Here is a 59,440-nt window from a genome sequence, read left to right on the forward strand (position 1 = left end):
CATGAAATACCTGTACCCGTACGAGTGCGAGAAGAGACGACTGTCAACGCCGGCGGAGCTGCAGGCGGCGATCGACGGGAACCGTCGGAGGGACGCCGGAGCAGCTACGGGGCGTACGCGGCGAGCGGCGGCGCCGCCGGCGAGAGCCTCGTCCAGAGGAACCCCCACACGCCCAACTCGCTCGCGCTGCACGCGCAAATAGCGCCGTTATCGCTGGTGACGGCGGTGGCTGCCGGTGGTCAACATCATGGGCCGCAATCGCTGGTGAACGGAAGCGCGGCGCACACACCCCTGCCCCATCACCCGCACCACCCGCAACACCCCCAGGGACTGCCAGGACAGCCGCCGAACCCAGGTCGGTATATATTCTCCGCCAGTCGCGTCGCTGCCATCTCCGAGGGCTTTGGAAAATGGAAAAGGGAAAAGGAAAAGGGGAGGAGGGAATCGGACGCGGAGAGAGGGTCTAGATGAAAAGTTAGCGGTACGCGAGGAGACAGATGCGAACGGAGAAAAAGAGATAGGTCGGGAAGGGAGTAGAAGAGGAGCGGGTTTATTTTAAATCGGTAGTTAGGGTTCCAGGCCTCCCCGGAGATGATGATGCGAGAGCGAAGGAGGCGTAATTGATTGTACGATCCTCCGGGAGACAGGCGTTAACGGATGACTCTCGCTAACGAGCATTCCTACTTCCCTACCCTTTTCTTCCTCCTTCGAGCCCCTACCATCGCCCAGCTTCGCCCCTTTCGTCCTTGTTTCGCCACCCTCTCGCCGGCCTCGCGCCAATTTCGCTCCTACGCCTCGCACCCTCCGATTTCCTTCCGTCCTCGCTTTCCTTCCAACCGACCGCCCTTTTCTTCCTTTCCTCCGCCTATTCGCGACCGGTAAAAAAACTCGATCGTTTATTCGAACGACCGTCGTCGAGTCCGGTCATTTTCCGTGTCTCCGGCGTGTCCGATGGACCCCACGGTCCTTTGGAACGCGCCGAGGATCGATCCGTTCCGCGCGATCATCGCGCGATCTAGTCCGGTTTCTGGACGTTAATGGTGACCGGGTGCAGGACCTATTCCCGGGATGGCACCGTCCGAGTTCGAGGCACGCATGGTCGAGTACGTGAAGCTGCTGAACAAGGAGCTTCGAAGCGCTGGCGCGGGGACGCCGCCGCCGATGATCCATCGGCAGGGGAGCGCGTCGCCGCCGTCGTCGACGCCGCCGAGGGACGGCGCGTTCAGCGCCCTCGAGATGTCCCGGCTCACCTTGTGGAACATGTACAACAACAACACCCTGTACCCTGGAGTGGGTCATCAGCCACCGATGTCTCCTCAGGCCTCGCACTCTCCGGTACCTCCGGCCTCCAGCCCCGAACCCCAGAGGGAAGCTCTCGACTCGGACTCAGGTAAACATTCGCGATAAGGCGGCGGAGGTTTAAGAAGGTCTACGACAGAGAAGTTTTCTAACGGGTTCCCGGGATTCCGTTAGGTCGTCGCCCGTCTCCTCGTCACCCGCGAGACAAAGTTCACCGTCATCGGGGGGCAGCATGCAGGTGAAGAGGGATCCCGATCTGACCGGCACGCCTGGACCTCCACCCGCGAAAAGGTTACTCTCGGACGACGACAGCCCGATCGAGAAGAACGCCACGGCCTCTGTGGGCACGCACATTAAAATTTCCAATCGAGGTAAGCGCGGCTCCGGCCGCTTCGTTTTTGCCGCGTTCCGCGGCCGCGCATGCGCCGCTGCCGCCAAGCGTATTTCGCGCTTCGCCGTTTTCAACCGCGCGGCCGGCCCTCTCTTCTAATAACGGTAATCCCATTTTCGATTGTAGGAGACGGACGGAACGGTGACAATTCCTTAGTAGTCAGTATGGAGTTGAACGGGGTAATGTATCAAGGTGTTCTGTTCGCCCAGAGCGACAGTAGGACCGCGAGCAGTACAGCGAGCAGCAACAGCAACAATGCGAAACCGTCGCGGAGCATGGTCTCGTGAACGCGCAACGATCAACGAACCGTCAGCCTATCCACCATGTCTCGATACTTAACCATCACAGCATTCATCTCTAGCGATAATAGCCACCTCGTGAACCGACGAAGCAGTCTGCCATCGTAATGTTAGTCGCCGATCGATCCAAGGATTTTCATAATCGTGCATCGCGAAACGTGTCTCGTCTCTCTCTCAAGAGAGAGAGAGAGAGAGAGAAATCGACGGTGGGAGTCGATCCGGAGAAGGTATGAGTTCAGTTTAGTTCGTCGCGTTCGTCGCTCGCAAGAACCCTCTCTATCTCGCTCTATCTTTATCTCTCTCTCTATCTCTCTATCTATCTCTCTCTAGCGAATCATTCGTTTCGTCGCGTCGCGAATCTGTCGTTTCTTAGGTTCTCTTCTTGCGACAACCTCGGAATTCGTGTTGTGATATTAGATACGCGCGTTCGATCGATCGCCGATGCTCGCCTGACGCATTTTGTTTCTTGTTTCTCTTGTTACCGGTACACGGGAATCGTGTGCACCTTTGGTCGATCACGAGCGAGCGTGAAAGAGTCGAATTAGATTCATCGAGATTGAGTTTCTTTGACCACGTTAACGAGTGGACCACGAACCGAGAGCGTCTTTCAGTTCTTTGCTTCTACGATCATTTCCAGACGCTCGAATCGCGTTCGAACGGTCGGTATATCGGTATCGGAACTATATTACGCGAATACACCCGGCAGAGATCGGTAGGAATTTGTATAAATGTATGATGCTCGAATAAATCGCGACCATGGTAGGCTGCTCCGCTTCGACGATGATTGAAACGTTATTGTGTGAATAGTGTATGTATGATTTGTGTGCAATGAAAAAAAAATACGTCTTTTTTAATTATATTTCTCACGCCTTGCGTTCCTTTCATTCAAGAAGAACTTTTCGGTGTGTCGCTCGCCGCGGATCTCGCATTGTCTTTCCTTTCGTTCAGCTTAACGATATAATTAAAAAAGAATAAAAGAATACACGAGAAAATGATGTTTGCACGGGTGAACTAGAGCGAAAAGCATTCTCCGAAGTATCTTGACTGGAAGCACTCGGCCAAATAGAGTAACCGCTCTGAGAAACGAACTTCCAAACTGGATCGATCATTTGTCCTTTATTTCTTGTTCTTTTTTTTTCTTTTCTTTTCCCCCTCTTTTTTTATCGCTTTATCACCGAATCAAAACATCTTAACTTATTTATTGACGCTGACCTTTCGTTACCCTCGAGGCTCGAGCGTTATTCGCGCGGTTAGTTTCTAGTAGTTTTCTTTTCCCCTCTTCTTGTTTGACGCGACTTGAGAAATCGGTTTCTTTCCGATATTTTATAGCATTTTAATTCAACGTGTACATTTGTTTTTACCGCAACTATTAATACGATATCGCCAGCGAATGTAGAAAGAAGGTGCGTGTATATATGTATACACTGCATACATAAATATATATATACATACATATATACACACATACGCATACATATATATACACATCTGCGCACGTACATAGACTATTGTCCATCTTGTCGCTCGTTCGTTAAGTGTACATAGTCATTTGGACATTTTTTTCTTGCAAAAGGGACAGAGCTCAGTGCGACAGTTTACGAGAAGATACGCCATTATTATAATTATTATTATTATAATTATTATTACCGTTAGATATAGAGAAAGAAGAAAAGATATTATTATGTATCGTGATTTTTATATTACTACGCACGAATAATTTTTATTTTCTTTTACTTTCTTTTCGTTACAGCCAGATTTGTACCGATGCGTGATCGTTCGCTTTTTCATTCGCATCCTTTCGCGAGATTCACGCGCGTCGGTCCGCGAAATCCAACGAGAAATCCGAACGAACGGAAAGGCGGAATCGTTTCTTCCTTTTTTTTTTCCACTTCACCTTCTCGCGTTCTTCTCTTTCGTTTGCGTCGGTCGCGCGAGAGGTACGAGCGTTTGTTATCGAAGCATTTAACCGCCTAGCACCCGAAACGTTCGACCCGATCGTACCACCATTTCGCGCCACCTTTCCTCTTGTCGCACGCGTCGTCCACCTTTTTATTCTTTCCTTTTTTTATTATTTTTCTCCCCCCCCCCTTCGCTCCTCCTCCACGATGAGTAACCACGTTTTCTCGATGTCGACTAGGGCCAGTTCGATAACGATAACCGCAGGCAACGCTGAACTGTGAAACGCTGAACACCCGTGAACCGATCTATGAATGTATAAATATAGCAACGTCTACTTTACATAATGCTTAGTATGTAACATGCAGGAGAATCATACAGAATTGAAACCTATCCCCTTAGAGGACAAGCGTATTCACAAAGCGATAAGAACGAGAATAAAGCATCCTTAGTCATAGTCGTTAGGATACAAACTTAGCGAAGGTAAGATATTAGAGAATAATACGCGCGACGGTAATACAAAGGACATAGGTTAGGTCAGAGGAACGGATATTGCGAACGATTTTTCGCCGATCTCCAACAAGATATAGCGAGAAGCGAGAATATAACGATGGCTTGTTCGATGATCTTAGGATTTGCATATTGATTACGACGCGGTATTGAGAAGGAAGAAACTGTTTTATTGTTTATAGCTCGAAGGTTAGCCAAAAAGACTGTTACATAGGACGAATATTATATACGGTAGAAATAATTTCTTATTATGGTTATTAAGAACGATATTATTGTCATCGTCAATATTAATATTACGACTATATTGCTATTATTCCTATTACTACTATTAGTATTATCCAGCTATTTACTATTATCACCTTGTTATGGCGTGATAGCGAGTAACGGTTCTAATAAAAGGACAAAAAAAAGAAAAAAATACAGAATGTTCGCATCAAAATTTAAAAAAAAAAAAAAAGGAATCCTTGTTGCTCCTATATTCATGTGCGAAGGTAAAACAAAAAAAAAAACGCTGATCCCTTTTTTATCATTTTCGTTCGAGATGTTTGGTCTCGAGTAAAAAAAAAAAAAAATATTCCCGGAATGATCTCGAAATTAATGGCCATACACGATTTGCCTTTTCGAGCTTTTCTTTTCACGTGGTGCTAAGTTCGGTCTTCTATTTTTTAATTCTTTACGCGAAACACGAAATTATTGAACGGCAGTTCGGTGAAAAAGTGAGCAACAAAAGAAATACATGCAACATTTTATAGTTTCGTCGCACTCGATTGTGATTTTGATAGCTTACGAAACGATCGTTAGTGTTTTATCGAACCGACTGTTTGGCGCCGGTTTGTAAGTATTACTAATTTCTTCTTCAATGTTGAAACAAAGATACACCACATTTACAAGCATAATATTGTAATAACTATTATAAATGTTGTATATACTATATACGATCTTGAGAGAAAACATGGAACACTGATGACATTTAACTATTTTAGTCTCCGTAAGTAGCAACTTAGTTATCTGTAAATCCATGTAAACGCGCCCACAAATATCATAACGAATAAAATCGACTACTTTTATATCAATAGTTTTATGACCTTGTTACGCCTTTGTTAATCACACGTATCTTTCTTTTGACGTATAATTTTGTCTCGCATTATTGACTTTTATAAAACATTATTTGTTAAGAAATCGTTAATTCGATCAAGTGTTTGCGTCTAGTAAATATTTCTGATTTGTAAAAATCTGTTTTCTTTCACAACAGTTTCATTGGTAATGAACCATTGCGGTTTTTATTATTAAAATTGTTGATCACAGACAACAATACTTGTTTCTCTTCTGACGTTGCAAAAGCATATTCGACGGTCGACATACAAAGTTTTATCAGTTGATCTCGATTCAAGCTAAACGTTAAACTAGCTATTTCGTATTCTCGAGACAAAGTCGTATGGAAAACGCCTTTGTCGTCGGTCTAAAAAATAAAAATTTGGTTTTTAGAATAATTACTTAAATAAATATTAATAACTTTACTCACGCCAAGGCAAATGGGATGTCCAGCTTCAAACAAATATTTAAATTGATGAGACTCGTAGGTAGATACTGTTTTACACTGAACATTCGAAGTTAAACACAATTCTAGACAAAAGACGATAATTAAACATTCGATGTGACATATTCGAATAAAATTTTCAAATTAATTAACAAATTTTGATAATTTCTAACATTCTTACCTACAGGAATTTTCGAATCTAGCAGCAGATTAAATAATCTGTTTGACCCTTGCAAAGCAGGATGAACACAAGTACAATGTCCCAATCTGTCTGGCTTAAATTCAAAAATATCTATTGTCTCTGTTTCATTAGGAACCTACTTGAGGCAAGTGAGAAGGCATCTAATGTAAATTTGAAAATTGTATTAAATTATCATCTATTTAAATATTAACCAAGTTTTACCTCTGCACAATGGGCTGCAATTTTAAGTCCAGCCATTCTTGCCTTTTCTAACAATTCTAAAAATGCGCTCCCTGTCATTGGATCTCCACTAAGATCAAGTCCAATGATATATTGTGGATACTTCTTAATGAAATTTATTGCCAATTCTATATTTTCTTGTGCTGCCTTATATCCTTGTTTACGATTTATTGATATTAGTAATTTTGTTAATATACTTGGAAAATCAATTTTACAGACCCTATAATTTGAAAGACAATCAAAATGAAATGTTTCTTGATATATTATATTGTAAAATCAAAAATACTTTAATTAGATGATATTTACTCAAATGCTTTTATAATTGCTTCTACATATTCTTCTTTTGTCATTTTCCCTTGAACAGCACGTGGAGTGCTTCTAAGCTCCAAATATATGACATTGTCATCTTTGAATTCTTTAATTGTATCATAGGTAGAATGAAAAACTGCCTCTGGTGTAACTGTTAACGAATGTGCTATGTCAAATACTTTGAAGCACCTATAAGCAATTATATTAAATCTTTAGTACAATATAATAAGATAATATGAATTAAAATTACCAAATGGCAAATTATATTGTTATTCGTACTCGCCTAATGACGAGCAGTCTTTTGTACTCATGAGTATATTCTCATAGTCTTCAGAATTAGGATTTTGCATTTTATATAATTTTTTCAAAGTATCTATGCTTAAGGATCCATTTAAATGAGCGTGAAGTTCCTATTAAATACAAAAAGAGATGAATATCCATGTCTAGTCTGTTATATGTGTTAGAATTGGAAAAAAATATTTCTCATTCATAGGCATTAACCTATATCTTGCTCGTTGTAGAAATTTTAGATTACGTACCAATTTCGGCAAAGATTGACAAAAATTTTCTAAATCCATTGTAAAAAATTTTTTTTTACGCACGAAAATTCTACTTTAATATTAGTTTATGGCTTATTTCAAATAATCATTACTCAATATCCCACAAAAACGATGGCAACCACGTGAATTCCAGGAATAAACTATTCATTAGATTCTTTGCAATTTGTGCTGTAAATTTACTTTTTGTACTTTCACAAAAAATTAATAAATAAGGAGGATAAAAAATATATAAACACAAACATTCAATAAAAATACATGTTTATAATCAATTTAATAATAATAGAAAAATACAGAAATATAGATTTCATACATAATTAAAAGTAGGTCATATAAATATATTCTAAGAGAGTAAAGCTAAAATCAACTTTATAACTATTTTATCAAACTTATATACTATTTAATATTTTTTTGGAGTGCTGTGCAGTAATAAACTACAATACATATTGAAGATGAAGAAGAAATAGAAAAATACTTCAAGGTAGTATGGTGGATATCAGTTTTCTTTTATATATAATTGACATCTTTTGTTTAATGTTCAAAAATTGTATACTGTAAAAGATCCATTAGTTATGGTTTGAGATACATATAATCACGCATCTTTTAGCTGAAATATATTCAACTTTTTTATATCTGATAATTATTTCATAAATATTTGTCTTTTTTTTTTTAACTAGTTTAACGAATAATTAAGTAACAGATATTAATTTTGCTTCCCTATAACGAACAGAGAGCAAAGATTATATATTTGTGTTTATGATGGAGTTTAGTTATATGTAAATACCTTATTTTTTTTCTTTTTTTTTTTTTTTTTTTTTTTTTTAAGAATGTTTCTCTAGACATATAGCTGATTTTACATATTTTAATTAAGACCTGAACATACAAGCTTATTAAACATATATCTTTAATTTGACGTGAAAAATTTTTAGAATAAATTCAAATTTCAAAAATTTGGCATCAAATAGTTCGTATGGAATACATATTATAAATACTAAGATGCCATAATAGGCAAGGATAACATTGCTGAAGCATAAAAATATCTTAAATTTTAAGACTGAATACCATGTCTAGGAATTGTTCATAATGAACTGTAATAACACCATCCAAATCTGTATCCAATTGTCTAAAGGCAGCAGTCAGTGTCTAAAAGTCAGAAATTTTTTTAGAAAATTTAGAACATAATCCAGAACAAAATATTGTACAAATGTATACTTACATGCAAAACTACACAGCACTGAATGAAATCATCAAAATATATAGTTCCACGGCCAGCTCTGTCATATTTGCGTATAAGGGTATCTATAATTTGATCTGACAATCTATATCCAAAATTTGTAAGAGCAGTTTTTAATTCATTTCTATCAATATTTCCACTATTGTCCCGATCGAATGATCGAAAACAATTTTGCCAATCTGTTACATATTTCCATAGAGCTCCAAATTCTTCAAAACTAACTGTTCCTTTTTGATTTTTATCGAACATACCTGAAGAACCAGGATCAGTTTTGTCAATGTCAAACATACCTGCATCAATAAAATAAACTAAAGATATATTTTAAAAAATTTTTTAAATACCATGCAAATCTACTCAGGAACTATGGAGATTTCTGTTAAATAGATTATTAATTTTTCAACAATATAGGTAAGATATAAAAATATACATAAAAACTTTTGAGTTTGTAATTAATTTACACGAGTGTTTGAAACAATAAACCTAAACAATTACCAATCATTAAACGAACTGTTTCTGGATTAAATGGTGTCCAAGTCCCATTTGAAAGAGCTAGCTGTAATTCATCTGCAGTTATTGCACCAGACCTGTCTTTGTCGACTCTGCAATATACAAATCAGAAAAGTATCTAACATTTATACGTAAAGTTTACTATGGCTCATTAAAATTTAATTCTTTTTATTATCTACTTATTTGTGTAGTTAAATGAATAAATAAATATTCGTAAATTCATATAATTTATACATAATTCGCGTTATTAATAAATAAATGACAAAATCCAGTAAAATATTTATAATAAAACATACAAAATTATATATAAGTATTTCAATAAACGAGTATTCAAAGTTTTAATGTACCTTTGAAAGACATCCCAGAGGAAGTCTCGATTAGGCATAAGCGATCCAAAAGACATCCTTCAATTTATATTTATTTTCTATAAAAGATTTATTATAATTACACTTAATAATGTTGCTTTATATCCCGTAATAATTTATCTTATCTTACACGTCACGCTACTACGTATTCTGACGTGTTACTACACTATATTCATGAATGCAATGCTAAGCTAGTTGTTTTCAACCAGAGATGAAGAAATTACTAGAAGGTTGAGTCGAATCTTAATGAAACGTATTAATTTAATTAAAAATGATTTATTTACAAAATGCTATTTATTAATGATTATTATTACATATTAAAAAATATATTGTAGTTAAAAACATAAATATAAAAATTTCTCGAACTTGATTAAATTAACCTAAAACATTAAACAATTTCAAAATATTTATAACAATCAATTCTACTTTTTAAATACGATTATTGAGTAAAATGAAAGTAATTATTTTTTTTTAGATTCATAGGCTTTTCTTATAAAGGAAAAATATTTGATGGTTATTATATCAAATAATATATTAAACAATCTTTTATTTTTTGTAGTGGAGATATAGAAAAAAAAGTTATCTTATAAATATCTTGTGTTATATGTGCATTTATTTCGCATTTATTTAGATCGTTTTATTTTCCATGCACCAATTCTATATTTATACCAAATAAAAAATAAATCTTTACCCATCTGTAACCAACTCCAAAAGGGTACAATTTTGGATCCTTCAACTTCTGTCCAATTCACAGGAATCTCAGTGATAGGAATGTTTAAAACTCTTGCAATATATAACATTTCTACATCAAATGCCCAACGTTCAACATGTAAAGCTTGGAATACAGCTCTCGCAGATTCACGTGTTATAAGTTTAAAACCACATTGTGTATCTCTAATACCTCTTACTCCCCAAAACCATACTAAGAAATGAAATCCGTGCATTAATAATAGTCGAAAAAATGTTCTTTTGACAGTTTCTTCTTTTTCTAAATGAGCCCTAGATCCACATACTATTGCATGAGAAAAACTGACTTCATTTGGCTTCTTTACATAATCAACTGAAAAGAATGGTTTTTTCACTTCAAATACATAATAATTTATATTATAACTTAAAAAGTAACTTACATCCTAAAATACTTTCCAAGCTATTATCTAATTTTTCTAAATCTCTAAATTTAGTAGCACCATCAGCATCTGCAAATAATATTACGCTTCCTCTTGCATTTAGTATACCCTTAAATAAAAATACTAAGTTAAATAAAAGAAAAGAACAGTAATTATATAATTTAAAGCTGAATATATTGTGTTATTAACCAGTCTAACTGCTCCACCTTTCCCTCTATTTTTAATAAGGTCTAATACTCTAATGTTCTCATATTTTGATGCATATTCATGTGCGATATCCACAGTTTTATCGGAACTTCCATCACTAACTATAATCACCTCATAAGTACATCCATTTCTTAAACGATTTTCCAAATATTTCAAACATTCATCTAACATTAGTGGCACTACAAATTAAGTAGATAAACAAGTTATATTCCCATAAAATTACTATTGTCATCATTAATGTTAATATTTACATCTTTCCTCTTCGTTATATGCTGGTATTACAACACTCAAATGTACACTCCATCCGTCATATAAAGATGGGAAAGCTACTATACTATTTGTCTTGGGATTTAAAAAATATTTTTCTTTTTCATCTCTCCATATTTCTGGATATGGTTTTGTTGTTATAAGTAGTATTATAGAAAACTAAGAGGATATAATTAATTTTATTATTGTAGTGGAAAGAAAACAGATAATTATATGTGATTTTTGTATGAAATTTACATTGAAAAATATTAACAGATTTATAGAATTGCCACGTTTATACAAATTTAAATAACATACAAATAGTAGTATAACCTAAAAACATACCGCAATTATACATATTACTGCAAATAAAATGACATAAAGAAGTAAATTTCCGAATGGTATCATCTTAATATTATAATGATTTTAAATAATACTAAAAAATATTGTAAAAGACACGTGTAACGTTTATCTTATGCCGCCACTCATGTTCTTTAGATTGTAATTAAATTGCACGTATTTTGAAGTTGGCTACACTAAATGCAAATATTTTATTCATTATTTCATTGGCGCAACTTTTTATTTAAAGTAAAAATTAATCACAAAGAAACACATGTATTTAATAAAAAAATATCGAGAGTAAAAGGTTTAAGAGATGTTAAAATTAAAATAATTTGACATTCATTCATCTTTTATTTACGTATATTTAGAAACTTTTATTTATATTTCTTATCAATTTTACACAATCAAATCGATAAGCAACTTATAAAAAATATTTGCATTTCTATTTATTATACTTAAAACAATTTGAATTGTCATAATAAAATAGAGCATACTTCGACCAATATTCACGTTACATTAATTTTATGTCAGAAATTTCACATATTTATCATAAAATAACGTATTGTAAGTTGTACATCTTTTATACAACGGAATAAACATTAAATTTTTCTACAAAAAAATAAAATACGATTTAAAAGTATAATGAATTCTGATAAAAATGATGAAATTGATAATTCGAAGAAATTAAATACTACTTTTCAAGCTGAAAATAAAGATAATATGTACAATACGCATTCAATAAATATTCAAAATGAGGCAAAAACGCCGAAGAAAAAAATAACTATAACTGTAGACGAAGATGATCCATGCCTTAAACAGGCAAAAGAGGAGAGTAGTAAACAAGATGTTTATGTATCTTTTGGTGAAGATCCAAGTTAAGTTACTATATTTGTTATTTTTTAATAGATATAACTAAAATTAATTTTTTTGTTATTCATGAAATAATAAAAATAATTTTTAACATCATTATTTAGATTTCAACAACAAAATCAAACATTACGTTGTAAGGTAATGTATACCGATTTTCACCGTTGCCAAGGTATCTTAGGAGAGGGAACAGATGCATGTAATTGGTTTAAAAAAGTTTACACGTCTGTATGTTTTAATGAATGGGTTCAACGATGGGATAAACTTAAAGCTGACGGAAAATTACGATGTTAAGGAAAAACAACAATTTTTTTTTTTCTGTACTTCAGGGATAAACTTGTTATTAAAAATAAATAAACTCGCAATTAGAAAAAAATATCAATCTTTTATTATACAGGTACAAGACTTTTATGAGGTAACTTATATAGAAGTACGAAATGAATATTTGTTGCAATGCCCGATGTTGGCCTGTCATACGGCTGTCTTCAACAATCGGTCAACAATTTCTTCTTTTTCTTTTACATTAATCACACTAATTACTTCCTGTTTATATATGACACTTTTTACATATGTAAAAAATAAACACTTGCAGCAAATCTTCTCTAAACTTTCGTTAGAATAGAAGCTTGAAATAGCACAGTATTAAAAATTTTGCTTTGTTTAAAATTTATGATCCTTATGTAATAAAATGGCTATTTTAATTTGTGCACAAACTCCTGCCGTGATGAAGGTAACTTACCATCTTCAGATGTTACTTCTGCTTGTTAACAGCATTCTTCCATCTAAATGGGATATTGCTTCCTCAGAAATAGTAGTACCTGTAATTATAAAAGTAATAATACTTACTCACAATAAAAAGGCATTTCAATTTGAAAGTTAACATTAATTATAAAAAAGTGTGATCACTTTCAATAAAAGTCTTGATTTTATATTTGGTAATGTCCTCTGAATCTTATGATTAAAGATTAAAACCACCTTACGTATAACTTAACAATGCCAATTTGGTAGCTAAATGCTACTTGGTTTGACTCTCTATTTGATGAATAAATTGACAATCTCCATCACTGCATGTTCCCATCAGTTCGTACGGACAAAGGACGCCATTGGGATTCGTGTTCCTGGTTAAGAATGATAAAAACAACAAAAAAAATTGCTCAAAATTTTTGTAGAATTTAAATCGGGAAACTTTACATTATTTATATTTATGTTATATTGTATTTTGCTTATATTATTTTTAGAAGGAAATAAATCAAGATCATTCAACTATATAGAGAGCAAAACCCACCTTGGTACTTTGAAATGTTTTAATATCGATTCATAAGATAAAAACGTCTTCTTCGTTTGGTGCTCTCCTTCACGTCTTGTAGAATTCCTCTTCTCATTGCCTGGTTCTAAAGTTGTAGGTCTTATCGTGTTATTTTCTGATACTTTATTATCTAATTTTTGTGCAACCTTTGAGTTAAGGACATCAGTGACAGAGATAGAAGTATCATTTAAATGTTCGGTCGATATTTGATCAGTATCATTTTGTTTAGATGTATTTTCTTCATCAGTAGTTGAAGTAGAATTATTTAATACTATATCTTTTTCTTTGCTTGCTATATTTACATTTTCTGCAGCAACTTTTGTTTGTGCAGGTCTTTCACTTTCGTTTGATTTGGTCGACAAATCATTCTCACTTAAAGTCGTTTCATCAATATCGGATTGTTCTGACAGATCTTTACTTTCTGAAATTTCTGTACATGCAGTAGACACAGTGTCTTCTTCCGCTCTTGAAAATTCGCTAGTTTCAGGAATGTCGATAAAGGGTACTTTTTTGCGGGAAAGTTGTCGTGTGTGATTAGCTACCTCTTTCAACCTATTATCTAGAAGTTGTGCTCCAGCTTCAGGTACCCTAAAAAATATAATTAAGTGACGATATTTTAAAGAGATTTAAAATTATTCATAATGATTTAATGATTTATAAAAATGTATTACTTGTATTCTTTTCCTACGATCCTATTTCCCAAAGTTGAACAAATGGTTGCAAGTTTAAAACATTCTTGCCGACCTGTGTTGATTTTTCCATGTGCTGCTACTACCTTTGGACCTATATTATTAATACGGTTCCATTGCACTTGTAATCTCTCTTCAGCAACTTTTAGTTGTTCTCTAAGCTTTTTCACTTCAGCAACTAAATTTGTTTGTAAATCTCGTTCCATGTGCCATTGACGAAGATTACTAGACATTTCCGCCAAATCATCTAATATTGTATAGCTATATTATTAACATACAGATAAATTATTATATAAAGACACGTTAAAAGTAAGTATACATTAATAAATTATCAGTGAATGTATTCACCGTTTCATAACGAGTTCTTGTTCTGTATCAATTAAACGTTGTTCTTGTTCTGAGTGTGGAAGATTAATAAGTGTATTTAACTCTGTTTTAACATTTTTCTTTATTACTTCCCAATTTTCTTCTATGCTTCTTGTATCCTTTGACGAATTATTTTTAAACAATAGAAAATAATTGTCCTGTTTATTTTTCGTATTTGAATTTGGTGATGCATCTCTCTGATGTTCTGAAACTGTGGATCCAGATGTATCAAGATTTCCTTTTCTTTCTTGATGTCTATGTGATAAAATAATAGTTGATGCATCTGAGTCCACCATATCATTATTATCAGATGAAGTATCATTAGTACTAATGTCTTTCTCCATAAAATTTATAAGTTGATTTATATCATAATCATATATATCTTTATTATTACTATCTTTACTTCCAGAAATATTTTCATTTCGATTAATTACTATTTTCTTATTTAAGATCACTTTATCATTTATTGTTACTACACGTTCATTTGTATCATTTTTACTTGTATTTGTACATATTTTCGATTCACCTCATCTGTGGATAAAATTTTTAAGCTAGGTGAAACTTTCGTTTTCGCCTGAATTTTATGCGTAGGCGTCTCAACATTTTTTTGCGATGTATTTATCGGTAACATGGTGTTTTCAACAGTTTTGTTTCCAATGTTGTTTGGATTGCTTTCCGCAGATATATAAATATTATTATCTATTACTGATGTCGTTTTTGTTTGATTTGAATTTATATTTTCTTGTTTATCAATATTACATGTCTTGTTGATACATGACTGAGCACTGCTTGTTGATATAGTTGTACTTTTTATTGGATCAACCAAATTTTTAGAACAATTTTCCTTGTTTAGTTGTGTATTTATGATTTGACTTTTTGTAGGTATTGTTTGATTCACTTTTACGTGTAGCTCTTTATTTGAATTATTAGGCAGTGTGGATTTTGAAGATACTTCTACATTTTTATTCTTTATTAAACTGTTATTTTCTATAGTCCTATGCAGCTTCAGTTTCTCACGTTCTAAGATTTGTTGTTTTAATCGACGATATTCCTCTTGTTGAGATGCGGGTAAATGACGAACAGCCTGAAAAAATATTCGCATAATTAAATATCGTGTTACAACAATATATATCATGTTATAATATTCTTACCAAAGGTGTGTGAAGATTGGATGAATTTAATTTTTCTGGTTTTGCTGTTAATGCCGAATCCTTTTTAGGTGTTTGCAATACTGAGGTTGGTCTTGCAGCTGCCATGGACTCTTGTTTTTTCCGTACCGCGCGTAAAAATTGATCTAAATTCTTTTCAAATTCTGCTGTAGAGTTTACTGTTGATTGCTGCTTTTCTGCTGTAATAGAATGAGCTGAAGGAATGGTTATTTTCTTTTGCCGTTCAGATTCAGAATCACTTTCTGTATCAGACTCCAAATTTATAACAATCCTTTGAGTATCAGACAGTGCCTTTGTATTAACGGACCATTTACTGTCATTACACTGTATCTTTGATAAAATCTTACTTTCTGCCATTTTTTGTTTATTATAGAGCGTAGCTTTCTGCAAATTTAATCTTTTTTGAATCATTGCATTTTGATACTTTTTTGCATTGTTTACAACTTTTGTACTTGCAGGAATTGAAACTCTTTTTATAAGCTTCTTTTGTGGACCTTTTATTATAGGTATTGATCTTTTTCTTCCCACAATTGTATTTAGTGTTTTAACACTTTCAGTAGATACATTTTTTTGTGCAACATTATTTATCTTTTCCTCAGCATTTGACTGATTTTTATCATTTTCAGAACCAGACGAATTTGTGTGTGGAAGTGGTGAAGATGTTAGACCATCAGCATTTATTGTATTAGTTGTATTACCTGCAGTAATATCATTTGAAACAGTTTGAGTCACAGTTACTTGATTTAATGTAGTAGATGCTTCTGTAATTGCAGTAGAATTAGAGCAATTATTAGTCATTTTTGTTCGTTTTGGCAAAGAAGCTAATAAAATTGCTCTTAATGCTTCCTCATCTTCATCGACACTTTGTCTTCTACCTTCTTTAGACTTTCCTTGTTCCGATGTATCGGATGAATTATTATTACTCTGTATTTCTTTTTTGCTAATTTCATTTTTTTCATCAACAATATCTTTTGAAGTTGCTAATTTAGGCATATTGCTGCTATCTATTGAATCTCCCTGTGTTTGAATTTCATTTTGATCTGTTTTATCATCTGTCTGAAGAACTTGATCTGATTTATGTATTTGCGTATCTACAGTATTTATATTATCATTTTTTGTACATGATGTATTATGCTTTTTTGCAATCAAAGACGCTGCATTGGTGTTTTTCCTTTTCAAACCTTTCTTTACAAGTTTCTTTTTCTTTTGTGTTGGAGTTTTAATATCACCAGTTTTATTTGAACTTGTAGTAGTTGTATTATTTTGTACAAAAGCTACATTAGGGCTACTTTCTACTAGTGAGGTATGAGTTTCATTTGCAGGTGTTTCATTAGTTGAATCTTCATGTAAAGAGTCGTGAAATGCAACTGGTATTGATAAAACAGAATGAGACTTTTGTGGGATGGACATTAATTTTATGGGTTTAAAGGAAGCATTTGTCTTTGTACTAGTTTCTTCGTCAATAATAACTGGCTGCATTTTTGCACTTTTGAATGTCGGCTCTTGCTGTGTTGTATTCTTTTTGGTAGGTAAAGGTAGTTGCAACTGTTTATTCGTTTTTAAAATTGGTGCTGGAACAAGTGTTCTATTAATTAATGTTGGTATTTTATTTGTATCTTTGGTAACATCTGGTAATCCCTTCATATAAAGTGGTTCTGATATTTTTTCTTTAATATTGCTTGATAAATCATTTGGAATGTACTCTGCAGATTTTATGTTTCTAGAAGTATCAGTTGAATTTATGTCTGTTTCATTATCAGGCAGATCATCAATCGTTATCATTGAACTACTTGGTGATACTGACTCCATTAGAGAAGTAGTAGAAGCAACAATTGTATCCCCTGGAGTTGTTACTGTTTTAGTTTGTTGTTCATCTTCATTTATATTGTTTGTTTGTTTTATAGTTGCTACATGCTGAGTTGTTGTATTATTATATTGTTCGTTATTTTCATGTGTATTAAAATTATATGATTCTAAAGAAACTAAGGAAGAATTTGAAGTAGCCAGTGGACCAAGAGTTTGTGGAAGAGCATGTGATAAGTCAGGGTCATATATAGGAGTATCAGTTGGTGAATAAGGCATTTCTTGACTTGAATTAACATCTAAGAGTTCAGAAGTGTTATTATTTTTAACAATATTGCACGTATTTTCATAAGGATGAACATTTAAATGAGAATTATGTACTTTCATAAAATCTGATTTAGAAGTTTCTGTACCATTTGATAAATATTGCATATTCGTATTTGAATTACATAATAGTGTTTGTGATGGTAAATAGTATACAATATTTGGTAAATAACTTCGATTTTCAATAATTTTTCCTTGATAAGATTTTTGATCATCCTGATTAGGTGTTATAGATGTATTAAAATTTGGACTGTTATTTGCTTCATTAAGACTGATAAATGATACATCAGATGGTTGAATACCTAATAACTCTGTATCTATAGGTATATCTGCAGTAATGTTGTCTGTTGGAGAATACGGTATTTCTCTTTTTCTCTTTCAACATCTGTATCCAATTCCATATCTTCTGTGTGATTACTTTCATTTACAGGAAGCGGGGTATGAGGTGGTGATGCAAAATTTAATAATTCTTCTCCTGGTATAGGGATACTGTCTAAAAAGCTTTGAGTGAAAGGACTTTCACTACGGAAGGTATTAGATTTCTTACTCTTTCCTGATTTTATACCCTTTTGAATTCTATTCTGATGTTTCTTTAATACAGCAGATCGAAGTGCAATCATTCTCAATTCTAAATCTTCTTTATCTTGATCATCATTTATATCTATAGTCGCATTCTTGCAATCTTTGGTTGATCATTCTGTTTATTTGATTTATTTTGCTTTGTTTCCAAAGCCTTTTGTCTTAATAATGCTAAATCTTCTTCATCATCTGCATCATTAGATTCCTTTCTACACGTATGCACAGTAGATTTTTCTTTTGAAATATTTGTGACATCGTTATTATCAGAAATACCTTTTACCATGTTTATTAATTTTTCTTTTAAAGAGGATGCATGTTCTTTATTTTTATTTAAAGTTTCTTCTAATGAATGAGTTCCCATCGAATCTAATTGTCTGACTTTTTTTAATAATTTATGCGTATCAACATAATTATGAGATGACATTAGCTCGGTATGCGATGTTTTCCTAGGCATTGTCTTTGTTGAAGATCTGTATGGTGATCTGGCACCGACGATTGGGGATTTTGATCTTCTAAAAGGAGATCTTGTTTTTATAAGAGATCTATGTCTTTTAGGTGGTGATCTTGGAATTACTCTCGATCTACTGTTTCTGCGAATAGGACTGATCTCTCTGTGATGTGATCTAGAAGTATTTTTTGTCACATCATGTTTTACACTATTAACACATTCTTTCATAGACATATCCACAGTAGATGAAGAAACTAGATCATTTATTGATAATACAGTTGAATGATTCCTTTTCTTTTTTCTCTTTTTTTTCACTCTACTTTTTGAAGAAGTACGTATTATAATTTGTTTAGAATTATCTGCAAGACCAACAATCTCCATGTCACTGTCACTTGAGATAGGCACAAGATCATCATTTTTTCTTGAAGTGTAGAAGTTGTATGTTTTGTTCCAATGCATCCTGACTCTTTTATTTGGTGACGGTTTTCTTTTCCCTGGACTGCATCTTGTAGAATAAGGTCAACTTCTACTTGATTAGAACATGATATGTCGAGAATGATAATACAACGGATATAGAAAAGTTTAATACGTTATTAAATACAAGTATATTTTACATACATAGGGTCCCAAAATTATCAAAAGTATAGATCAACAAAAAGTAACTAATTTTGCATTAAGGCTTATCTTTTGTAATCAAATAAAGAATGTATAAAAGTACAAGATACTTTTACACTTTTTATATTCAATTATTTATATTGTTTATAACTCTTGTATATAAAATAATATTAATAATAAATTAAAACATTACAGAGTTTTAGGTATTCTTAATAATTGTAACATTTAAAGATATTAAAAAAAATATATATATTATTTAATTTACCTCTTCGATTATAGCCCTTGGAAGGATAAAACTTTGTAGGAGCAGTACACCACGTTGCATTGTGTTGGCTCGACAGACAGTTCGAACATTGAGAAATTTTAGTGCCATATCCGTAATTTAAATGTCCTTCCTCGGAAGAACTTACATCCTCCAAGGATATTTCACCTTCTTCTTTCTCATCTATCACACCAATTGTTTCCGTACACTCACTCGACAAATCGCTAGCCATTTTTAAACTTACCCTCGAATTGTGAACAACTAATCGCGTCCATTCGTAATAATAAAAAACGAATACTGTTTCATGAAAATTAGGGTTAATTACGTATTAGCAATAATTGTGATTTTTCACCGATCTAAACCTAGTACACGCACAACACTTTATTGCGAATAATTTTACGTTAGAAATCTTTTCACATATGAAACAAAAAATTTTAGCAAGCCCGAATATTAATTTTAATACAACAAAGGAATAATTAAGACACCACAATGTCCGTTTTTATCGCAGCTTTGTCTACACGAATAAATGCATGCAATAGTTCCGCCATACTAAGTCGTTTCCAACACATGATGTGAAACGGTTGATATTCACTGACTCGATGTGTTCTGAAATTACATAACGATCGCGAAACATACAAACGAGGCAGTTGATTTTTGAACGTATCTTTTTATCTGTCACGTCACTGTATGCAAAATATTATTTTTTATAAATCAAGTTCTACTAAAAAATAGAGTCATGTTTAAAAAATTATGATTTTATTTTTATATATTTTTTAAATATCTCTTTTACCACTTTTTTGCTTTTATCGTAATTTAATCAATATATACATGTATTTTTATCCTAAATAAGTTAATATACACGTTAACAAGACGATTACACACAATTTTTGTGCAATTCTACAGGTGAACGGAGTTATTATTTATTATTTCCATTTGGACGCATTTTTTAAACGAAGAATGTTAAATTTCGGCTCGACATGATGATCGAGTAAATCTTTATCAAATATAAAACGTGCTAATGCTTGATCACCAATACCGGACAGAACAGCTACAAATCTTGCCATTTCGTTTATACTTTTCATTTGATCTTCCATAAAACCAGTAATAATAAAATCACTTGCATTTAAATCGCCATGTTTTTCCGCCACGGCGTTTACCTTTACTAGTTTATCAGTTACTTCAATCTCCAAATCTAATGCCGTCTAAGCAAATTTTATAATTATATTTAGGTTAAATATAAATAAATATAGAATGCTTAATTTATTTCAAAATTATTTACTTTAAAAGCGTGCAACGGACATTTCCAATCTTGATCGGGAGGTGATTGCATTGGACAAAGATTTACACGCCCTCCGCGCATTTTGACGTAATTTAGGAATCTGAGAGAGTGCTCATGTTCCTCATGATGCATTTGCATGAAAAATGACTCACAACCAGGCAAAGCTACGTCAGCACGTCCAAAGTAGGCAGACTATAGAAAACAGCTGATTCGTATTAGGATTTAATAATTTTAAAAAACGCTATTTATCTTTTATCTCACCATGGATAAATAGTAATAGAAAGCTTTTAGCTCGGCATTTATTTGCGCGTTTAATATATCTTCAGTTTCTTGGTGAAATTTATAATTGGCTGGTTTTCCGCTAGGCCATTTCATAGGTTTGTCAATGCAAAATTCATCAGACGTTTTAATCGTACAAGACGTACTCAAAGATTTGGCAGGAAATATTGTTGGATTACATATTTTCTTGGAAAGCTGAATTCTTGAGAAACATTACTTATTTTTCAAACTAGATCTGATATTAAATTTTTTCATGGATAAGTTAGGGACTTACTCCTTTTTATACAATTGTCGAGCACATATATTGAAGATGTTACAAAGAATTCTCATATCACTGCACAATTTTAACATGTTTTACGTTTAGTTACAAATAATTTACATTTCGTATTAAAAAATTATTAATTGTAAAATTTAATCCTCACAAAATTTTGATTTTAATCCAGATGTCGTTATATCGATTCGCAATTTATTTTGTTATCCTATAGTAAATTTAGTAATAAAAATAGGAACTATATATATTCAGAAATACCAAGTTTTATTATGATCAAAGTTAGCACTATGCTGGGCAATACATTAAAACATTTGTTACATTTATTAACATGTTACGAGTTCCGAATTTCATTTCCTTAAAATGTTTGATAATTCAACACAGAAATCGATGACATTATATAAGATTATACAAGTGGATATATTTAATTTTACCGATAGAAATTAAACATTGTACGTGTTGCTCACTTAGTGTTATATAGTGCATGTTTTATTTATTATTATGTATTTCTTCATAACGATCTTGCGTGTATAGAGTATATTAATTTTTCTTACTAAGTGTGTTACTTTTACGAATAACGTTTCATTCTCTAAGTTCTTGATCGATGATATATGTTCCTAGACCATCTCCAAGTCTTTCTAATCTTGTTACATAATTAGCAAGTTCATCGATAGAATCTACTTGGTCTTTCAGATATTCAGTTTCGAGGAAATCTAAGAAGTTCGGATCGTTGTGTTCTGACGCTAGTGCGTGCATCGCAAGGAGGCTCTGAAAATATTAGAATATTTACAAAAATATCGATTTTATTGAAGGATATATTACCATTTTGAAAAAAAAATTAATAAAGTATAAAAAAGAAGAAAATATAAAAAAATTATATTCGTGTTGGAGGAGCTGGGATTTGAACCCAGGACTTTCCGCATGCGAAGCGGACACTCTACCACTGAGTTACACCCCCACTTGGAAATAAGGATACTAAAAATTTATAAATAGCACACAAAATGAAAGTATACAAAAAATTAGTCAATTTAGCAAAATATAATGGAAAATATCAACTGTGTTGTACACAAGTGAAAGATAACTAGAAGATACATTTTTAAATAATTTTATACAAAATTATTTTCTTTATACCAATAACAATAATATATATAGTTGCGATATATTTTAAATATACATACCTCGTTAATTTTCCTCTCTAGCTTTAATGCTTCAGTCATAGCATCATGAGCGCTACTCCAAACATCTTTTGGCGGACTTTGAATAAGTGACAATGCAATGCTACCACCTCTTTTGTTTTGATAAGTCATAAATTTCATGGCATGTTCTCTTTCTTCGTCCGAAGCTTTTTTGAAATATGTATAATGACCTGGTAAAGCTACGTCGCTTCGATTAAAATAATATGCCTGAGGAAAAGTAATAAGTTGAGTATAACATGGAAAGTACAGTTGGCAAAAATTATGATATAAAGAAATGAATATGTTCTTTTTATAGGAATATCATTGTTTTAGAAAATTTGACGTTAAAAATAGCCATTTAATCGATATGTTGACTAACCATAGAGAGATAAACGTAACTCGCGAATAATTCCATATTGATTTGGTCGTTGATAGCTTTTTCACAATCGGCGTGAAAATTTTGCCTAACCAGGGTTGTAACGCTCGACGTCATTATAAACAATTTTGATAATACAAATATACAGACACAGTGTAATGAATGGCACTAGTTTTCTGGAGGTTTACAATGCACCGAGTATAAGCAGATGATACAGAAGAAATATCACACTCGCATGCGCGGGTGCGCACGTTTTATCGATTTTACGTTTAAAATTATGACCCTGAATATAAACATAACGAACTAACAAAGAATAAATTTAACGTAATTTCGTTTGTAGTTTTGATTTATTACTTCTATTTCGCGAGATTATCATAATTTTGGTTATAATTTTTACTTTTCTCTTTTTCTATTTTCAATCCGAAAAATTACTATAACGTCTACACAGTTATTATGCACATATTATAAATTTCTAATTTCGTTAATGTTGTATTTTGGAATTAAAAAATATTTCAATTTCGAATTCCTTGCATTGGAACGTCGTTTAAATAGCATGCGTTCGGAAAATAATCATTATGAGTTGCTTGATTACGAAGCCAATAGGAAGAGGGCAGCATGTTTGCAGTAAGACTTGCTTTGGATAGCTTTCGAAACGCACGTAAATGACATGCAAGTATACATCGATACATTATATGATGAACCTCATGACTTGATTTTGATTTAAATATCGAAGGTAGCATTTTTTTATCTTCTTTTCCAAAATTAAAATTTATATTTTGCTTAACGTAGCATCTTGTTTAATTAATGTTGATCTTGTAATTTTTTGTGCTTTCTTAAATATTATTCCATATTAGGTTGTGCACAATTGGATTTTCAATTTTAAGATTTATATTACAATCTGTGATAACAATTTGTTGACTTGACACCTTAAGTGGAAAGATTCAGTAACAGATAATAACAGTATATGTATTGTCTTTGATGTGTAAATTTCAATTGATCTCGCAATGGTAGCATATTTCATATTAATTAGTTACATGATCTTTTGGTATTTCCAGATTAAGAAAAGTACATGCAAAGTATAAGTGTTTGGCAGGAAATGTTATCAAACCGAATCAAAGTTGATAAATAATAAGTAGATTTGAGTGATATTAACGCAAGAAAAAGATTGTATTTGATAGATAATATCTTGCAATATACCTTTTGTAAGCGATTATTTATTTGATTGTAATGAATATTAGTTTCTTTAAAAGGAGGAATTAAATAAGACAGATGTATCTCGTTACATAATACTGTTTTAGGATCAAAGGAAATGTATTGTAGGTTTGTATCTCGCAATAAGGAGGAATCAGACGTATAATTATGTTTAAACACTTTATTGTCATGTTCAACAAATTTTTGTAATATATTTCCATTATAATTTAATGTCTTATGTCTTCTCGTCATTTTCTCAAGGTAACTATAGCTTGAGAAACGATAACAAAAATATATGAGGGTATAAAGTATATTTGTACAATTTATGAGGATCTTATATCTTTGCTTAAGGTAGTAAAGACATTTATTAAAGATTTAATAATTATTACAGAAAGCTTGCATTATGAGATTTTCTCTCTATAATAATTATTATAAAACCCAATGATATATAGAAATTATTGAATTTTGTCACAAAAATAAAAAGAAAAATTAGCGGATAAATGTTACTAACAAAATATTTTCCCACATGTATACGAAACTTATGCGATCTGAGGTCTATCTAAAAGTTTTATTTCTCAATCTACTTAGGAGTCAGACTTGCAGACCATATAGATTTTGTGGTATCATCGATGCTTCATGGAAGCCCCATCATAGCCGCTGTCACACGCACAAGAGTCTTACGTCTAATCTTGTGCAGTGGCCAGCAGCTGCATTAGAGTCCATTATTTTTCATTTCTTCGCTTTCCGTACATAGTTTCCATTCGAATAATATTTTTTCCGAACTTACATAGTTGCTGTAAAAAGTAGTATCTATGACAAAAGTAACACCAGAGAAAGAAAAAAGGGAAAAGAAAATTGGAAGAATATGGAACAAATTTTCTTGAAATATAAATTATTCCACAGATCTCGTTTCACGTTTCAGCAGGATTTTTCTACTTTACTTCGTGTCATAGAGTTTGATCGTTATGGACAGCGTTATCGCCCTTATTACGGCTATTTAATCCGGCTTTTTTAGTAGTTAATAGTGGAGGTAAAAAGTGGGATACGAAGTGGTAAAGTATGTATAGGTAGAGTGAATGAATGAGTAAAGTACAACTCGGCTGGCACTATCTTTTACCACGTACCAATGATGTGGTCTATTTTCTCTTATACACGATGTCGATGGGTAGTCTTCGTTATAGCCTGCATTCGCTAAACATTCGAGAAACAAAGAAAAAAAAAGTATCCAGTTTAACCGCTACGTCTCGGATCTCTCTTTCCTCAAAATGATCTTCTTGCCAGAAATTCTTCAAACTATTCCGTGTAGTTTTATTTCGTAATACGATGTCGGATTCAAACGAAAAGTGCGTTTCCTTATTTACGATCCGTCATTGAGTTGTTTCTTTTTTTTTCGTTATTATTCGTATTATTATCGGCACACTCCTACTAATGCTACGAAAAAAAAAAAAAAAAAAAATAACGTCACATACGATCCATGTAAATACGTGAAAAGCATATCCGTAGGAAGATAAGTTGTGGGGACCGGACATCTGGTTGTTCTATAGGTTGATAGGATAGTTCGACTCGAATACAAAATTCATTATCTTCGATTTTCCTATCCGTACATTTCTACGATGAACTTACCGTAGTTTGTACACATCGAGGCTAACTCTTCTTCCATTTGCTATGCACCGGAAGCTAGAACGGTGAACACGATTAGAAGTAATCGAGATCAATTTTAAGCGATCGCTACAACGGATGCCGTTACAATGCTCGATCGTTTCGTCCCGGGAAAGAGCGAGGCATCTCCGGTAACTTTCCCGTATCCGCGACTAGCACGGGAAAGAATTTGTCTTACTGAACAACTTTTGTTTTTAACGTCGTTTCGTTTAGGATCGCGGGTATTCCAACGGCCGAGAGCCTTGTTCCAGGATACGCCTGAGATCGGGATGGTCACACAACGGGATCGAAGTACACCTTGAAAATTGGTCCAGTTATATTCCGCCACACACTCCGCCGATCCTCGACATACTCTTGTTCACGTGTAAAATAATGAAATTCGAGCGGTACGGTGGATGGTTTTAGTCACTGGGGGTTGTAGAGCGCTGTGCCGAGTAAATGTCAAGCAGAACTTCCAAGTAATCGCACTTGATCAATGTTCCCTTTAAATTGTTTCGGTATCACTACGCGATCGAAGCTAGACGCGAGTTAATAAACAATGATCTTTGCACTTCTGTCCATGTTCCGAGCACAACTGCCGATACCTTCTTAGTTCACCCTTGGTTATATACCAAGACACCACGTGGTCATCTAATCCACCGACCAATGACGGGGTGGCTTTAGCCTGCACCGGCCAATGAACAGTTTTCTTTAAGGCCACAAGACACGTGTTTCTTGGGAAATAAGGGCACAGGCATTACGAACGAAATCGTATTTGCGTTACCGAAGTTGCACGATCGAATGCAGACGGTACACTTTGCTTGCCTAGCTTTTCTTTTTCTCCCCCCGACATCTTTGCGTTACGCGATATTTGGCAATGGTCGTCATTAAGGGATCGAACGTCCATTTTAACTGATTTCCGATTTTCTTTTTTCTCTATTTCCGCGGAAAGAAGGACTTTACTCCCGATTTTGTTACTCCGCGAATATTTTCTCCCGAATTCTCGTATCCTAAGGGGCACGCGAGAGAAATTGGCCCAGATTACCGAAACAAATTAGCTTCTGCCCTTTTTGGGACCAGTGTCGTATGTTTTTGCCAGTTACATAAACGCTTTCTATTTCATTATATAAGTTCACCCTGTGACCTGGCTATTGCCGTCTGTTGGCAGTCTCGTTGCCTGTAGTAGTGTTTAATGATATTGTGAAGAGGTGAATCCTTAAAACGTATCCCACATACATACCAACACGAAGCGGGTACCCCGTTAGTTAAATAGCTGGATCCGGCATTAGGACGACCTAATTTTTATGCCTCGCTTTAGACCGCTACCGTCCCGCTAAATCCAGGATCTATAGCCGTCAAAATATACCTAATCCCTGCCTTCTGCTCTTATTCTATTTCTAGCCGAGAATTTTTCCAATTTGCCGCAGGTTGTTCCGAGGGTGTCTCGTGCCTTTCTTGAAACAGCAATTTCTTTAAACATTCCTCGAAAATTCGACGATCCGAAGATCGTTAGTGGTTTTAGATCGACGTAATCGAGGCTATAGTGTAAAATTAACGGGTGGATATTATCATTGTCGACTGTTGCCGACTTTTACGGCTTCTAACGAAGGAGGTCACGTGATAAAGGACACGAGATGAGTCGTTGTTGAGTGAAAATCGAGCTAGCATTATCGACGTTTGGAAATCACATAACGTCGAAGGAACATCGGGCTAAGGTTTCCAAGGTGTGTAAGGAACATCGACGCGAGTCAGAAGCTATTCGACATTCCTACGGATAAAACAGAACCGTTTTCCCAGATAAAATATTCGACAGCGGTAGCTTCTGAATCGTTAACGGATCACGGTTAATAATCGGCCGGTCGTTTCTCATTCGATTTTCCGTTATAACTTGAAACTGGAAGGAGGGCCGAGCGGTCGAGGCGGATAGTTTTGTGAGTGAAGGAGCTCGCTCGGGAATAAGGGTGGAATGCGAGAAGCGGATGAAGATGAGGAGCCATCTAGCTAACCTTACGCCCTGCCGTAGGTTCCCTCTGACCGAGGAGACAACGACGAGGAGAAAGAAAAAGAGGACGACGGTGGCGGGGGGTAACACTAGCCGAGTAAGCTCTGAACACTTCTTAGGATTCAGGGCTTAGCACCCCTGGATCCTCAGGCTTCACGTCTGCCTGGCCTAACCTGGGACTCCTCCACTGACTCCACCGATACCCGCTGTCCCGTTTTTCCCTCTATCTTTCCACCGATCCGCCACTTTCCTCTTTCCGTGTTCTAATTACTTCTCACTCGTCTCCATTGTCCTTTCTTTCTTTTTTTTTTCAGCCGAACCACCGCGCTCTCCACGTGAAACAGATCCGACGATCGTGACGACAGAAGGTGCATGCAGGAACCGATCAAAAGCTACTCTTGGCTAACAACGGAACACCGGAATCGTACGTATAATTCACATGCATCGAGAATTACGCGTTTCTCGTCGCAAAACTCACGGGATCGTCGTGATACCTTGCCGGACGTCCGTTCGATCCTCTTCTCCGACGAAGACACGCGTTTCCCACGACGGTTCCGATGGATTTGTTGATCATATAGGTACCCACCTTAAGTTTATGTTCATATTTCATATCGTAAGTTTACAATGAAATGAGACAGAAACATAAGACGGCTTTCCTATGTTAGGTCGTCCCTCCGTCCTTGAGGTAGTGAGGTAGGTTGCGTTCCCTTCTCCTCTGCTGGGCCGAGCTCCACGCGGATGTCGAGCGGAATCGAGAGGATAATTTCGCGATTAACTTAGGATTATGCGAGGTTTTCTCTGCGACGAAATAATGCTACTGCCGCCACTGCACGAGGAATTCGTTATGCGATATAGTGCACGGACAACCAAACGCCCGAGTGTCAGATTGGTATTACGTGTCAGAAGGGTGGACATCAGTTAGGATTTCAGACCTGGTCCCTCTACAAACATGTGTCACTTGTTATTTCTTAATAAATCAAACGCGCGTACGCATACCGAAATTTCTCCGCGACTTCTTGCAACGATGTTTCCAATTTATGCAACAGTCTGGCTATTTTCTAACGATACATGGCGCGTAATAGACGACGAATTTATGAATTTATACGATATTGTTCTTTCTAATAACGGGGAATTGTTCCCCACGAAGTTTTCAAATCGTGGCAAACGGGTTGGGTAATTGCAAAGCGAGACGGTCGAATGTTCCAGCGAGTTAATCGCAACGATTGGAATTGTTAGCCTAAGAGAAACGTATTTGGGAAAAAGTAAGGAACGCTGTATACAGGTACCTAGACAGTTGCATACGAATATACGCGCGTGAAGTTGCATAAGAAGCCCTAAATCTGCTTGAGGTAAACGGGATTAATCTCATCCACCCCACGCGAAGCCTTGTCAATCTCATTGGCGTAGAAAAATAGAGTTCTTCTGTGAATTACAATTTTTTTGGCTCTAACGAGATTCCGCTGTTCGTTTTTACGACTTCCAGCTTTTCAAAATATCGCCATGCTGGCCTAAATACGCCTGTCTACCACCTGATTTTCCGCCAAAAATTAACTCCCCGATGATAAATAAAGTAGCAAGGAATAGAGTCTACTTGTTAGACGTGACAGAGAAAGTATTCCCGTCTTGGATCTATAAGCATGAACTACCAAAGCGTTATAAACAACATTGCAAAGTAATATCAGTGATAATTAACTGTTTTGAATTGCAATAGGGTATAGATTGAGACAAATATTCGCATTTTTTCTTTGTCAATCAGGTGCATGTGTTTTAAATACATTATGCACGTATGTTGCTACGCTTGCTACTTTAAATTCCATTTAAAGACTTAACCAACGTCTATGTTAGCCATGTACAATTACACGAGTAACCATGTTTGAAGATGTACTTAATTCCACTGACAGTCCATTGCGTTCTTAACTTCGGTACATCACACTAAATCGTCATAAACATTCAGAAAAGTAGAATTCGGTTTAGCAGTAGGCGCCAGTAACACGTCAGGCATGTTATTCCAGTTTTAAATCTAAAGAACAGAAATTTATTAATATCGTTAATTGATCAACGTTGATTCCGACAATCGAGCAGAAATTTGTCAAACTATGATTATCGGTGCGAACAAAGCATTCATCACACGCATTCGACGAATCGTTGTTCGTTGTTTACAAACGCAGTTTGATAAAAATTGAACGCAGCGTCTCGTTAGAAGACAAAAGGAAATTTTGACAGCAAAGAGTAACAACTATAGTCGGGTTTGTTATTTCGAAAGGTTGTTTATACCGGTGGATAGCCTCGATCTTCAACGATGGCACTGGTCCGACGGCGGCTGGCGTCACGTCGTCCTAATTCCCACGATTTCGCATAATTTTCGGCTGCTCCAATTATATCACAACACACGAAGTTACAGGGCACGATTTTCCGAAATGGTAAACAAACGTACGCGGAACACCGATCATGTACGATGCATTTGCCAAAATAACTCGTCGGTTTCTCAAAGTTTGCCCTGCCATCTGGTGTGCTCGGGAAATACTAATTTAGTTGTCCGATGTTCGCAAATTTTACATTGGTGCTTCGTTTTTCAATTCGTGTAGTATTTCCGGATTTTCCACGACGAGAATATCGCGAACTTTCCTTGGGTCAAAAATATACTGCGAATTTAAACAGGAATAATAACGTGGCAACCTGCATTCCTAAATAAAATTAAATAAAATTAACACTCGTGATAAGTTGCAGTCGTATGAAACGTAATTTATTATAAAATATACGGCCGTTCAAATTAACGCATGCCACATTCAAAAGCTCGTGTCGCATTACCAATTTAATTCGAATAATGTTTTCGGGTCAGAACTAACTAGAGTATCAAAGAGCGAATAACGTTCTTCTCGGATATAACAAAATTATAGCTCGCTTGCAAACGTTTCGAGAGCAGAAGTGCCTGGGAATAATGTCTGTCGGTGGTTGGTTAATTTTCTATTAGAAGGATAGAGCGTTGAAATGTTGCGCGTTAGTAGGGCAATGGTTCGCAGTAGAAGTGTCCTGTGCTCGGTCAGACACGTCTCGCTTGTCTCACCCTTTTCCTTTCGAGTAACGCAGAGTTTCGCAGTCCGGACAGCGAACCACCCTGCCACCTTCCCAACCGGACCTCGCCACTGTTACCAATGGCCACCAAACCACCTGTTTCCTTTACCAACCCTTGTACTACGGTTACCGATGTGCCATGCTCTTATCGACCTACCTTGGTATTGCAGTTTGCCATCTCGCCGCTCTTTATCCTCTGCTCCCGTACATCTTCCTTCCATTTACCGCGCGTATTTTCCCGTCTTTCGCTCGGTTTTCGAATAGAGTCGTCGCTTTTACAGAATAGAATCCAACTGTTTTGGTTGTTCGCGCGGGATACGAAGTGGTAGAACCGATTAGTAATTACGACGAAACGCGTTTAAGTAGCAACGCGAACGATAATGTCGCGTCGGTGACGTAGGTGTTCGATGACGTCAAAGGAAAGCGAACTATACCAGGGCAGTGAACTCGTTTCAACGGCTACAAAGGGAAAGGCTAGAGGTGCGGCGAAACTGGGACAAAAAGGTGTAGGAAAGACCATGGAGCGGAGTTTTCGTGCTCCGGTCGTAAAAATTGATAGCAGAACGTGCGAAATTCAGCGGAAAGGAAAAAGCTAATATTAAACAGCGGCGTGCTGTGCCGAGACGTGAAATTTTCACGACCTGTATAAGTAAACCGAGCGTGCAAACGTGTTTTAAAGGTCAATTAGCGCAAAGTAGCACGAGACACACGGTGTGGCAGGAACGGTATCGAATTCGTCGGATTTTCCGAGAAGGTAATGGTAAAGTAAATTTTTCGGAATTTTCGCGACCTGACGAACAATTTTTCACTGTAACGGTGAGGGTGGAGAGAAACGGGGTAGATTTAGTCTATCGAATACGCGAGCGATCTCGCGTTCCCGATTAGCATAGCATCGAATGTCAATGGCAAGACGCGACAAAGAAAAGCGCAATTATTTCCTCGATCGCGTTTAGAGCAGAGCTTCTTTACGTCGCGCTGGTTGGGGTCGTTCATCGGGGGTGGTTCCATAAATAGCGCGCCACCTGATATATAGGTATTCGGGTCAGCAGGAGGCGAGCCAAGGGCGGCTTGTTCAAGATCTTCAACGATGCGTGGATTTTTCTACGCCACGCTTTATCCGCTCGCATTTCTCACCGTTACGGTTTTCCTTTCGATTTAACTGCCACGAAAACTCGACCGTCATCGGCGCGGGTCAGGTGCACGCGCGAGATCACGGGGAAATTCGGGGGCCCCGCGTGTGTTCGGATCGAAACGGGGGATAACCGAGGGCGAGGGAGAATTCTGACGGCTTACCTTTCGAGAAGGAAACGATCGTCGGGAATGCGAGGCGACTGTTAGGTCTCCGTTTCGGTTCGATCGGTGGTTGTTCGTGCGAACGGCGACACAAAGAGTTTCGAGCTTAGTTACCGAACGAGGGTGGTGGAGCACCGCGTATCTTTTCAGCGGAGGAAGTTAAGGAGACACCTAGAACGTCTCGTGGGTTGACCCAGTTTCTCCCATGAACGTGTATTCCATTGACCCAAGATGGTTGCCAGGCAACAGCACACCATGGGCCTTGGACATTTTGGCAGAAGTGCAACGACTTTGCTGCTCGAGGAGATTGCTATTCCGATAGGCCATCCGTGGTACGTCTCTCGCACGTTCCTCGCACGTTCCTCGCACGTTCCTCGCGATAGCGAGCAAGACGGATAGCGCGAGACAGCAGGCGCGAAACTATCATCCAGGCAGATCTTGCACGATCGCTCTCTCGACGGGGTGGTGGTCGAAGGGGTGTATTTACCAGCTCGAGGACGGCCCTATCGACACTGGATCGCACTACGCACTCACTCGGTTTATCAATGGGCCCGATCGCGAGATTCTCTGTCGTCCTTGAAAGAAGACCGAAAGTGGTTACCGAAATCGGCGGTTGCTTAGTAGGATATGCACTCTCACTCACTCGCGATCAATCTGATCTCATCCCTTTTCACTCATCCTCTTTCTCTCTCTATTTCAGATGCGTGTCGTTGTCGTAGTACTTGGTGGGGAGAGATTGTGAATGACGCAAGTCATAGGAAATCTGGGTCACCGGGTCATGCTACTCCATCCCCTGTGAGCTCCTCTTCAATGGGGCTTTATTTATGAAACCCGATGTCGCGCAATCGAAGATGTGCCCGCGTGCAGGGGGCCCGCTCTGCGATCGGGCTCGATCATCGGGAATGGAGGGAAGCTCGCTCTCCGTTCGATCTTCCTTCCAGGCAAACTTCCAGGAGACAGGGATCTCTTGCTCTGTCGTTCGATCGGAACGACGAGACTCGAAAGTCGTGGCAACGGAGAGACCTCTGAGAGAGAGATCGAGAGAAGAACGCGAAGAAGCGGGAAAGGGAGAAAAAAGAGTTTAATTCCGAGTGGCCGGAATTTTTCATAAATTTTTAAAGCAGAGGGTCCATAGTTGCGATCAGCGAGAGAGATGAGGACAGGAGGTAGAGAGAGACGGAGCGAAGGACAGAGAGAGAGAGAGAGAGAGAGAGAGGAGAAGGTGGTGGGAAAGGTAAAAGCGGGAAAGAAGAAGGGACGCGAGGTTGACGAAGAAGGTGAAACGTACGGCGACCTCTCGGTCCGCACAGCCTTGGAAAACTGGGGCTTTGAACTGTCATGCACCATTTCTCGATGCCTATTGCAGCCAGCATGAGAAGAGTTAGGGGTAGGGGGTGCAAGCGCATGTAGTCAGCCTGTATGACGTCAGCGAGCCACCGGCCAATCCTGTGTCCGCATTCTACTGACGTCACCACCTCCCCCGAGGTGACGTGCATTCCAAGGAAAAGAGGGGAACAGAGGGTCGAGGTACAGGATTGTCGGGGGACAAAGGGGGTTGCAGGAAGGTGCAGGATGACGAGGATAAGTAGTGCACCATATTTTGATCCAATTAACGCTGTTGGAAAAATAAAAGAGAGAAATAGACGGTCGTCCAGAGAATTTTCGATCTTCTCCTTCGCGTTTTCACCCGACTCCTCCGTTTCATCGATGGATCACCGATTACCTTCGACTCGCTATGGTCTCTAAAATTTCGGATTTTCCAACGAGTCTGCGTCGCGTGAAACGACGGCGTTTCCTCGATCTCTGGCGAGAGAAATTTCGGCGACGATCTCCGATTGACAACCGAGTTTCGAGAGGTTTACGTTGCGCGAGGAAAACAGCGGCTAGTTCGCTGAATCGAATGCACCGAGTGAAAACTAGGACAATGACGCTACCTGCTAGAGCTGCGTCATACTTGCGGATCCGTTGAATTTTTTATGAATAATTTAAAAATTAACCGGCCAATCGAGCGTCGAAGAGAACATTTAGCGAACTATATTCGAGGCTGCAGGTGCTATCGGAAAAGCACAAAGGACATGTTTACGGACGGAAAATGACCTTTAAATTCTCGATAGGAGAAAGTGTTCAAAGTTTGCGTTCAAAGGCGACAGGGGACGAGAAAAAAAAAAAATAAAATGGCTCGACGTCGGATACACCGCGCGATAATCAACGTCGGGAACTCGATGGAAAATTTCTTCGAGGCAGAGATCGCGGAAAGATCGCGGAAAGATCACGGCTCGACGCGGAAAGCGAGAGCTACGCGGGATTTTCTAGCCATGGTCCCGTCCGTCGAGAATTTTGCGTGGGTGTGTGTTTGGGTTTCAATCGGACCACGTGTTCGTTCGTGAGCATAGCTGCGTCGAAACGACGTCGTCCGATTTCTTACGCGACAGTTCGACACGCACTCGAAATCGTCACTCTGCTCGATGATCCAACGAGACAGGAGTCGATCGAATTTCACGCGGAATCCGAGCGTGGAAAACAAGTACCATCTATTTCCATTTACTTGTCCGACAAGCGTAAGAACATAAAGTACTCCGCGAACGAAAACGCACTACTGACTACTTACGAGACATTCTGCGACAAATGAAACACCATACAGGCGACACTTCCCGATATCCCCTTTAGCGACAACTTTTCCTTCCCACGTGCACTTTGAATTTCCCAAATCCTTTTACATCGACTCCTCCACCGCTTCCATCTCTCTCTCTCTCTCTCTCTCTCCCTCGATCTTTCGATCTCGATCTCTCTCTATCTGCCGACTTTTAACGAGTCGAATCTCTCTGTAGGCGATACCACGTTTCCCTAGTTTCTTCGATAAAGACTGGCATATCTGGTCGGTGCTCCGGCGGGATTGATTTGCAGAGACGCGCGAAAGGCTGTTCCTGCGGTTATTTCAACGAATCTCGAGCGTTTTCAGTGAGAATCCTGGCGAACGTGGAAGAAGAGCGAGGTACTCGAGGGAGCGGGTCCAGCCTCGAATTCGCGCGTCCTCAGTGATCGAGGCCGAACTGCAGTCGGGCTAAAGCCGATGAACTCGACGACTTTCCACTCGGAGGGCCGAGGCTGCCAGGTTTGAATGGAGCTGCCCCGCGATTGGTCCGCCAGACAGTGACGTCACTGCATTGATTGTCCCGCGCACGCCGCACCACGTGGCCCAGCCGACATTTCTCTCTCCCTCTCCCTCTTCTCTCCTCCTCCTTCTCTCTCTCTCTCTCTCTCTCTCTCTCTTCCTGCGCTCACCCCCTCTCGCCTTTTTTCTCTCTCTCCCTTCGGCCCCGTCCGCCCCTCGCCGTGGTCTCTTTTCGCTCGGCAGGAAACTGCTTAGATGAGGGTTGCTCTACGAAGGGGATGGACGAGGAGATTCTTCCTCGAATCCGTCTCACGTCTGGCCCCAGAGCACCGACCACTTAAGGTCTGCCTTAAGTCTTCCTATTTTCCTTAGGGTTACTCGCGCCGAGCACGCGTCTATCTCGCAGATCCGCTCGAGAGATCCGTATCCGAGCTTCTTTCACTTTCTCTCCGCCTCTCAGGCGGATCGGGGGCCAGTTTCGGATCAGAGGTTCTTCTGCTCGTTCGATTTATCTATCCTCCGTGGCTACGGAAATTAATCCGGGCCGAGTAGTAATTTCCTTCGGCAGGGTCGACGAGATATATCCGCTCGGCTCGATATCGATCCGGCCGTGGAAAATAGAGCGATGTCTATCGCGGACGTGTCCATTTTCGTAGAAAGGTGCCCGGGAGTCGAAGGTCAGTGACGTCGCCGACCTTCCTAAATATTTTCCAATCGATAATCGCTTACCTTGTAACCATCCCGTTCTGGCTGCTCGTCGCGGGATAAGGATTAAGGTCGCATCGCATCCGCGGCTGGCGATTCGATCGCGAAAATTTCCTTAGCCATGCGTGCCAGCCCTGCAACACCTAGTCCCACGCTTGTCCCGAATGCCTAATTCGACCATTCCAAAAATATCTCGCCGGAGAAGCGCAGCCACGGCGGCGGCGGCAGCTGTGGCGGCGACGGCGGCGTCGTTGGCGGCCACGGAGCCACCACCACCGTGGATCCTCTTCTCCGGCAGCCTCGTTCACCTACTTTTCACCCCTGCTGCTGCTGCTGTACCCTCGTTCTCGCAGATTCCGTCGCCTGTCCCGTCTCGAAAATCCTAGCCTGCGACGCAGCTCGTCGCGTCCGCAGCAATCGATACGTCGATTACGTTACACTCGTCCGGCTATGGGAGGGAAAAAAGGAAAATGCACGTCGCGGGACGTGCGTCATTCAGAGTTGCCGCAATTTTTGGATGTCCTGCGTCTCTGGATCCGCCGAGAGAGAGAAGAGGGAGAGAGAGGGAGAGAGGGTTTCGGAAAGGGACGGATAGATGGCCAGCCAGGCAACTGGGGGTTTCAGGTCGATGCACCCCTTCGCTCGCTTGCCAACGAGAGTTCGACGCCCTGCGTCGTCCCCTGACGTCATTCCAGCGCCCTGACCCCGCTCTCCGCGCCCTCAGCTCCGCCGGCACCGATGAAATGCCGCGGAGCTCGCCGGACTAAGTTCTCGTCCTTCGAAAACTCCATCCTGCAGCTCCTTCTTTCCCTCGTTTTTTAGGTCACACTCCGCCCCGCGTATTGGCTCGGCGCGATTTTTAATCGGTCCCACCCTCTCTCTCCTCTCCTCGGCCAGATCGTGTCTCGCCTTTCCTCCATTCTCGCTACCCCCTGCCTTTTTTCCTTCCCCATCGATCGCACGCAACGGAAATTACGCGATGCGTTTTTCCTCCCCGCGTTTTTAATCCCATTCCGCGGAGCCGCGGCCCCTCGACGGGGCGAGTTTGAAAAACCAGGCCTATGAATATTCCGCGGACGCGCGGAATTGCGTGGCTGAATAAACGCGCGATAACGAGACGATGCATTTTCATGATTAGTCGCGACCTCGAACAACCCGATGAATTATCCCCGCGTTTCCATCGATCTCGATCCGAGATCCACGAGCTACCGCGTCGTTCCCTCCGCGTTCCCGCGTTCCAAACGCTTGCCGCCGCGTCGCTTCCTCGACGTTTCACACCTCTCGTGTCTCTGAAAATTCGTTCCTTTACGATTTTCCGGATTGCCGGGGGTTAGGTGTCGTGGCATTCGTTTACCATTGCAAATTCATCGAGAAGGAAGCGGTCGAATTGCGCGGTTTATCCGCGTTTGAAACGCTTCCCGCGGTGTAGCTTCCTTTACGTCCTGACGCATTTCCTGTCTTTGAAAATTCGTTTCTCGACGATTTTCCGGATTAGCAAGGGTCAGGTGTCGTGGCGTTCGTTTGCCGTTGGAAATTCGGCGAGACGAAAACGCGGTTTATCTAGGCGTATCGCACCTGGGGTGGAAAGACGCGCGTTCCTCGCAGCATCTCGAGCGGTGGTCCTCTCCGGTAACCGGTTATTCCAGGGGACCTCGGGATTGGGTGTACGTGTTATCGTGCGAATTTTCAATCGATGTGGCGAATTAATATTCTCGGCGGTGCAGTCGATAACCTGTCCCTGACGTAACGCCCACGCGACGGAGTGGTGGGAATGGAGGGTCGGCGGGGAAGGGTTGGTCGAAGGGTGGCAGAGCAGCGAGGGCGCCATGGGGCGGTCAACAAAACTGGGTCACTGGAGCTTCATTCACATTACGCGGCCATTCATGAGATTTGCCAACCGTTCGGCTTTCATGCTTTCCACGCATTTCTCGTCTTTTTCGAAAACCTTTTCCTCCCTTGTTCCTCGTGGCGCAGAGAACCGTTCTCCTAGTTCACCCTCCACCCTCCTGGTCCTCTAACCTGGCCCATTCGCCTGCTGTTTTCCCTGCTCGGCCGATGCATCGGGAGAGTCCGGGACACCTAGGTGCCTACCCGGCTCTTTCCTCCTAGCTTCTCCACGAGGTTGATTAATTACGGAGAACCCTGGTCGGTGGAGGGTTGCTCGATCCGAGTCCTGAAACCGATACGTTTCCTGGTACCCGGGATATCGCGACGAGATTCAGAGAAAAGAAGGCTCGGTAGATTGGTTATTCCCAAATAAGGAGTATCCGAAGACGTCCTTGCTGTTTGGAAATTTTAGGCACGCTTCGGGATGGAACGATTAGCTGTCTAATTAATTCCCGTAGTCGGAATCGCGAGGATTTCTCGGAAAATAGGGTGCCGGGTTCTACCTGCGAGAAGTTGCAACCCCAAAGGCAAGGGGTGTGAATAGGTTCGAGCTCGGCCAGGGGAATTTCTCAATAAACTTCGAAAGCGTCTTCTAAGCGGTCCGGCTGGGTCCGTCCGACCTACTTTTGCCCGGGCAATGACGTTGAGTATGACGTCACGGGAGCGGAAACTGGGTCGCGAGGTCGAAGGCACCTCGTCGGTATCCCATGGTACTTGCCCCTTGCTCGATCGCTCGATTCATTGAAAAAACCCACCCGGATATAATATTCGAACCATCGAGTACAACCATTTCCAGCCATTTTTTTTCCTTCTCTTCTTCGCGTGTCTTTATTCTCTTTTCCCTTTTATTCCTTTGTATGTATAGCTTAGCCTCTGGCTCGACGTTCGAACGCGATCGAGAAATTCGCCGGACCCCGTTCATTCCGCTGTCCGACCAATTTTTATTTCTTATTTCCTCTCCGTAATATCCAATAGGTGATTCTCGTGGAACCTCAGTTTCCCGAACACGAATCCGTGAGCTAGATTGCCCACGGTTTCCGAAAAATGCCAGTTTTCCTAAAAGGACACGATTCTTGCGTGAAAGAAGTAGTATTACGTAAAATGTAAGAGCGTTGCGAGGTTCGTCGTTGTCTCAGAAGTTTATCGATGCTCATAATGGCAATTATTCGTGATTCAGAGTAATTACAATTGGTTATTGAAGTCTAAGAATAAATCTCTAGGCGTGCTGTCTACGGTGATTCTGTGTTCTTGTACTTTACGAAAAGTTCTTTATTCGACACGAATTTTCTATACAATGGCTTATTCTGTAGGCTTTTTCGAAGATGAAACCATCCGGGAACAATATTAGAATGATGTTCGATATTCGCAGGACGGTAAAATATATATCGAGAACCCGTAAGCAGGATTTTACCGCCACGCAGCCAAAGCTAGCATTATAGCTTCGTCAGGGCCGTAATCGACACCAAAATCATCGTTTTCCGTCGTGCAAATCCGTGGAAATTTTTCTTTGAAAATGATTCCAAGCTAAGAGAGTTACGCGCAAAGATCGAGATATTTCCTAGCTCTAAATTTTTAATGTTCCCTTTGAACTTTGCAAATAAAGAGTGGGCAATGTCTATCAAAGTTATATGTAAATTAAGAAGAAACGAGGCTAGTAAGAAGAAGTAGGTATGTAAAGGAAGTAAGAAAGGTAAGGTAAGTAAGATAAAAAGTACAAAAAGTAAAGTAAAACGCTGCAAAAGTATGCTCGAAAGAAATTCTTGGAAACGACGTCATTTCTCGGAATCGGTCGGCGAGCGACCTCCTATCATGTTCTATTATCCTAATACAAAGTCGCAAAATCCGTATAAAATTGCTCGTCGAGACCGCAAAAGTATGGTCCGCGAAATATACCTCCTCGTTGATGCAGCAAAAGTTTTGTCCACGGAGGAATACCTCCTTACATGTTATATTCTCCTGACACAAAATCGCAAAATGGCCGAAAATTTACACGCTGGCAGCAAAAGTATTGTCCAGAGAAATTCTTGGAAGTGACGTCATTTCCAGGAAATTCTATCGATAACAAACCTCCCTTACGTGTTATGCGTTCCTGATACAAAATCGCAAACTTGGCCGAGAATTTTCACGTGGCCAGGTTTACACGACCTCCTCGTGCATTGTGTGTCCTGTTACATTCTCGAGCTTCCATTCCAAAATCACAGATGGCGCTGATGGCATGTCGCTTCATCTTCTATCCTTGTCTATCTCGTTGAAGGTATCAGCGCTGTGTAACGGGTTGCGTTAGGGGCACATCGAGTTTATTTTTTGAATACAGTAGTCGTAGTTTTCCACATTTATTTAACGACGATAGAAAATAAATTTAACATAAGAAGACTGAAGATATATACGGTGGTGGATCTCCGATCTTTGTTATCGTTATTAATACGATAGGAAACCGAGGAAATCCTGTCAATTAATAATATCGACGATACGAATGAATAGTACAGCGAACGTGATACTCGATCCGATAAATGAAAATATTACGAGCGTGTGACGGTATTCTTCAGGAGGTGCAAATATTTTAGATAACTATAAACTAGTTGTAGATAAATTTCAGGTAAACAGAAATTCATTGGTAGTTGCCTCGGGCCTCGAGGGCGAGGACTCCCAGCGCGGCGATAAAACGCGCATTATTCTACTAAAAATACTATGTACGCGGCTGTAAAGAATTTTACATTTCAGGGATCATTTCGTAAATCTCAACGAGAAATACAATCGTAAGAAAAGTCAAAACTCCGTGCATACATGACTTATCTTAACGAAACTTGAAATATCGATAATACTTCGGGTCTTTCGAGGATTAAATTTGCAACAAATAAAAAATTCTGGTACACGTGCCCTGCTTGAAAAGGTTGCCGAGATTAATTCCTGATTTCTAATGTAATTCCTAATTCCGATCTCCTTCTCCGTCTCCGATTGCTAAAGATTAAATTTGCCGCGTATAAAAATTTCGATACGCGAGTTCCGGTTGAAAGGGTTGCCGAGATCAACCGATCCTCTCCTCCTCCGTCTCTAATTCCTCTCAACGAAATACACACTCGAGGATTCCTATATCCACGCTGTTCATCTCTATCACCGGTATTACGAGCGTTACGTGGAAGGGTAGGTTCAATTCGGTGAACCCAAATGACGCGTTGTTCGAGGGCAGACACCATATATTATTCCGTGAATATTTCACGGGAATTGTAAAGGAGAATACGGGTACGCGAGGAGGGAACGGAAGCGGGGCTTTCGATATTTCCTAGGATTATCGCGAGAAATGGAATTTACTATTTTAAGGCTGGTTTTCCAGGAAGCTATCTAAGCACGAACATCGGCGAAGATGTTGGAAGAATCGCGCGATATCCTCGAGCACAACGAATCCTCTTTCCCGTCGACCTGCGAGCCGAGCTAACGCGTTCGCGAGAAACACCGTGCAGACACGACCCCGTTTGACTTACGGAAACCCGACCATCGCCTCTGTATCGATGTTTGCTCGTCAAAATTTATCGGTGAACCGCATTGCGGCCGAGTCGCGAGGTGCTCTCGAAATTTTCTTTCCCGAGTTGAAAAGTCGAAAGAAATACTCTCGCATCGACGACAGGAAGACACGAGTGCTTCCAGAGACACGGGATCGCGACTTTGCACCTGTTAATCGCGACGACATTCGACAGGATTTTAGAACAATGGGGATAAACGATATTCGTTTATAAAGAAATTTTGAAAATGTTAAAATGACATCGAAATCTTCGGTAAAATCGGTCTCATGCTAATATAGAAATTTTTCATGCTAGAAACCCTTATTTTTGGAATCTTTGCCGCAGTATCGCAGGCTTAAAGACCTTATGCAGAAAGGGGTCATTAAAGAGAAAAGGAGCGAAAGGGAGTGGACAAGACCAACGGTCCATCCACGGGTCTGCAATATTTTAAAAGTAAAAGAAACTCCGATGAAATCGATTCAACGCGAACATGGAAATTTTTCGGTAAAAACCACGATTTTTGGAACTTTTGCTGCAATATCGTCGATTTAAAGATCCACGATTAAGAAAGAGAAAAGGAGGGAAAGTCCATCGAAGAGTCTACGATATTTTCAATGACGGAAGGGAAGGGGATAGTTTTAACCGAAAACTCGGAGAAAGCGACGATCCTAGATAACGAGAGATCGGAAGAAGAATGAGGAGAATTATTTACAATTGTTTCGTCTTTTTAGCCGAAATATTCTTCCATCAACCTCTCTCTTTGTACAATCAATCTTATCTGAATAACAAATAGAGTTTGCAGGTTGGTTTGGCGACAGTGGAAGTGTCGGGATTCGAGGAAGCGGCTGGTTGGAGAAAGAAGGGAAAGAGGATGCAGGGAGGATGTAGGGAGGATATGGGGAGGAAGGAAAAGGGTGGGTGCGACTGGACAGGGGTAGAGTACGGGCGACGGGGTCGGTGGTTGAGCAGGCGACACTGGTCGGGAAGGAGGAAGAGGCGGTAAAAGCGGCGCGGTGTATCGGGAGGGGTAGGTCGGTGATGGCTATTTTTGGAATGTGGGTCACCCATAAACCCCGGCTTGTCCCGTGACGTCACGGGATCGTCGTCGTGGCAACAGGAACGCCGGGTTAATCACCCTTGGTTCAGAGCTGCCCGCCACCCTCTCCCACCTATTCCACCCCTTCGCCGCCAGTCGATCCACCTCTCCGCCAGTTTACCTCTGCTCTACCGATTAGATGGCCAACCATCGATGTATTAATCGACGAGTCTCCCTTCCATCTCCAGAACAAACCTACCGTCCTTGCAGGGAATATCGTTTCCATTCGAGAGGACAATTTTTTCAAACGAATTATTCGATACCTATGGGCGGTTGGTCTTCGATTCTCATCGAATTGTCTTCGTTCCAAATTTGCTTCCAACAGGAATTGTAACTCATTCGATGTTTATTATTTTATCAGGGATTTTGGAGTATGGGTTTGTGACGGATGAAGCACACGCGAACACGTTATTTCTGCTTAAATCGTTAAGGAGATACTTATCGCGAGCTGTAAAATAAGATATATGAGAACGAAGATGGAGAAATTAACGGGAATCATCGTTATTAACTCGAAGAGGCGAGGAGGATAGCTGGATGCAGTCGAAAATGGCTCGTGTTGCGAAATAATTAAATAATTGCCGGATATTAGTGCCGCGAAAGTAGAGTATCAGTGTCTATCGAATCGTAAATCGAGGTAATTTCGTCGAAACACGAATTTCTCGATATTCCCTGCTGCGATACTAATTAATAACAACGGACCGAGCTCCACGCCGCTTTATACGGCAAAAAAGCGGTGCAGTATCGGCGTTAAAATATCCTCGCTATTCCTGCAACGTAACAATACGAAAATTCAAATTTTTCTCGCCGAATTACTCGCGCGTATTATTCGGCGATCGGCTGGTCGATCTTCTATGAATAGAACAGTACGCGTTTTCGCGCGCAGGAATTTCATCGGCTTTGTTCCCGCGGCAGAGCATAATTTCTAAATTAAGCGACCTGTTGGGACCGGCGCGATCAAGTTTCCGATTCCCTCGCGAACCCGAGTGTCGGTACATCGATTGGCGTAGCCGCATGTTCCATGAGTCGTTGAGCGTTTACCGTGGCCGACCTCGTGGAACAGCGCAGGGCTCTGCGTTATCAACGTCGCCCGCGTGTCTGACTAAGCGTCGATACCTACTACCTGTCTGTAGAAATAGGATCATTCTACTTGACCTACCGTTTCCTACTTTAGCCGTGTGGCTTTAACCGAATGCCACCGGAGCGAATATATAGCTTCGATCGTATATCGAGGAAACTAGCCTCCTCAAATAGATCGACCACTCTTTATAGAATTCGGAACGACGTTTATTCCCCTCAAGAATCTTCCACAGCCTCGTTCCCTCCGAATTTCCATTTGGACCGAATTATCGCGTTCTCTTCGACGAAATGAAGTTAGGAAAAGATATGAAAATGAGAGGAATTAGAACGAGAAGAAAGGATCGTGTCTTTATCGTACGCAGAGGGATACTTCGCGGAATGTTTCAATTGCAGCAAAGAGTTGGAAATAGCATCTCTGGAAGCGATTAAGTCAGCCACCCCTCGAGTCATTGGTCTCGTTGAAAGTCAGCGAAGATATAATATCAGGCGCAGCGGCGAGTGTTACGTTTAAGCGACGATGTTTCCGTCAGCGTTGCCGCGTTTAGTGCCAAACAGCTGGCAGACCGAAAATCCAGAACGGTCCGTTAATAATATCTTCGTTCAGCTCTGACGTGTCTCGAGTCACGCGCCTCCACGATCACCGACGAACGTTCAGCTTCCCGTCGAATTCTTTACTCCGACTCCCGCCTATCCGACCGATTAATTGATCATTATTAATAGAAACCAGGTTTCAAGACTCTCGCACCCCCACTTTCCGTTCTCCATGCGTGAATTCCGCCGTGCGGATTCTGCCTCCGAGCACGCGTGTAAATCCGCTAGGAGACAGGCGTCTTAATTACATTTATCTGTTATTATACCTCGTTGCGTTGGGATCCTTCGGACATACGCGATTCGCGAGCTAGATATCTTCCGATGATCCGTCGTTTCCTCTCGAGAGACGATAGGTCCGAGAATTCTTCCTCGGCGCGAAAAACAGCGCGAGAACAGCGGGAATGGAGAGGTCTGTCCAGCTGATAGATCTCTGTTAGCAGAGAGGAAGACGAGGAAGCCCGTGTTGCTCGCGACACGCATAGCGAGTCGGATTAACACGCTTAATCGAGCGTGTTGGTCGGCAGGCGATAGATCGAGCTTGCAGCCGAGCGAGCAACGAAGCAGGCTCGGCTCCGTTTTCAGTTTCCGATTATTTTTGGCAGCAAGCAGAGCGGGCATAGCTCTCGCCTAAAAATGCTTACGACCAATGGCGAGTCGCCATTGGTCGGCTACTACCACGTGAACAGCCCACGATGGAGGTTCACGACGTCGGCTAGGGACCCACGATCGCACAGTCAGCTGCCTAAGGTCCAGTTGGCCAGTCGCAGCCAGCGAAAGTTCTTCTCAAGGTAAGCCCAATCGTCGACTTCGTGCGGGGAGTCGCTGGAACGGTCCTCATCAGGATTCGCGGCGGAAGAACGCGAAGGATTTCGAGCTGTTCGAACGAACACGCCTCTGCCGCGATCGCTTGCTCCTTCGGTCGTCCCGAGTGTCAGTGAGAGACGTGCTTAGCGGGATTATTCTCAAGGTCACGAGTGTTGCTCGCCGTTCAGACTGGTCTCCGGTAATTGTGACGTTCCTCGCGGGCTCCTTCCAGTGAGATCCCGCGTGTGACGCGAGCCACCCAGTGACAGGCAACCGAGGTCTACTGAACTCCTATTTTCTATCGTAACATTCGAATTTTTCGAAAATTTCATCTCTCTGGTCGCGTCGCGTATCTCGGAGATCCGCGCAAGTGTCCTTTCGTTTCCTATCACTCGATTATCTTTTCGTATCCGTTCGCGAGAAAAGCCGAGAAGTGATCCTGGTATATTATACCTCGTTGACCGCGCGAATCCGCACCGAATCCGTACCGATTTAGGTAAACAGCCTTGAACCAGTATGCGCGGTTACCGATACCCTCTTCGACGAATATAACCCGAGAGAGAGCCGCTAGAGAGCGGCGAGAGAGCCGACTTGGTCTCGATTACCGCGACTCGGGCCCGCGTTCCTCGGCGGTGGGAAAAAAAGGGAAAAGCGGGTGGCGAGGATAACGTCTCCCCCTGGCAATGTACCGGCGGCGGGTTGCTCGAGTTTTCGAGCCAAAGAGGGGTAAAAGGAGAGACGGAACGAGCGCGGAATTCTCGTCGACAGAGGATCGTCCCGCTAACGTAGATCATCTGAGGCAGACTCTGCGTGTTTTCTATTTTTACGGTGCCGGGATCCTCTTTGACATCGGAGACGAGACACACATCGTGTCTTGGAATGGCTCGAACGAGAGGGAATCTATACTTAGCGAAGGCGATCGTCCATTTTAAATATAAAACACTCGCCAGTGATCGAAATTTCGGCGGATAGACCGTCTTTTTGCCTGGACGGATAGATCTTCCACGCGAGATCCTTCGATTATTCCCGGATGATTAGATTACGAGGGATGAAGGGGGGCTAGTGGATGGAGGATAGTTTTCGCGATACATCCACTGGAAGAAACGTCACGCTATACGACGGATAGCCGTTGCAGTCAGGCAGGTTATACAATTCGCGCGTGTGATAAATTCGGTTTCTATTTTCGAACATTATTTCTGACTCATTGCCGTCGCGGCCATGTCTCTGCGGGTAACACGTTTGCCAAGAAAATGAATTACTCCTGGCTCTAGCATTCCCGTTTATCAACCGCGTCTTATTATTTCTCCGCTCGTCCATCCCGCTCGGAAGTTGGACAAATAATTAAACCCAGATCGACGATTCCCACGCGCGACTGGCATTTATTTATTTTCCTTCATCCCCGAGCAAAGGAGACACCGAGGAAACGAGATACGTCTGATCGCGCGTTCACCTCGAATCGCTGTTTAAACGATTTGCACGCGAGGAAGAAAGGAAGAAAGGAAGAAAGCTAGATACGGGCTCTGATTTTCCCGATTCTCGTGCTCTCCGGTCGAAGAGAAGCGTTTCCGCTTTTGCCGCGGAACCGAGGACGGAGCGGCGAGGAGACGGAGGGATCTACCGGGTCGTTGCATCCAAATTTGGATCGTGGACGCGGCGACGTCTCGGCCGGGAAAGTGGGGAGACGGTCCGCGTCTATTTTCGAGCACCGGATATTCTACACCGTGCTCGGGCGTGCGTGCCGCGGGCGTGAAATTTACGCGGAGAACCTCGGATTTATCGGGCCGGATCCGCCGAAACGGGGATCGCTGGCCGACGAAAGAAAAATTTGATCCAATGACGCAATCGCCGCGGGGATGTTCCTCGCCGTTCACTCCCTCGCGCTTGACTCGCGCGAACTCGCGCGAACGCCGGCCCCCACCGCCGTCGCCGTTAAGCACGGTTTATATTTAACCCCGTGCAATGTTTGCATTTCGCTCGGTTATCCGTGTCACCGAAACCGTCGTATTTACGCCGTTGACGTAACGCCGCGGCATTGTTATTTTGCCACGGATACGTGAAACCATCCCCGTTTTCTCTACTTTATTTTTAGGCAGACGGGTGTAGCAGCCAGATACCACGATGGCGGACGATGAGGTTAGGTGGGTATACAGCGCAGCCTATCGCGTACGCTTGTCTCGCCTCGACAATGGTCTTAATGTCTCTCGTTTCTCCATCTCCGTTTCATGTCTCTGTGCTCGCACGGCCACCCGTTTCCACACCACGATCGGCACGATTCTCCGCGAAAAAATGGCCAACCACGGATCCTCCGCCTGCTTGCGGCCGTGCAGTAAACACCGTGTCGTTCAAAGGTACGCATCGCCTGCGCGCTTGCTGCTTGTCAGAACCCCTGTAAAAAGTATACTTAGCCGTTTCCCGTTCGGACTGAACGGGAGCGTGATTAATACCGTTTTTTCATTTTTTTCACTCTCCGATACTACGATTTTTCCCCTGTGCAAACGAGATTTTTGTAAACCTCGAGGGACGGATCTTTTCCGTTCCCTTCGATATTTTTCACACGTTTTTCGTGAGTTTTTTCTCTCCCCCCCCCCCCTCGTTTGTTAATAACCTCGATCGGACCGGGGTGGCAAATCGACCGAACCGTTTTTCTCCCCGAACCACGGAGAGAGTTGACGCAACTATGCGAAAAGTGGTGGACAACGCACCACGAGGTTTGGTTCTTACGTTTTACAGAATAACCAGCAGTCCGGTAGAAGTTCGCTCCTCGTGATACCTCCCTTCGGGGGAAACTTTGCCAGACCTTGCCGTCTTCAACCCCCTGTCCTTCCTCCTCCCCTCCGCCTTTCCGAGAAGACTGGATTTCCCGCGATATCCCGGTTTATCCCGGCGACGGGGAATTTTCCGCGATCAATTCCACGCGATTTCGATTTCGGCCACCCGAGGATGCAACGAATCGAATCCGCGGACAGCTTTATCGGCATTCCCTCGGAATTGGAAAGAAAATCATCGGAAACTCGGATATAATCGATAAGCTATTTCGCTTTCCTATGGAAAAGGAACATGGCGGCTGATCCAGAGCCTCGGAGGAATATAAAAGATAGCTCGAGAAATATCAGGAAGGACGCGAGGGTGGACTTTTCTCTTGATTTATCGCCAGCTTCTCGCCCCTATTTCCACGTTATTTACCACCCCGCGTCGCGTTTCCTCGGGTGTGCCATATTTGTTCTACCACCGTTCCCTTCTCCTCCCCTTCTCCTCTTCGTCCCCCGTAACTTCTCCGCCACCTGACCTCCGTACTTCTTCCAGTGATTGCAAAAATGTACCCTCGATGTTTCCCTAACTTGTATTTTTCAACTTCCCTCCGCTCCTCTCTTCTCTCTCTCTCTCTCTCTCCCTCTGGCCCCGTCCCGGTTTTGCATTCGAATTGGCACGGAGGGTATCGCAGCCGAGATAAGAAAACACTGGAATTCCGTCTGACCTGCAGCGGGCGTAGATCTTGGCAAAAGTTCGTTCTAAATGTAAATCATAGTAATATATTTGACAGGCAGAGCCGCGGCCCGTTATCTTCCGTGCCATTTCCTTCTCTCCAATTCGTAGAGACGTCTAACACTCGTTAGAATCCGATCGATGGATCTAGCCGATTTAGTAGACTGAAACTCCAAGCACGAGCCAGTTAGCGAGAAAGCTGAGGTATGGAAAGTAGGTACCATGATCGCAGGAAGCGCAGAATATCTCTGCGACCTGCGAGCCGCAGCGTCCTTGTCTTTGCCAGCAGCATGCCACTCACGCTTACCATTTGTTATTTACTTAACGCCGCAAGCCGTAACGTCGTTACGCTCGATCCCGGCGAAATACGAATAAATTACCGCATGCCACTTGGACGCGCGCCGGTTGAAAGCATAAATTGATCCAGACGTATGAACGATTGGCACATATCGCGCGTTTTCTACGCCGTTACGCCGCGATGTATCGCTTCCTGAACGCTTGCCGGCCTTTCGAAAAAGCGGAACCCGAAACGTGTTGCGCCCTGAAATTCCTGTTACGGACGCGTTGACTTTTCACCGCGCCGAACGTTTCGCGTTCCGCTCGAATCGGGTCGACGGGAAAGATTTTTCTCACGATCGCTTTCTATTTTCCTTTACAGAGGAAACGTCTCGAGGATGTACGTAAGAGAGGGGTGAAACTATCGGCGAAGCTTAAAGTCGAGAAGAGAAGGACGGGCCTGTCCGCGAAACTTTTTCAATAACTTGTCAAGCCTCGCTAATCGAATGACTTTTCCGACAGTCCCCGTATCAAGGGCTCGTTACGGACCGCGTCTTTTACAGCAACTTTCCGAATTATTCACGCTCTTCTACGCTTCGCGGCAATCGTCGCGACTGCCGCTGCTTCTTCTTATTTCGTACTTCTTAACTTTCTCTTTCTCTCTCTTTTTTTTTCTTTTTACTTCTTTTCCTTTTTTTTTTCGTCGCCGGTTTATCTGCCATGTTCGGCCCGTTAGCCGCGAAAGCTGTAAGAATATTAAATATCGCCGGTCCGCGAGAGGAGCAGAGTTTTTCGGGCTTCTCCGTTGAACGTAGCCCCGAGCTATTGTCAGATGAGATATTTTAAGGGAGTTTCACACGGGAAATGTAGGAAAAGAAGAGGAAACAGGCGGAGACGGACAGAAAGAGGGCGGAGGTCCGCGCCCGCCTCGAAGAGGCTTCCAAAGCCAAGAAGGCGAAGAAGGGTTTCATGACCCCTGACAGGAAGAAGAAGCTTAGGGTAAGTTTACATTCCATTCTGCGGTTATTTCTCCTTACCAACCTACAATTGATACTCGGACGACGCGCCCCGTATCCTTTCCGCTTTTATCGAATTCTTCCGTGAACCGAGAACGTTCCGAGACGCGGCAGACGCGTCTGGAAATTCTGACCGAGCCATTCTCGCTCCTATCTTTCGCCTTCTACCTCCTTTCCTTCGAAAGCTCTTCATCCGCGGCAAAAAATTACCACCCCTCGCCCCTTTACGTAATACCGCTACGTGTGCATTTCGCCACTCTTATCCTTTCAGCGAAGAAAGAATTTATCTACCGACTCCACGGACACGATAAAATCCTTTCGAACAGCAGGGAATTTAAATCCTGTTCTATAAATTCTATAAATTCGCCTCGTCTCGAGAGCTCGCGTCGCGAAAATCGTCGACTCGCTGTCGCGCGAGGAAAAGCTCGAGAAATTACGAAAATTGCTATCCACTCGCGAAAGGTCCTAAGAGGCCTGATATTCTTCGAGTTTCTCCTCGCGAAATTAAAAGTCACTCGCTGGAGTCGCTCGGAGAAAGACACATCCTGCTATCAATCTCGTAGCTAATCCTCCGCGAGTTGCCTTATATCCGGTAGCCGGAACGGAAGAGTGTTCTGACAAAGTACGTTGGTGTGCACCTTTAGCTGTTGCTGCGCAAGAAAGCCGCGGAGGAATTGAAGAAGGAACAAGAGAGAAAGGCGGCGGAGAGGAGGCGCATCATCGAGGAGCGTTGCGGAAAACCGAAGAACGTCGACGACGCTAGCGAAGGTACTTGAAAGGCTTTCTTTTTGTTTTTCTCGAAAAAAGAACGACGAGTCGATAACTAGGCGCAAAACCGCGGTTTCTCGGTGCATCGGCGCGCGATAGACTGCTAACAATTCGGTCAGGGTCGAAGATCGAGCGACGCAGGCTCGCTCGTAGGTCTGTAAGAGACTTCCTTTTTTTCTGAGACATCGGCAGACACATGCGAGAGATGCGACTCGATTCGCTGGGACAGATGTCATGTCGCTGTAGCGCCGTTTTTTTCTCTCGCACTGTCCACGCAACCTGTTCCGCAGGCGATCTCATCGTTTTTCGAGCACATGGATTAATTTTGAAGCTCGCCACCTCGTTTCACGCCATTCTCGTCGTTCTCGCATCCCGATGGGTCCATTCTGCCTCGTGCATAGTACGTTACATACACACCCGACACATCGCGTCATCCCTAACTCGACTAAACTGGGGGACCGATCGTTCCCCGCTCGTCTCTTGCTATTTCAATTATCATGAATTCTGTCCGATCTTTTTCACCTTGATCCACACAGAAACCGTGAAGCGCGTGCTGCGCGAGTACCACAATAGGATCACAGCATTGGAGGATCAGAAATTCGACTTCGAATATGTTGTTAAGAAGAAGGACTACGAGGTACATACAGAGGAAAAGAGCAGCTGCGAGAACATTACGAGACGTGCAAATAACGAGGCATTCACGACACCGTAACGATCCTCGATGTTGTTGCACTTGAGTAATGTGTCCGCGCTTGCCCGGTTGCGTTCACTTTCGATCACCAAGAGCCTCGGGTACCTTTGGCAAACAGCTCGAAACCCGCCGATCCGCCATCTTACGCAACCCTAACATTGCGATTATTTATAAACGGCCCAAGCGTATTTTCGTTCTCGCCATGATGATGCACCTTTTCGTTTCTATCTCTCTCTCTTTTTTTTTTAATTCTATGATTCATTACTTTTCTTTCTCCGTTTTTCTTTTTTTTTTTTGCTTTTTTTTCTTTCTTTCTTTTCGTTCCACCGTTTCGAAGAAGGGTTTTAAATCGGTCTGTTTGCCAAACTCGATTCGCTGATCACGGTCGCTTGCTGGCAATCCGGGCAAGTGTCGCGAGCTTCGCATTTCGTCTCTCCGTGTTTCTATAATATTTACTGTTTTATTTATATCTCTTTCTCTCTCTCTCTGATCTCTCTTTTTTTTCTATCTCACTTTCATAACACGGCTATTCTCTCTGTCTCTCTATTTCTTTATCTCTGTCATTCTTTTCTCGCAAAACTTTTTTCTGTTCGCATTTATATGTGCGCGCGATCTGTCTACCACGTTTTTTATCGTCTTTGCTCTTTCGTTTAATGCTATCAAGTTCGTTACTTTACATGGTAAGCTGAGCAATCGTGGACTATCACACGTATTAACTTATTGTGTTCTCACAAGTTGTCGCCAGAATTGCCGCTATTCGTGTATGGTGGAGTAATATACTTATGGTAATGATGGTAACTCGGTTTTTGGTTTCGAGAGATACGTGCTTCTGTTCGGAGTTTTCACTTTTCCGTTTAATTTACAACGTTTCGAACGTATGTGATCATTATTTTTTTTTCTCTTCTTTCTCCACTTTGCTTTCTATGTTCATGCCGCTGCCACCCTGTTCGAGTAGCAAAGATGCGTTTTCGCACCGCGTTCTAGCCGCCATCGTGATCCAAGACACACTCGAGAGATAGGTTCGAACTACTCGTAACGTCGTTGGCGAATTTCGTTCGAATTTCGCTTTCAAAACCAGACTCACTTGTCCCTGCTTTCGCGCGATGTCCCTGCCGGTTCGCGAGCCGAGGAAAATTCGCGAAGAACCCCGCACTCGCCGTTTCTCGTTGAAAAATAAAGATAACAAGAAATAAAAAGAATTAAAAAAAAAAAAAAAAAAAAAAAATAGAAACTCGCCGGCTAAAATCGTGCGCGATGCCTGAAAGAGGAGTATGTTTCAAGGTGACTTGGAATTTTGACAGCTAGCGTGAAGTCCATTCTGATCCAGTATCATAAGAGGATCATCGCTCTCGAGGGGGAAAAGTACGACCTTGAGTACGAAGTCGCCAAGAAGGATTTCGAGGTCGAAAAGTTTTCGATGCAGAAAAAAACAGACGACGCTGCAATTAACAAAACCAGAGAACAGAACTTTTTTTTCATCCGATCTTACTTCTTTTTCTATCGTGTCTTTCTTTTTTCTTTTTTATTTCCCTCTTCTTTTGTTCTGAGTCTTTTTTTCTCATTAGTACGCAAGGACTTTTTGCTAGCCAGCGCTGAACACTGATCGTTCTCCTTTTCTTTTTTCTTTTTTTTCTCTCTCTCTTTCTCACTTTTTTTTCTTTTTTCTCTCCTCGCGGAACTGACGTTTCGGCTGTTGTTACCTTTTTTAACGTTACCGTTGAACTTAGGCATCGAGGCTGAATCATCTAATCGCACCAACTCTAACGTAGTACTCGCAAGATTTCTTTTCGCTAGTTTAGAACGTCTTCCTAGAGCGTACGTAATGATTAGAAAGAGAACAAAAGCAGGCACGCGTGACTCGTAGAATCGCAGCCAGTAGATGTCAAGTAATATCGTAATGCTGATACCTAGATCCTATCTTGAGCGGTTTGAAAGTAGAACAACGATTTATTTTTCCTTTCTTTCCGTTTTTTCTTCACAGTTTTTTTTTCTTCTTTTTCTTTCTTTCGTTTATTTGTTACGTTTATTTGCGCGTAGGCAACTAGACCTTTACCACCTTCTGGCGCCAGTACTAGTCCGAAAATACGATTCCTCCATCTATCCCCCTAGACTCCCGTTCTTTCGTGTCAGGTTAACGTTCACGCAGTTGTCGGCTTCGTGCTTTCTGCTTTCAAAACACGAGAATCTCATTCTGTTCTATTTCCTATGAATCTTTATCCCCTCCGCGTACGAACCCTTTCTGCAAACATAGCAATCGTGATTCTTGACAGGGATTCTCGCTAAGGAAAGGAACGTCGATGGTAAGATCGTAGCGATCGAGCATACAAGCGAGAGGAGTCTTTAGGCGTGTCTCTGTCATGGAACGCCAATTTCTTTCTTTTCCCCCTTTTTTTTTCTTTTTTTTTCTCTCTCTCTCCATTTTCGACACCATTCGTCGGAGATAACCGCTTTTAATAATTAAGGTCGCAAAGGATGGCCGAAAGCATCCTGCCATTTTTGTCATTCCTTTTTTTTTCTTTTGCATTTTGCTCTCCATTCTGAAACTTTTGTTCTTTTAGCCGAGCTCCAGACGATCTGTTCGGCATATTGGAACAGACTATACGCGCTCGAGGGCGATAAGTTTGACCTCGAGAGGCAAATTAGGTTGAAAGAATTCGAGGTAAATACGATCGGCTCGCCTGAAGAAAGCCTAACGAGTCTCCTGCACAGATTATTTTTATCTGGCCTCCCACGTGATTCGTTTTGGGTTTAATTTAACTTTGCCACACGTCTCCGACCGTACGATGCGATTGGTCGACGACCCACGTGCTCCTCCCGGTCGACGCACCCTCGAAATTTCGCTTCCGGTATCTTTCTTCCTATTTTCATCGCGGCCGAATCCTTTCGGATCGTAACGATCGCCGCTGGCCCGATCGATTTGCTCGAGGAACGAAAGTTTCGAGGGTACGTGGTCGGGGGAATAACCACGTCTATGTTTCGATACAGATGGAGGTCGATAGGACAATTTCCATTTGACCGAAAAGGAGAGATTTCAGAGCAGGTCACGTCGCGTCAGTCGCTCCAGGAGAACCTCCTCGTTACGCGATTAGGCATTCGGTTTTCGCGCGAGTTTCGTTATCGAGCGAGCAGAACGAGAGACGTCACGAGAATCTCAACATTTTACTCGATCAGTCGATCAATTGTTCAAAACTACTCGCGACGTGTACCCAAAAGTTGGATATCGTTTCGTAGACAGGGTGAGTCGCGCAACTCCTCGAGACAATCTTCTTTGTGTTTTCAACAAAATACCGGAGGTTGAAATTTCTTAATTTTTCCTTTCCGTTTTTATGGAACGCTTCTTACTCGAACGTTAGAGGAAATAGTCATTAAACGACTCGGCCTGTACGCGAAAGTATCCGCGTCTCTGTTCGTCTCTCTTTCTCTCGATTGGCCTCCTGGCTATTTAGTGAAAATAACGTATGACGAGTGGAAGATATCTGAGACAGACTCCATGTTCTTTGTAGACGATTTGAAGGAGATTTGCCAAATGTATTACGACCGCGTCTACCTTTGTGAGGGTCAGAAGTGGGATTTGGAGCGTGAAGTTCGGAAAAGGGACTATGAGGTACAGGAGATAAATAAAAGAAAGCAGCAAAAAAAAAAAAAAAAAAAAAAAAAAAAACAAAACAAAAAACGGCGAACAATGCGAGGAGAAAGAGAGCAACCGCCAGTCGCACGTTTCTTTTGTGCAACCCCTCTCTGAATTACTCTCTTCGCGTTGTCTCTCGTTCTTCCACCCTCTTTCTGTACATATACGCCTCTACTCGAGTCTCTTTCTCTCTTTCACGATGTTTCTCTTGGAGAACACGTTGAGTGGCTCTTTTCGGCAACGAGAAATCGAACGACGAAAAGGAACGGCCGCGTCCCGTTCGTTTCTCTTTCTCTTTTTCTTTTTCGACCACGCGACGAGAAAACGAACGCGATCGTCTTATCGGTCTCGCTTTTATCTCTGTGAAATTGCTCGTTTCGATGGCGTCACGCGCGGCCATCTTTCTCTCCGTACTGTATAATCTTGGTCAGTCCTGCCTCGGTGATCTACCCACCCGTATCTCTCTCTCTTTCTCTCTCTCTTTCACTCTTTGATCCTCTATTTCTTTCTTCTCCTCCTTTTTCTTTCTTTTTTTTCTCTCTCCAACCCTATTTTTTCGGATCATCCAATCCGCGCGGACTCCCATGCATACACATATAGAGAACGGAATAGCTCGCCGAACTTTTTTCTTTTTTTCGCGTGGATATGAAGTGCCGCAATTAAAAGCATATTTTTGCCCTTTACTCTTCACTCGCTCTTCTTCCTCTCTCTCTCTCTCTCTCTCGTCTCTATCTTTTCTTACACCTTTTTCTTTTTTAATTTTCTACCTCGGCGTACACCTCTCTCTCTCTCTACTTCTATCCGCTATATCTCGTCTCTCTCTCTCTTGTCTCCAATTTTCGCGTTTATTCTCCAGAGACGTGTACACACATCTGCCAAAACTTCTAATTTCCAATTCACACTCTCGCTCTCTCTATCTGCGATCTCTGTTTATCTCTTTATTCTATCTATTTGTCTATCTTTTTTATCTTTCTACTTTCTGTCTCTCTAACCACGTAACGCAGACATAGGCTTTTCTCAGCTTTCTACTAACCGTTCATTCTCGCTGGAGGAAAATAAAGGTAAAAAATGAAAAGAAGAGAAGCTTCTCGCGAGATTCGAATCAGGGCTGGGCAAGCTTATGGAGGAGACGCTTGTCGGGTTAAATCGATTCGCTCGGTCCTCGAGCTTACGTCTCCGACAGGCTCGTCGATTTTCCCGAACGATCGTTTCGTCGCGATCCACATTTCTCTCTTTCTCTCTTTCTCTCTTTCTCTAACTTTCTCTCTTACTCTCTCTCTTTCGACCGCATAACGCGTTCTCGGCGAGAAAAAGAATCGTGAAATGAGAAGTCCGGGATGTCCCGACAACAGAAGAGTTTACTTTTTTCACCCTCGATACTGTTTCGATTTTTTCTTTTTGTTTTTTTTCTTTTCATTCATTGTATTTCACACTCCGATTCTTTTTTCCTTATTTTTTCTCTCTCTCTCTCTCTCTCTCTTCTCTTTCTCTGTACAATCTATCTATCTATTTATCTCTTTCCATCTTTTTTTGTAAGAAATGTACATATATTTATATACATATATATATATGAACACATCGAAGGGGCCAAGAGATCCCTTTCGATCTCACGCGAGATCCAAAAACGTGTGCGTGAGACTACGCGCGTGTGTGTGCGCGTGTGCGTGCGTGGGTGCACGGTGCAAAATCGGGAAAGTCCGAAGGACCGACAGGATATACGAGTTAGCCGAAAAAAGGGGAGGGTGGTGGGGAAAATATAACAAGGAGTAGTGGAAATTGGGAAGAAAAGAATCGTATCGAATCGTTCTCGCCGCTATGATCGGCTACCACTGCTGTACATTTCACGTCTTCTTCGTGTTTTTTCTCTGCTCGCTTTACCATTGTGTTTTTCTTATTTTTTTTCACTCTGCCTATCACTATCTTTCTCTGTCTCTCTCTCTCTCTCTTACTTTCTCTCTGTTCATCTGTCCGCGCCCTCCGCGTGTCTCTTTTTTATTTTCTCTTTCTCTCTGTCTTTCACACGCTTTTGATCTATCTCTGTTTGCTCTCCGTTTGCCGCCCTGTCCACCCTGCGAGGTGCCTTGCGAGCTTGATTTCCTGGAATGTCATTAAAATCTGCCGCTTTCTCCAATCGCTTAACCGAGCATGCGCAGCTTTTGCTACCCAATTAACGAGGTTATAGGATTATTTATCGACACGCGTCTGCACGCGGACAAGGATGATCGATCTCGACGAGAGATTCTCGCAACGACGACCGGTGTGCCCCGAGTCGCACGGGTGTCCGTTAAAAACCCGCGGTGTATCAGCTTCGAACTGATGATTTGCAATCGAACGTGAAATCCAATTCACGAGTCGGTGGCGAGCGAAATAGCCGGCGCACGTTATTCCGTTCTATCTAGTCATTTTTCATAAAGTTTCGAACGCTCGCGAATACACGCGCGCGCCGATATTCTCTTTTGGCCCGGCTGATATCTAAATTAACAGCATGGATCAATTTTTCACGCTGCACCAACGCCAATACGCATCGCAGATTTTCTATTAACTTCGTTCCGGCTGATCGCGAATTCAATCGCGGACAGATCGATCGATTTTCCGTAATAAAGACACTCGTTGTGCTTTTTCGCTGGTAAAAAAGGAAAAAAAAAAACAAAACCAAGGAAAAAAAAAGGAAGGAAGGGGGAAAAAATAAAATTCTGCGAGCTCGCACGTAGTTTGTTTTTCTTTTTGCACCGCGAGAGGGAAGTATGGCACTTCATATTCCCCGCGAGGGAAGAAAAAGAGAAAACACGCATCGCAATATCGTTCTGCGACTCTTTTCCCGTCCGATTGCGACCATGATCGAGTCGTATACTGTATATACCGTATGTACGAGACGCTGGGAAACATGGAAGCTGGTTCGATAGACCATCGCGATGTCGAATTCGAGCGAGGAGAGTAGGTACGTAACAGAGGAGAAGCCACTGGAAGCTCTCGCTGCCCCCGACAAAACTTTTCGACTCCACCACCCCTTGATCTTTTGTCAAAACGAATTTGTGTTTGAAATACTCGTGTACCGTACACGGTGTACCCGACCACCCCGAAAATGTAGATAATCGAACGCTGGTTGTATGTGACCTCCTCTTTCCACGCTTTTCTACATTCCACTGTTAACTCTCACGAAGGTGGACCGTCTCTCCGGACCGAGTTGGAAGAACCACGAGACCGAAGTGCCATGCTGTGAAAATTCTCCGGCCCCTGGAACCCCTCGTTTTCTTTCTCACCCCTCTTTGTTTTCGTCTGTACAAATCGTCCAGTGTAAATTTGCCACCCGACCCCTACGTTCACCAACCCACGTGCCCCTCGTCTGTGAATGCGAATAGAAAGCGAACATAGATACGACTTTCTTTTTTTCTTCTCCACCCCTCTGTTGTCCCGTGGAAGAGACGTGAAAGCGAACACGTACACGCGTCTACGATGTCGATATGGGAACGAGCGAAAGTGATTTTGCACCGATTCGCACGCACCACCGACTGTCAGTGTCCTCTTGTCATGGTGTTCAATTGGGCCTGTAAATAGCGGATCCTTTCTGGCGGAAATCTGTTCCTCTATTAGACCACCACCGTTTGCTAATCTCTCGCGGTGGTCGGACCACACGGTAGACGTCCACGGCCAAGGCTGTGATCTTAACGGGACGTCTGCGTCGCGGCGCGATCCAGTCGAGTCCGAATCGAGTTCGAGTCCGCAGGATTATAGAGGGTCGTCGAACAGTGAGAGGAACAGAGTTCCAAGAGTCCGGAAAAGGGATTGTAGTGGACTTGTTACTTCTTTTTTTTCTCTTCACCCTCTGTGGACAAAGAGCTGATCGTGACCAGCTCTCCCCCTGATTGGCCAGAATGAAATTCACGTCCCATCACCGCTGATCCCTTCTACCCTCGGTCCCTCACTTCTTCCCTCCCTTCGCTCTTTCGCCCCCTTTCGTCACCGATTCGTCGCTCTCTTTTCATCGGCTCTCTCCCTTCGACCCGGCCGGCCTCCTCTGTTCCTCGGCCACCGCCGTAAAGGTGAAACGAGGGTCGAGGGAAAGGGAAGGCCGGGAGGTCTCTCAGGGAGAGAGGAGAGAATCCGACAAGTGGCTTCCGGAGGAAGTTTCGCCAGAAGAAAGCTATTCAAAGACACTAGAAAATCAATTTGTTTGAAAGACCTTGGGTAACGAGTAAAGCCGCCGCTTTTCAGACGGGCAAACCTTTATGGCAAGGTAATACTGGTCGAAACGATTGGCTAGGAGCAGAGTAGACTTTCGTGCACGCGGATTATTAATTCGCGTCCTTACCGTTGACGTTCACTCGTGATCGCAATGGATGAAACTTGTCACGGTACATGACTCGATTATTTTTTCCACATGTCACATGTCAACGATGCGTACCGATCCCTCGGTTTTCCCCTAAAACGGCAGCTACCGTACAGAGTCCTTCGTGTTCCTTTTAACGCGTTAATTCACTAGCCTCACTGCCGATAGCCTAACTTTTGCCACTTCTCTCTTCAGTTCTCGTCGTTGAAGGACGTCGAAGGAGGCTATACGTGT

At 41.4% G+C, this 59,440-nt stretch overlaps 8 protein-coding genes and 1 non-coding gene across 9 annotated transcripts; 2 read left to right on the forward strand and 7 right to left on the reverse strand.

Moving 5' to 3' along the window:
* The first annotated feature begins 1 nt into the window (after position 1).
* Positions 2–1,977, forward strand: LOC143220343 (uncharacterized). Its single transcript, XM_076446009.1, is given in 5 exon segments — positions 2–83; positions 86–355; positions 1,055–1,390; positions 1,428–1,670; positions 1,817–1,977. Coding segments are annotated over 5 exon segments (1,092 nt in total).
* Positions 1,978–5,638: 3,661 nt separating this feature from the next.
* LOC143220337 (N6-Methyl-AMP deaminase-like) lies at positions 5,639–7,240 on the reverse strand. The gene is made up of 7 exons (XM_076446003.1): positions 7,202–7,240; positions 6,942–7,072; positions 6,660–6,851; positions 6,336–6,573; positions 6,114–6,249; positions 5,918–6,018; positions 5,639–5,854 (listed from the first exon to the last, which is right to left on the reverse strand). Exons 1-7 carry the CDS (start codon positions 7,238–7,240, stop codon positions 5,639–5,641), a joined length of 1,053 nt encoding a protein of 350 aa, XP_076302118.1.
* A 1,020-nt stretch (positions 7,241–8,260) lies between these two features.
* Alg-2 (Apoptosis-linked gene-2) lies at positions 8,261–9,363 on the reverse strand. Its single transcript, XM_076446006.1, has 4 exons — positions 9,308–9,363; positions 8,946–9,052; positions 8,436–8,704; positions 8,261–8,362 (listed from the first exon to the last, which is right to left on the reverse strand). Exons 1-4 carry the CDS (start codon positions 9,361–9,363, stop codon positions 8,261–8,263), a joined length of 534 nt encoding a protein of 177 aa, XP_076302121.1.
* A 585-nt stretch (positions 9,364–9,948) lies between these two features.
* Positions 9,949–11,313, reverse strand: Wol (Dolichyl-phosphate beta-glucosyltransferase wollknaeuel). The gene is made up of 5 exons (XM_076446007.1): positions 11,251–11,313; positions 10,911–11,085; positions 10,642–10,838; positions 10,453–10,561; positions 9,949–10,385 (listed from the first exon to the last, which is right to left on the reverse strand). Exons 1-5 carry the CDS (start codon positions 11,311–11,313, stop codon positions 9,949–9,951), a joined length of 981 nt encoding a protein of 326 aa, XP_076302122.1.
* Positions 11,314–13,129: 1,816 nt separating this feature from the next.
* On the reverse strand, positions 13,130–19,907 carry LOC143220342 (uncharacterized). The gene is given in 10 exon segments (XM_076446008.1): positions 13,130–13,232; positions 13,400–14,008; positions 14,092–14,370; positions 14,458–14,974; positions 14,977–15,559; positions 15,627–18,133; positions 18,136–18,453; positions 18,456–19,220; positions 19,223–19,324; positions 19,679–19,907. Coding segments are annotated over 10 exon segments (6,012 nt in total).
* A 691-nt stretch (positions 19,908–20,598) lies between these two features.
* LOC143220336 (soma ferritin-like) lies at positions 20,599–21,584 on the reverse strand. Its single transcript, XM_076446002.1, has 4 exons — positions 21,508–21,584; positions 21,216–21,435; positions 20,955–21,146; positions 20,599–20,877 (listed from the first exon to the last, which is right to left on the reverse strand). The coding sequence occupies exons 1-4, from the start codon at positions 21,582–21,584 to the stop codon at positions 20,599–20,601; spliced, it is 768 nt and encodes a 255-aa protein (XP_076302117.1).
* Positions 21,585–22,083: 499 nt separating this feature from the next.
* LOC143220338 (soma ferritin-like) lies at positions 22,084–25,903 on the reverse strand. The gene is made up of 5 exons (XM_076446004.1): positions 25,867–25,903; positions 25,361–25,434; positions 23,056–23,220; positions 22,680–22,904; positions 22,084–22,269 (listed from the first exon to the last, which is right to left on the reverse strand). Exons 1-5 carry the CDS (start codon positions 25,901–25,903, stop codon positions 22,084–22,086), a joined length of 687 nt encoding a protein of 228 aa, XP_076302119.1.
* Positions 22,388–22,459, reverse strand: Trnaa-cgc (transfer RNA alanine (anticodon CGC)). Its single transcript has one exon. It is a non-coding gene; the product is annotated as a tRNA-Ala (tRNA).
* Positions 25,904–47,135: 21,232 nt separating the features above from the next.
* LOC143220339 (uncharacterized) lies at positions 47,136–56,649 on the forward strand. The gene is made up of 7 exons (XM_076446005.1): positions 47,136–47,150; positions 49,159–49,176; positions 49,647–49,775; positions 50,437–50,560; positions 52,553–52,653; positions 54,724–54,855; positions 56,464–56,649. The coding sequence occupies exons 1-7, from the start codon at positions 47,136–47,138 to the stop codon at positions 56,647–56,649; spliced, it is 705 nt and encodes a 234-aa protein (XP_076302120.1).
* The last annotated feature ends 2,791 nt before the right edge of the window (positions 56,650–59,440 follow it).

The sequence above is a fragment of the Lasioglossum baleicum genome, unplaced genomic scaffold (genome assembly GCF_051020765.1).
Source record: "Lasioglossum baleicum unplaced genomic scaffold, iyLasBale1 scaffold0779, whole genome shotgun sequence".
NCBI lineage: Eukaryota > Metazoa > Arthropoda > Insecta > Hymenoptera > Halictidae > Lasioglossum > Lasioglossum baleicum.

Excerpts from the sequence above, each read along its gene's own strand:
- LOC143220339 (XM_076446005.1), top strand. Across the intron at positions 49,776-50,436 it reads ACAGGAAGAAGAAGCTTAGG|CTGTTGCTGCGCAAGAAAGC; the intron begins GTAAGTTTACAT and ends GTGCACCTTTAG. Across the intron at positions 52,654-54,723 it reads TCGCCAAGAAGGATTTCGAG|ATATCTGAGACAGACTCCAT; the intron begins GTCGAAAAGTTT and ends GACGAGTGGAAG.
- LOC143220338 (XM_076446004.1), bottom strand. The coding sequence starts at position 25,903 with ATGGAAGAAGAGTTAGCCTCGATGTGTACAAACTACG. Across the intron at positions 25,435-25,866 it reads CTCGATGTGTACAAACTACG|CGAATGCAGGCTATAACGAA; the intron begins GTAAGTTCATCG and ends TCGAATGTTTAG. Across the intron at positions 22,270-22,679 it reads TAGAGAGGAAAATTAACGAG|AGCCTCCTTGCGATGCACGC; the intron begins GTATGTATATTT and ends TAATATTTTCAG.
- Alg-2 (XM_076446006.1), bottom strand. The coding sequence starts at position 9,363 with ATGTCTTTTGGATCGCTTATGCCTAATCGAGACTTCCTCTGGGATGTC. Across the intron at positions 9,053-9,307 it reads CTCTGGGATGTCTTTCAAAG|AGTCGACAAAGACAGGTCTG; the intron begins GTACATTAAAAC and ends TGTATATTGCAG. Across the intron at positions 8,363-8,435 it reads AGTGCTGTGTAGTTTTGCAT|ACACTGACTGCTGCCTTTAG; the intron begins GTAAGTATACAT and ends TCTGACTTTTAG.
- Wol (XM_076446007.1), bottom strand. The coding sequence starts at position 11,313 with ATGATACCATTCGGAAATTTACTTCTTTATGTCATTTTATTTGCAGTA. Across the intron at positions 11,086-11,250 it reads CAGTAATATGTATAATTGCG|TTTTCTATAATACTACTTAT; the intron begins GTATGTTTTTAG and ends ATATCCTCTTAG. Across the intron at positions 10,839-10,910 it reads ATATAACGAAGAGGAAAGAT|TGCCACTAATGTTAGATGAA; the intron begins GTAAATATTAAC and ends CTTAATTTGTAG.
- LOC143220337 (XM_076446003.1), bottom strand. The coding sequence starts at position 7,240 with ATGGATTTAGAAAATTTTTGTCAATCTTTGCCGAAATTG. Across the intron at positions 6,852-6,941 it reads GACTGCTCGTCATTAGGCGA|GTGCTTCAAAGTATTTGACA; the intron begins GTACGAATAACA and ends AATTGCTTATAG. Across the intron at positions 6,019-6,113 it reads AGATTCGAAAATTCCTGTAG|AATTGTGTTTAACTTCGAAT; the intron begins GTAAGAATGTTA and ends TCTTTTGTCTAG.
- LOC143220336 (XM_076446002.1), bottom strand. The coding sequence starts at position 21,584 with ATGTTAAAATTGTGCAGTGATATGAGAATTCTTTGTAACATCTTCAAT. Across the intron at positions 21,436-21,507 it reads CGACAATTGTATAAAAAGGA|AATTCAGCTTTCCAAGAAAA; the intron begins GTAAGTCCCTAA and ends ATGTTTCTCAAG. Across the intron at positions 21,147-21,215 it reads TCTATTACTATTTATCCATG|TCTGCCTACTTTGGACGTGC; the intron begins GTGAGATAAAAG and ends TGTTTTCTATAG.